Here is a 65,541-nt window from a genome sequence, read left to right on the forward strand (position 1 = left end):
TAAATAATAAAATATAGTATATTATGTTATATTATTCGATATATTAATATATTGCATATATTATTATTTATATATATTTGGGAAGCTGGGATTTTGGGAATATTTTAAAGGCTTTTAGAAAGGCAGACTCCCCTGCTTAGGGAGAAATTTCCTAAGTTATAAGAAGAATGTTCTCTGTAATTTTGCCCAGAAAGGATCACATTAGCGGTTTGGTACTTACTTCTCTACAGCTGTTCTCTCCTTAAGGACTAACGTGTGCCCGTGTCCGATAAAGTGGCGGGACTCCTGCAGCCTCGGGTGCCCTTGGCCACGAGTCTCAGACCGCTTCCCAGAGGCGTTTGGGCTCGGACACCTCCAGGCTTTGAAGGGCCGGCGGCCCTGTCGGATGGATACTCTGCAATGTGTTTACAGGGTATCCTGTCTGATGAATCCCTGCTGGGAGACCTTCTGCATCTCATTTCTCACTCACACATGCCTTGCTACTTGCCGAGCTCACCCCCAAATCCAGAGGGCCTTATGGTGGGTCGGCGGGAGGTGCCGGGTCACAGGCTGGCTCCAGGGTTTCCCTGGGGGGCACACCCGCCTGGAGGAGATCGGGGGACAGTGCTCTGTGCCCCATCACCTGCCACCACAGGGACGCTCTCTCCTGCCCTTTGTTCAGTTTTGCACATTTGCTGTTCTGCTGTTGTTGACCATCGGGGACTCTAAAGCCACCCAAGAAAAGCCCCAGTTATGTTTGGACCAAGAGATGTGATGTAAGGGGGACCAGCTGAGCCTGGGATGAGCTGCACCCCCGCGCCCCCCACCTGTAATCACATCCTCATCCAGTGCATCCCCAAAGGCCCCAAGCCCAAGCAGAGCCATCCTTGGAGACACACCTGTTGTTTCAGTTACCATAGCTTCACAATAAACCAGCCCAGACTTTAGCAGCTTTACACAATGGTGTTTATTGACCGTGCGTGTGTGGGTCAGGAATTTGGATGAGCACAGCCCTCTCCACGTGGTCTCCAGCTCCTTAGTGGCAGGCAGCCGGCCCCCTGTGGAGGCCATGCCCCAGGAGAGAGAGGCGGCTTAGCCTCCGTCGTCAGCATCGCATCCTGTGAAGGGCACGCGGGACAGACACATCTCAGTGCTGTCACGTTTAGAAATTCATCGTCCAGGCCACCGTTTTACAGAGGTGACCTCAGCGGTTGTACAAGCTGGACACTCAGGGACAATTTTGCTGGGCCGGGACTGACCAGGCTGGGGCTGGGGACTGTCCCATGGAGGACTCGGGGTGTCCTGGACGATCCTTGGCCCACCTGGGCCCTGGCGATACCCCGGGTGGAGGGGGACGGCTGGAGGCTCCAGGCAGGGGAGGGAGTGGATTTGGCAACAAAGGGCCCCCTGTTGCTGGTGGGTCATCAGTTCCTTCTGACCAGGAGCCCAGCCGGTGGCAGAGGATGAAGAAAGTGGGGGGTGGGGTAGGGGGGAGCCACGCAGCCAGGACTGCAGCCAGTGTTCTGGTGTCAGGCTCCATCGTGCTGCTGGAACCAGGCAAGGGGCAAGGCTCCCTTCAACTCCGTCCCTTAGCCAAGGGGGCCTCCCTGTACCAAGGGCCTTCCAACAGCGAGCCTGAGGCCTTTCTGCTGGGAGGACAGGCCGGGGCCTCTAGCAGCCCTGCTGGGTGGGGAAGGCTGAGGCCCGCCTCTGCTTCCTATGTCCAAGGAGCCGGTCATGTCTCCGATGAAACTCGGGGGTGGAGGAGGGGCTTCTGTGACTGCAGCTCCCCAATGCCTCGCTCAGACGTGGCTCCCAAGGCCAGGGTTCAGTGGTATGCCCTGAGCCAGGCTGTAAAACGCCCCAAGAGTCTTCCTCCGATTTCCCCTTCCTTCAGGAAGCCCTCCGTGACTTCCTGCAAACAGGGTTCCGGCATCTGCCCTGAGCACCCACTGTTCCAAGGTGAGCGTGAGGCCAAGTCCTCCAGGCACAAAGTGCCGTCTGGTCCACAGCGGAGGCCAGACCACGTCGCAGGCCTTACTGGGCGGAGAAAACAGGACCGTGGTTCTGATGGGGGTGGGGACTGGGCATGAAGGGTGTTGTGCCCTGCACTCCCCAAGGGAATGGGAAACAGCCGTGTCGGGAGCCCATCTGAGCCCTCAGCCCCTGGCTCTGGTCATGTCGGCAGAAATACGCTCACCCGTGTTCACCGCAGGACAGCCGGGCTGTAGGCTTGGCGGCTCTGTTACCCTGGCGTGTGGGAAGGAGGCTTATGTGGCTTGGACCCCGAGCAGGATGGACACTTGTGGGGAGAAACTGCAGCCTGGGCTTGGAGGAAGGGCTGGGCAGTGCCCTCCCAGGGAGCCTCATCGCCTGGGCTGGGCACTGCTACTCGCGGGGGTGCCGACTTGCCTGGCTCCTGCCCTCACACCCCGTCTCCACAAAGAGCTGCCCGGCCAGAGCCATGGGGGCAGCTTCCCCAGTGGAGTCTGGGGTCTGGGTGACCCCACTGAAGATGCACAGGCCTGGGGAGCCCCTGCCTGCTTCCTCAGTGTAGCCCCATGGTCCCTGGGCTCCACCTGGGGCCCTGCACACCCAGGCTCACTGCCATCACCTGAGGGAGGTTTCGGGGCTTGGCTTCTGTTTCCACTTGTCACACGTCCTCGTGTGACTAAAAGGTACTCTCTCTTTGCGCAATTTTGGTTCACACAGAATATGTTCTGTTTGGAGAAAGGGGGGCGGGCACCGGCATGCCCTTGTGCTGAGAGTAAGGCAGAAGCTGGGGTGGGTGCGAGGATGCTGGTGGGAGGAGGGAGGGGGACGGGGCGGGGGGAGCGTGTTAATACAAGAGGGTGTCTGAGCGCGCCCCACGCCCCCAGCGCTGGGGGGCTGGGAACAGAGCCAGGACTCAGCCCGCAGGGCCCGCCTCCAGCCCAGCAGTCGCCCCGCGCTGAGCCCAAGAGGCTGGAAAGGGGGCATGTGTGAGCCACGGCCCTACCTGGACGTGGGATGTTTGGACTCTTAATTAATTTAAATGTTCCTTAATCATCCTCAGATCATCAACCCTGATGAGGGTTGCCATGGCCACAGGGCTCTGGCGAGCGGAGCCCCTCCACACTTTCACGTCAGTCCCTTGGCCCACGTGAACCGGCACCTCTTCCTTCTGCGACGCCCAAGGATTCCTGGAAGGAACCAGTCATGACAGGCTGTCATTCAGTGTTTCCTCTGAACCCTCACAGCAGCACCACCAGGGATGGCAGAAGAGGAAACAGAGGTTCACAGGGGACCAGTGACATACACAAGCCTAGTTATGACCGTCCAGGCCTCGCGCCGGGTGAGGATGTGGTGATACTGGGCAGGTCTATAGTGTCAGGTGCGGGGCTCGTGTGCAGTACACCAGCAGCATTGAAATAAGTGCAGGTGATCATCCCGGCTTTTCAGGTGAGTGAGAAGCTCAGAGAGGGTGAGTAACTTGCCTCGGTCCACGGAGCAAGTGAGAGGCTGAGGTGGGCTTCCTGGGTTGCCGGTGCCCACACTTGGGAGCTGTGGTTTGCTGTGGTTCCTGTGTCTTCCTGGAGCAGGGATGCTCCCCATTCCACGCCACCGCCCACCCGCCCTGTGGCGTGCCCTGAGGGCCGTGACACTGCAGCAGGAAGCGGGGAAGACGGGTGTGTACTCCACGCACGGGTGCACCCGGGCCTCACGCACAACCTGGAGCGTGTTTCACAGTTAGACGCCCCTGTTGGGACTGTCCGAAGCCTCAGCCCAGCGGCTCCTGCAGAGTCTCCTTCCAACGGGGGCTGAGTCTTCCAGGCTCCTGCCAATGCATGCGACTGTTCGGGACCAGGCCAGATAAGTGACGTGTCCCACAGCAGCTGCGGACGTACCGAGGGCACGCGGTGGGCGGCGAGTGCCTGATGCCGTCAAGAGTGGCGCCGACAGCTGGGCCCTGGTCTCCATAATGAGCGTCATGAGTGCCCAGCCCCCTAGAGGCCATAGGGGCAATGGATACCCTCCCTGGCACTTAACTGGCCCCTACAGAGTACTGTGAATTCAATCAATCTCTGCTGGTCAGTCGAGTGCCCAGTGGAGGCTGCATTCAGATGCGTGAACCTGTCTGTCTGGTAGGTAAGTGTGGCCCCAGCTCACTGGTTGCTGGAGGGGTGTGCACCTCTGGGTGACAAGGACAGTGCAGTGCTCAGCTAAAGGAACAGTCGTCTTGGTGTCCCTGCATGGCAGGACCTGGGGCAGCGGCAAAGAGGAACCTCGGCCAAAGGCCAGAGCCATCCCGACGCTGCTGCTGGGCTTGGTGGAGGCAGGAAGCCTGAGCCGTTTCAGGCCATGCACGGCTCCCCCCTGGAGAGCCCGGGCCCCCTGACCCTTGGGATGTGTCCACCTGGGGCTTCTCCCTGGAGGACCCCACATTCTTCCCCTGTCACCCCAACCACCCTTCCTGATCCTGCTGTGTGTCTTTTCCATCCAGCAGAAGTGGGAAAATCTTTAGACCCCTGTGATTACCCTGCCCTGTGACTCACTCAAGACACCCTCTCTGCTACGAAGACCCACAGGGAGCCCCGCTCCCAGGGGTCACCATGCCCCGCCGTGTGGGACAGCTGTATGTGCCCTTGTCATTGACCCTGGAGCCTGTTCCAAGGCTGCAGTGGGCCCCACCTGTCATTCCCGCAGCTCCTTAAACGCCCTGTCCATCCTCACCCACGTGGAGCTCTGACCCCTTCCTGCGGGTCAGGGAGATGACAAATTCATGCTTGTCTGGCGGGGAGCCAGCCGTCTGCAGGCCCCGGCTGTCTGCTTGTTTGGCATCCACCCTTGGTTTGCTACCAGGAACAGAATCTTCAGGTGAGATTCCCAGCGGGTGAGGCCCCACCCCCTCTGGGCAGCTCAGCTCATCCTGAAGACCAGGGAGGGGCTTTCAAGAGGTCAGGGGGGTGACATCACAGCCACAGCCGCACACCACTTCCGGCTCCACCCGACGCTCCCAAGGTCATTGACAGCAGATCACAGACCTGAGCCTGGCCTCTAGTTGGTTAGAGACAGGACAGGTGTGTTTCCGAGAGGTCAGTGTCCGCTCAGGGTCTGAATCTACACTTAACTCTTTATTGGCAAATTGGGTCAACAGATGTCAACACCCATGGCAACAAAGGCAGGTGGACTTTGAGGGGACGACACAAAATTGTCCTCAGGGCTGGAGTTGAAGCCAATCCACAGGGGCCCCTGGGAGGCCCTATGAAGTCTCAGGGGCCCTGGAAAGGCAGCTCAGTGTCATGGCCACTGGGCATTCATGCCCGGAAGTGGTAGCAGCTGTTGGCCTATGGGAAGGCAGCTCATGGATGATTTTAAACCCGGATGCTGCCCTGAATGAGAGGTGACCTCCACCATCCGGAGAGGCACAGGGTGAGTGGCAGGGGTGAGGGACACCCTGCCCTGGCTTTTGGTGTCAGTGGGACCCAGTTCCCAGGCAGCTGTGGGGCCCCACTGTCTGTGGCATCTCTGGCAGCCGCTGATGGCACAGTGACTGAGGGATGTGGCCTCCCCGACAGGGTTCTCTTCGGGACCCGGGGTAGTTCCCTGGGGAGAGTTGGAATAGCTGGGCAAGCGGGGACACCTGGTGGGGGGCGACACCCAGTGGAGCAGGATGCCCAGGGAAGCAGGGGCAGAGAGGGGCCTTGGGGCGGCGGGAGCCCGGCAGCCTGTGGCGTCTGCAAGGATGTGGGCAGACCTCTGCTGTGCAGAGGAACCAGACACCCACCTTTGCCAAGATGACACTTCCATGGAGGTTACCTCAGGCCCCCTCCCCACTCGCCCCACCACCCACTGGCAAAGACTGGCTGCGGACATAAACCAAAGTCCTCTCGGGTCCCTAAGAGTCCTGACCCACTAACGTCTGGGTGCAGATGTGATTCCTCACTGTTTTGGTAAACCACGGCTGAGGCCGCGTGCCGTAAGAGGGGGTGACGGGTTAGGGTCTGACCATCTAGGTGGCAGCTGACTTTGCTGTTTCCGGGGAGCGTGACTTTGGAGAAATTACAGGCACTGGGTCCCCGCTGCAGAAAGTGTTTTGACGAGAATGCAACGAGCTGGTGCAGAGCGGACACTGTGCCTGCGGTTCCGCCAGGCACCCTGTGGCCTGGGGGGTGGGTGCCGGGCGGGGCCTGTCCTCACTCTCCAGACGACACTTAGGTGGTGCCGGGCGAGTTACCTGCTCTCACCCTCCGCTCTGACTGCCACCTGCCGGGGCTCTTGGAACTGTGTGGGAAAACTGGGCCTGGGGCAGGGCCTGCCTAGGTGGTGCCTCGTCTGGGGCGGCTGCAGTGACGGTGGGACAACGTGGCCCTAGGGGGGAGCACGGTGGCTCCCAAACACTTCGAAGATGCTGTGTGGGCAGCGGCCGCCCACAGAGGCACCTCCCCGACGAGGCCGAGCAGGTGGCAGTGAGGGGCCGCGCTGTGTCCACCTGTCAAGTGAGCTGTGGGGCCGCACGCGGCCGGTCGGTTGTCCTCGGACAGGCTGAACCCCACCCCCTGCACGCTCATGGCCACGAGGCACCACGTGTGGTTGTGGTGCAGGTCCTGGGGAGGCCTGGAGGAGCCGAGAGGATATGGGGAGGGCTAAACATTTCAAACGGAGGCCAGGGGGAGACGGGAAGGGGGTCCAGCGGGAACCCAGAGGGGCTGGCATAGAGCCCCCTGATGGTGGCGGAGGAGATGGGGGAGAGGACATAATCAAATCCAAAGATAGGCAACTTTGGGCACCTCTTGAACTAAAAATGGACAATTTAGGGCACATATAAAGACCATTTCACACAATGGCTCACAATGAATAAACCCAAGAGATTGGGCTGAATAGATGGGAAGGCACAAACCAGCCAGTGGACGTACCCTCAGGGCCTGAGTGACTGTGACCACCCATCTCTGCATGCCCGCAGCCGGGCCTGGCCTCCCCGCTGCACTCACCGGCTGTCCAAAGAGGCAGCCTCACCAGTCACCCTCCCCTAGAGATGAGGTCCAGAGAAGTGCGCCCACCTGCCCAGGATCACACAGCTAAAACCCAGATTTGTTTGGTTCCAAATCCGCCCTCTCTCACCAGGTTCCTCTGACTCATCCCAGGATGTCTGGGCATCTTCCCTGTGTCCTGCTTAGAGCGTGTTTTTGGTGCATCCATAGATGCAAGTGCCTGATGGATCTTGGATTTGACCCAGGAAAGCAGTGCTAATAATTTTCAGAATATTAAGTGTTTAAGGTCGAGGAGAAGAGAGGCAAGTGAGGGGATCAAACCTGAGTCCTTATTCCAGGACAGTGGTTCTTAATTTCTGCTGCACTTTGTAATCACCAGGCTGCATCCCTGATCAATCACAGAAGATTTCTGGGGCTGGGACCCAGGCAGCAGGGAGGTTATAAATGCTGTGGGTGGAACCACTGCCCTAGAGAGACGGCCTCTGTGTCCACTGAGGCTATCGGGATAATAATATTCAAGTGGGAACGTCAGCAGCTGGGGATGCTGTGATTCTCACCTCAGGACCCCCCGCTACTGCTTCAGCAGCTGAGCCCTGGCGGCTCTGCAGCTACTTTAACAACAAGGAAAAGGTATTAGTGAAGCCCAAGGGTTGATATTAATCAGAAAAAAAGTCTTAAGCAAAAAAGCTAAAAGGTAACTTTTGTTAAACAATGAACACTCGTGAAACAGCAATGAAATGGTATTAAAATGTCTGTGATTACGTATTTCTCAGCATTCATCTGATAACTAAAGCAGCATGAAGCAATCGTTGCACTTAAAAAAAATGACAAGAAAATAGCTATTCATTTAGTTGACAGAGAAGGTTCGTGTCCTCTGTAAGGTCACTAGTGTCACTGTCATCACCAAGGTGAATGTCAGCGCAGGCGTGTAGAAGCATCCCCCTGCGCTCGTCCTTGCACTGAGGGGGCGTCTTGGCCCCTTGGCCTGGAGTTCCTGGAGAAAACCTGGGTCCTTCTGGGAGGAGTCTGGGGAGGGGCCGGCCTGCCCCGGGCCCCAGGTCAACGAGGCCCCAGGATTGCATATTGCCGCGTGGTGGCTGCGGAGTATGGACACGTTCCAGAGGAGGCCTGACGTTCCTAGGCGGGGGACAGCGTGGAGGGAGTGACACTCTGGGCCTGGGAACGACTCTGGCTCTGCATTCTCAGGGCTGGACCCCTCTGGAGAGCTGTGACAGCTGGGGGTCCTGCCAGCAGCCGCTCGGTCTCTCTTGCCGCCCAGCCCGTTGCCTTCCTGCAGGAAAGGCACGTGGACTGGGGGACAGTGCCAGAGGAGTCAGGTGGGGCCACAGACAGAAGAGCACGTGTCCCCTGCCCTCTGCCTGTTGCACCATATTCCATAAAAATAAACACATGTTCCTGTTTGTCTATTGCTAATGTTATGGCATTCCAGGCACTGGCACCAGCGTTCATCCACCAGAATCCATCCAGAGACAGCCGCGAGGGTCGGGATCTTTGGAGCTTCCATTTAGAAGGGTTAGCAGTGCCCATCTGTCCCATGCTCTGCACAGTGCTGTGAAAACGATATGAAAGGGTGAAAACAAAAGGAATCCATGGGCAGAAGATCCCAGGGCTTTATGGCGTCGTTGGCGATGACTTGCACTGGACAGCATCCCACAGGTGTGTCCACCTGCGTGTCCACCCTTGCCAGCCCCGTTCCTCTGCACCCGCACACAACTGGCCCAGGCTCTTCATGCGCATGCGCCCGGGGAGGCTCATAGGTGGTTGCTCTTGGAGAGGTAGGCGATGAGGGCCACGGCCACGCCCACGTAGATGCCGGTCCCGATGGTGATTGACAGCACGGCCAGGAAGAGGGCCCGCCGGGAGCTGGTGCTGGCCTGGTGAAAGTCCCCCTTGGCCACGGCTTTGTTCGTCTGCAGCGGGAGGAGGGAGAGGAAAAAGGGGGTCAAGGTGAGCAAGGCAAACCGAGAAGGGACTCACCGAGGGGGAGTTGTGCAGGGAAGGCGGGGGCTGTCGCTCACCACTGCTCCCCCCTGCCCTGCAAGGCAGTCAAAGCTTAAAGGAAAGAAAGCGAAGCCCCAGGGATACCCAGGCCGGCAGTTGTCAGCTGAGCACCAGCCACGGGAGTCCCGGGTCTCGGGCACCAGGGTGCGAGGGCGGGGACGTCACAGCTCAGCGGCCCCCTTCTGTCCGGTAAAGATACGTGAACAGTTTTCTAAAGTGTGTTCACACTTACCTCCTCTGATCCTTACAGGGTACGGCGGTGTGGGGGAGGAAACGGTAGGTCTGTTACCCGGAGAGGAGCCCGAGGCGTGAGATCCTTCAGTGGAGACTCCACTCGTCAGCTGGCGGCGCGGGAATCTGCGTGCCTGATGCCCCCTCCCTGCCATGGCGGGGCCGGAAAATTCATCCACCAGTGAAATAACTCGATGTGAGACCAGCGCCTCTATTTCTGGTCACCCGATTGCATAGCGAGGTGTTAGTTTAGTAAGATTCATATCGCCTCGGGGTCATGAGGCAGATGGGAACGTGGAGGTTTCGGGTGTTGTGTCTGATTTGGCGGTTTTTTTTTTTTTTGCGGTACACGGACCTCTCACTGCTGTGGCCTCTCCCATTGCGGAGCACAGGCTCCGGACGCGCAGGCTCAGCGGCCATGGCTCACGGGCCCAGCCGCTCCGCGGCATGTGGGATCTTCCCGGACCGGGGCACAAACCCGTGTCCCCTGCATCGGCAGGCGGACTCTCAACCACTGCGCCACCAGGGAAGCCCTGATTTGGCGTCTTGTGCTGGAGTCCACCTCCACCACTGCCAGCCCCCTCCTCCTCGTCCCCTCGACAAGGGAGGCCCCGGGCTGTGGGGACCATCGTGTGATCCACCTGTGACATCACGGCTGATGCCCCCCTGACTGATGGCAGAGGAGGGTGGAGGCCAGCAGGGCAGGTGCCCCTGGAGCGTCACTGGGCGCTGAGGAGGGCTGACCCCCGGCAGGGCGGGGTGCTCAGGGCAAAGGCAGAGCCCACTCCCCGTGTGGGACATCCTGACCCCCTCAGGACCCATCTCCAGAAACAGGACTCTCCCCGGATCCCATTTCCATGCGTGTTGAGTGTATTTCTACTTTTTGTGGGCAGGATGGGGGGTGGCATCCTGATCACTCAGACACCGAGGTCCCAGACTCAGGGGTCACTAGGAGATGGCTTTCCGTCCTCCGCAGCCCTGCCCCCGACCTGATGAGACGTCGGGTGGAGAAGGGCCTCCGGTCCGCTCGTGTCCTTTTATTTTTTCCTCTAACTTCTGGTTCTTGAGGGCCAGTTTTATGTCCTCCTCCCCAAGTTTTGGGCTTGGAAGTGAGCCTGGGGGTTCCCTGTGGACGATCTTTGATGAAGCAGAGTGAAGAGACCGAGAGCAGGAAGCTCCCAGGACAACAGTAACTACGTCTCAGCTGAGTTCATCCCAAGCTCTCCAGGGCCCTCCCTGCTGGGCCCCGGCCTCTGTCAGGGTGGGCCCCCCAACCCCAGCCCAACCAGGGCTCTGCTGCAGGAGCCACAGACAGATAGACAGACAGACCGGGAGGCCCGAGGGCTGCCCATCTCATCTGGGTCCATGCACACACTCGGGACCCTCAGTGGCTGGAAGCCCCGGTGGGCTTTATAATGCCTGTATCGGCTGGGCTCCCCGAGGGCCACCCTGGACGGCCTGACCTGCGAGTGTGGGACCGAATCCGGGCGCTCCGTCCTCTCCCCTGACGGGTGGGCTCCCTGTCCTCTGCTGACCTACATCATCCCCAGCCGGGCAGCTTAAATCAAGAACAAGCCGCTAACCTCTCCCAGGTTCCGGGGTTAGGGGTTTGGGAGCCCCTTGGTGGGTGACTCTGCCTGGGCCTGGAGGGGCCTGGGCTGCAGTCTCTTGACGTCCTGGCTGCGTTGTGGGCTGAGGCAGGAGCTCACAGCGTCCCCCTACCGGGACCCACCCGCTCCTTCCTTGCGGCCCTGCAGCCCTCGGGTCCACCTAGGGTCCCCTCCCAGATGGCGGCCTGGCCTCACGGTCTCTGGGGACCAGCTCCTGGGGCCCTTGCACAGAAGCGGAGCTGCGGCTGGGGGTTGGCTGACGTTTGCACAGCGGAAAGGAAACTCTTGTGAAGAAGGACACACACACAGGACGACACAGTGGGTGCCCCCCCCCTTCCAGGAAGAGCAGAATCCCGGGGGGTGCAGCCTGGGGGTCCCGCTGAAGCTCATCCTGAGGGGGTCCCCACGGGCAGCTTTCTGTCCATGTGGCCTCTGTGACCCCAGAGGCTGACCCCAGGGCTGCCGCATTGGGCAGAGGGAGTGGCACGGTGTGTGTCACTGGACAGCCCCTCGGGCCCTGTCTGCAAACGGCCGTCCCACTCCCCCCAGGCTGGGAATGTCCCTGCGGCTGGTTTTCCTTCCCTGCCCTTTTGGCCAGAGATCACCAAGTGAAGTTCGTTCCTTTCTTTTTTGAGGTCTTTTGCTCAGAAAACAGAAAGTGCAGGTGACTGGCCTGGTTCTGAGCAGCATCTTCTGTGCGCCCGGGGCTCAGAGGGACCCAGAGAGTGTGCTGTCCACCCTCATGGACGCTGCTTGGAGTATAAGTCACAGGCGAGGGAGAGAGTCTTAACTCAGGTCGAAGAGCTGGAGGTCAGAGTCAGGGAGTGCTTAGGCCCCCGAGACACTGCTTGCTGGGGACTGCCTGCAGCCACCACCCTGACCTGGGGAAACATCCTCCAACCCACCCAGGACGTGCTGAGCTCACACATAGCCCACTGGGATATTCCACATTCAAACATGCACTCTGGTTCTTTAGGTAAATAACTACCCTCACTCACCTGGTTTTAAAGCTATGTAGAAAACCCAACCTTAAATTCAAGAGCAAAAGTAAAATATTGGTGCTAAAGCTCATGGAAACACTGACTCCACCCCTTGAATGAAGTGTTATTTAAATGGAGGAAATAAAAATCATATAAATAGAGAACGCACAGCTGGGACCAATGTGCTCAGGCCAGAATTGACCATCAGAGCCGTGATCCAGATACGGCGTGAGGTCCGTCCCAGGTGCTGCCCCCGTCAGCCTCTGAGGCTGGGACGGCCACTAGGCCAAGCACCCAGGTAGAGGAGCCGGGCATCAGAAGTCGGAAAGGTCCTCAGACACATTTCAAGCTCATTTTGTGCAGGTTTCTAGGGTGAGAAATGACCAGTTTGCAGGGGAACGAAGTCAAATTCACATCCCCAGCTGCCCTTATCCTCTGACACTTCCTCCCTCTGTTTTCAGCCTGCTGGTTTCATAGCAGGCTCGTCTCCCGGTCTGACAGATGCCAGGCCCCCTTTCTTCTGGTGCTTCTGGTGCGTCCAGTCTGGCCCCGACCTGCGGCCATCCTCACCCTCTTCCCAGTGCGCGCCGCCTCCCTCCCACCTGAGGCCCGGCTCACCTGAGAGGTTTGTCTGGCCCTCGGCTCGCGGGGGCCCAGGTCCTTACTCCTCCCCCAGCCCTTCCTTCCTTCCTTCCTTTGCTCACTTGCAACAGCTAGAGGTTTGACATCACGACAGACGACGGCCCAGGATGGCGAAAGGGCCGCACAGCCGCGTTTGCCAATTTCCAAAACGAGAAGGAACCGAATTAGAGGTTCTGAAGCCCTCCATCGCCCCGCCCCCCGAGAGGACAAGGGGCCGGGTGTGTGGAGGCGGGGAGGGGATCTGAGGGACCAGAAGGCGAGGCCGGGTTCTCTCCACCAGGGATGTAGGCGCCGCCTCCCCATTCAGTCCCACTAAGAGCAGCTCCGACGGGACACTGGGCGTCTGTCTTGACGTGTGTCCCCTGCATGGAGGGCAGGAGACCATTCCCGCCTGGACAATCCAGAAGGCGGGGGTGGGCTGGGCAGCAGCGTCAGGGTGGGAGCTGGGGTCAGCGCTCTCGGTGGGGGGATGGGCCAGCCCTCCCGTCGATCAGGGGAGAAGTGGGTACTTCCTGGGGCAGACGCAGGCTGCCCGGGCTGTCTTAGACTGTGTCCGACGGAGCCCAATGGAGGGGTAAGCAGACCCCCGAGGAAAATTCCAAACTCTAGTCGAGGATGCAGAGTGTGTGAGTGTGTGTGGGGGGGTCTGCAGAGAACCCGCCAAATGCCTGGATGAGGAAGAGAGCTGCACACGCTTTGCAGGCATGAGGCCCCCATGGTGACGTGAGTGGGTAGACTTTTCTACCCCCATCTGTCTCCACTCGCCATGCCTCACCCCAAAGTGGCAGACCCCATGGTGGCAGCCTGGGGGTGGGGAGAGACCACACCCCTCCTTCCCAGGAACGGCTCAGACATACACCACCCAGTACATTGTAAAAGAACAGTGCTATCTGCCACCCAAGAATGGCTCAAAGGGAAGAGAGACACAGTGGAAATCCACACTCTCATCTGGTCCTGCTGAGAGTGTGAATTCTGTCACTACTTGGGAAATGCAACACTGCTTACAGCTGGACATATAGACACACACACGATGCACGTGTTCCACTCCCGGCAAATACTCAACAGGAAGGATGCATTTGTGCGCCAAGGACACCTACAAGCATGTCCGTAGCCATACCGACCATCAGAGCCCCGACCTGGAAGTCATCCCAACACCCAACCACAGTAAAAGGATAAATGACAATGGTACCCAATACGGTAATGAAATAAACCTCAGGAACATGATGTTGAACAGAAGAAGCCAGACACAGGAGTCTATTGCGTAGAGTACAAAACAGGCCAAAGTCATCTACACTGTTGGCAAAGGAGCCACATTGGTGGTGTCCTTGGGGAGGGTCAGTAACAGGAAGAAAACACAGTTAAAAAAATTTACTTTTACACCCTAAGATGATTTTAGAAATGATTCTACCAAGAGTTAAATGAACACATAGGAACCATCTATAAAGAATAGAGAAACCCATTTCGTGAAATTAGTAAAATCTTGATATCAGAACCAGAGAAGGAAAGTAAGAGAAAAGGGAAGGAAGACACTGATTCCCTACAGACACGGATGCAGGTGAGATTCGGTGCGCGAGAGCTGGCTTCCTCTGCACGCTGCTCGCTGCCTCTGCATTTGCTGGGCCTTTTGGATCGTCCTTCACACCATTTTCACCCCTAACTCATCTATTATACGTCCATGGGGCTGTCCCTGCCCCCTGAGGAGGGGAGGCCCCCGGGGCTCCCAAGTCTCCATCCCAGGCTCACCACGGAGCGTTGCAACTGCAGGTTCACGGGCTCCGCACAGGACCACTCAGTGAACTAATGACCGAGGCCCAGCCGCCTTTCCTTCCAGCTCTCAAGGGCAACACGCTTTGGTCAGAAACATCCCCATGTCCAGGAAGCCCTCGGCTGATAATCGCGGGTCTTACACAGAGTCTATGAGCTGATTAGGAGGATATGCATCAGGCGTAGCCAAGAAGGAAGCATTTACAACCACAGCTCCTTGTTGGGGTGGCTCTGCCAGGCACCCTCAAGGACCTGGAGTCCAGTTTGGGCAGGACGTGGTGCCTGCATGATGGAGGGGAGGGGTCCGCAGTCCTCGGGAGTCCAGGAAGGAGGAGAGAGAGCAGCCAGGAGGGTGGCCAGTGGCTGCCGGGCAGGGGAGCGCTTCCACGATGGAGGCAGTTAATCTGTGCCACCCCGCGTGGTGGCCACGAGCCACCTGTGGCTACTCAGTACTTGGGATGTGGTGAGTGTGACTGTGAGTTTTAATATCATTTGATTTTAATTAATATAAACATAAATAGCCAAACGTTGGGGGCCACCATGGTGGGCAGCACAGACCCAGGAGAAACGGGCAGAGTCCCATGGGGAGCGGGGAGGAGAAGAAGCCTGGGGTGTGGTGGGTGGGATGAACCCAAAGGAGGTAGAAACACTGCAGGGCGGTTCAGGCGTCAGTGCTGGGGGGCGGGGGGTTTCCCCGCGCCCGGGAAACTGCTCCACACACACCTGCCTCTGTGCATTTACCTGTGAATTTATTTGGGTAGCTCAGTGTCAGGTGGAGATGAAGGAGGTTGGGGTGACCCTGTGAGAAGGCAATGCCCATGAAATCTGCAGATGAAGGGGGGCCTTTGGACCCGGGCTGTGGAGTGGGCGTCCTGGTCTGGGGTCCACTGGCACCCCTCACAGATGGAACCTATCAGGGGCTGATGCTGGGCCCCAGGCCTCTGTGACATGTGGCAAGGTCCTGCGCTCCATCCCTGCTGGGGGACACCTCCCCCGAACCCCGGGAGACGATGCTCCCAGGGTCTGGTCCTGGACTGAGTTTACCACAAGCTTTTGCCAAAGTCCTCATTTCCTTTGGCTGTAAAATACCCACTGTTGTTTGAGTTTCAGGAAAAACATGATTTTCTCTGCAATATATCCTTCCTTTGTTTTTCTTTCTTTTTTTCTTTTTTAGCTGCGTGGCTTGCGGGATCTTAACTCCCCGACTAGAAATCGAACCTGGGCCCCGGCAGTCAAAGTGCTGAATCCTAACTACTGGACAGCTACGGAATTCCCCTTGCTTTGTTTTTCTTACGGTCGCTTATTTTAGGGGCAGGAATCGCTAAGGTCGGAGGAGTCCACGTCCACGTCTTCCAGACATGTGGTCCCACTCTGGTCGAGGAGCTGGGTCCCGGCACAGCCGGGATGGCCTCGGCAAAACACAAAGGCTGGCGCCAGACCCCCGCCCCTGAGGAGTGTGACAGACACCCTCTCTACCTCCACAACCATCTCTCTGGAAATTTATAGCACTCTGGGTATTTTATGGTTCATTTTTCCTCCTGCACTCTGTCGGGCCTCTGTCGGGCTGGATTACATTTCTTTGCATCATTGCAAAGCTTATTTCCCTTATTTATGACTGTCTACCGCTTGCTGTGTGCTGACGGGTACCCGGGGCTGCGCTGGAGGAGGGGGCTGTGTGGTGGTTTAGCAGGCTCCATGGGGACAAGGGAAAGCCTCTCAGGCCAGGGCTCACTCAGACCCACATGCACGCTTCTTTCCTTACGCGCTTTAGTTCCAGGAGCATTTTTATGACCTCCCCTCTGCCTTTTAAAGCAACCCTTCTATTTTAAGCCATGAAAAAAAAATAAATCTTGTGAGTTAGGTCTGAAGGACAGACAGATCAGCTATGAAACAAACGTACCCCCTGTGCCTGGGTAAAACCCAATGGGAACACAGGCTCCCCTGGGTGCTAGCACCAAGCCCCCTCACCTGGCCTTGGCCTGGGTCACTGTGGGGGGGGGAGTTACCCATGATGGTGTCTGAGGGCCCCTGTCATCAAGGTCATTTTGTAGGGAACACAACAAAAACATCAGTAGGAGCAACGGCCCCTGTGCCATCCTGTGCAGAAGCCTGAGTGACCTTGTTTCCATCCTCCAGCTGAGGTTAGAGGAGCCCCAGGACCCGCGGTTCCTGAGAGGCCCCGCCCAGTGCTTATGTTCCCACAGCTCAGGCCTCCCCCCTATGCTGGCCATAGGGCTCTGTTGGAGAGAAGCCTGCCTTGGTTTTCCCCTGTGACTAATCAGTATGAACTCATGTTTAGCTTCATACAGGCACAGATGTATAATACAAAAATAATTATACATATGGAAATATTTCTATATATAAAGATGTAGACAAATGTATTTCTACATATAGAACTAATAACGTGTGAGTACACACAGGTGTATTTCCTATTTCCTAGCTCTGTTACTGAGCAAACACAGAATCAATGACACCCCAGTAGCAACAAGCACACCCAATGCCCAGATAGTGGTTTCTAAAACCATTTTCCAATAAAAGGGGTCAGAACTCCATGGGGAAGTGGCTGATTTTAGGACTCAGGCAGGTAATATACAAGATGAGCCTGGGACGGCATTTTATAGTACAAAAAAGGAAAAATACTCCAAGATCAAAAGGATGGGGCATGTCAGGGGGACACAGGAAATGCTGCCTATGGCCAAAGTGACAAAATAAATAATGTAGTATTGGATTATAAGCCAAAGTGTAAAATAAACATCCAAGGGTCCATACTGATATAAATAAATGATTGGATGAGTCAGTTCACTGGGGAGAATAGACAAATCTCCCATATAGACAAATTCCAAATAATCTATGTAGGTCCTCCGGCCTCAGGCAAGTAAAGCACAAGTCCCACCCTTTGAGGGTGGGCTGTGCAGTGACTTCCTAGGACAGAGGATGGAATGGACGGCGGGAGGAAGAGTGACCTGGCCGTGAGGAAACCCGACAGACACGACCACAGCCAGGCGACCAGGGTCAGCATCCGCAGTGACAGGGCATGTTGACGGGATGCAGCACTGACCTTCACCTCCATGCTCCACCTCCACAAACCCATAACCCCAGTCTAAGCAGGAGGAAAGCATCAGACAAGTCCCGATAGAGGGACATCCCACACCGTACCCCACCAGGTCTCCTCACAGCTGTCAAAGTCATCAGAAACAGGGGACGTCTAAGACGTTGTCACAGCCCAGAGGATCCCGAGGAGGCCTGACCGCCAGGTGCTGTGTGGATCCTGGCTGGGACCCAGGAGCAGAAAGAGGGCATCAGGCAACCGCTAAGGCGATCTGGACAGAGCACTTAGAGTACAATGGTGCAGCAACACTGGCCTTTACCTGGGGGACAGGCGAGCCCCACGTGAGATGTTGATGGGGGTTGGTGGGTGACTGGGCTCAGGGAAGCCGCCAGCTGTGCACCCCTTTGTCCATTTTCTGCAGAGCTAAACTGGTCTGAGATAAGCCGTTTATTTAAAAGGCAGGGTGTGGATGGGGTGGGTGAGAGGCCTGTCTGGTGCAGGGGCACGTTCCCTGGCTCCGTCCCTGAGAGCCTGGGGGGAGGCGGGGAGAGGGGCCGGCACACCTGCTCAAACCAGCACTGACGGGGAACTCGCTCGGCCCTTGAACTACTTACTCGCTATTTCTGAATGTCCGATTTTACTTTTCTCCCTAAAGCAGAGTTATAACACCTGTCTAGTGGGTATTGTGACAATGTCAGCACAGGACACCCTGACTTACTGCTCCATGTCGAGCTCCATTTGTTCTTGTTTCTCTAGTTTCTTAAGGTGGCTGTTTAGGTTCCATCAAATGCATATATTAGGCTCTTTTTCTAATATATGCATTTGATGCTACAATTTTCCCTCTAAGTACCACTTTAACTACATCCCACAAATTTTGATGTTTTATTTTCATTTTCATTTAATTCAGAATATTTTTAAATTTCCCGTGGGACATTCTTGACCCATGGGTTATTGAGAAGTACATTTTTAAAGTGCCAAATATTTGGGAAGTCCCCAGCTATCTTTCTGTTACTGACTTCTATTTTAATTCTTGTGTGGTCTAGAATGTACTTTGTATTTTTTCTTTAAAATTTTTAAGGATTGTTTTTTTGGCCCAGAATACAGCCTATCCTGGTGAATGCCCCCTGTGCTCTTCAGAAGAATGTGTATTCTGCAGTGGTGGCTGATTAACAGTGCTCTTCAGGTCATCTATATCTTTACTGATCTTCTGTCTGCTTGATCTATCAAGTACTGACAGAGGTGGCTGAAGTCTCCAACTGTAACTGTTATCTATTTCTTCTCTCAATTCTGTAGTCTTACCTCATATCTCGACTCTGTGGTTAGTGCATTCACTTTATGTTTACGATTGTTATTTGTTCTTGGAGAATTAACCCCTTTATCATTATGCAACACACCTCTTTATCCCCAATAATATGCCTTGTTCTAAGGTCGGCTTTGTATGACATTAACATAAGATACTCCAGCTTTATCTTGATTTGTGTTAGCATAGTATATCTTTTTCCATATCTTTACTTTTAATATTTACTTTCAATCTGTCTGGGCTTTATATACAGGTTTCTTTAAATGTAGACAGTATATAGTTTATAATTAGACAACATATAGTGGGGTCTCATTTTTTAAAAAATCAGTCTGACAATCTCTGTGTTTTAGCTGGTGTGTTCAGACCACTGACATATAAATGATTATTAATATAATTAGATTAATATTTACCATCTTTGTATATTGTTGCTTTTGTTTCTATTTTCTTTCTTTTCAGCCTTCTCTGTTTTTGTTTTTTTTTAAATGTGGACCATTTTTAGGGTCTTTATTGAATTTGTTACAATATTTCTTCTGTTTTATGTTTTGATTTTTTGGCCGCGAGGCATGTGGGATCTTAGATCCCTGACCAGGGATGGAACCCACACCCCCTGAATTGGAAGGCAAAGTCTTAAGCACTGGACCACCAGGGAAGTCCCCGTCTTCTCTAGTTTTAATTGAGCATTTTATGTGATTCCATTTTTTCTCCTCTATTGCCTTATCATTTATACTTCCATTTAAAATATATATCTCAGTTGCTAAGCCTACTTTCAAATAGCACCATATTGTCTCAAGTGTAGTGCCGATACTTTATGATGGAATATTCCCAAATCCTCCCTCTCACCTCTTCAACACCGTTGTCACTTTTCACTTTTACATATTCCCTAATCGCCCAATGCACTGTTACTATTCGTGCTTTAAACAGACAGCGATCTTTTAGAGAATAAGAAAAATAAAAGATTACATCTCATTTTTATTTATTCATTTTTTGCTGTTCTTCTTTTTTATCAATGTAGATCCAGTTTTCTGACCCATATCATTCTCCTGCTGCCTGAAGAACTTTAATATTTTTCTAGACCTCAGGTGTGCTGGCAGTGAATTCCCCCAGTTGTTTGTTTGAGATTGTTTTCATTTATCCTTGACTTTTTCAGGATATTGTCCCTGGATATACACACAGGTTGGCAGGTTTTTGTTTATTTGTTTTATTCTTCCAACACTTTCAAGATTGAGTTGAACTGCATTCTTAGTTGTGTGGTTTCTGATGAGAAGTTGGCCACAAATTTTATCCTTGTTTCTCTGTAGGTAAGGTGTTTTATTCTCCTTGGAGAATCTTCAAAATTTTCTTTTTGTTTCCTACAGTTTAAATATAATACATCTGGGTCTTGTTTTTGTTGAATTCTGCTTGATGGTTTCTCTGCTTCTTGGAACAGTGATTTGGTGTCTGTCACTAATATTGGAAAACACTTGGATATTATTTCTTAAAATATTTCTTCTTTTGATATTCCAATTACACATGTTACACCATTTCCTATGGTCTTGCAGTTCACAGTTCTTGGATGTTGTGTTCTTTTTTTTCACTGTTTTCAATTTGTGTTTCAGTTTGGGTAATTTCTTTTGGGCCACCTTCAAGTTCACTGATGCTTTTCTAAGCTGTGTCAAGTCTACCAAAAAATATTCTTCATTTCTGTTACTGTTTTTTACTTCTAGCATTTCTTTTACAGTTTTTATCTCTCTGCTGACATTACCCAGATGTTCACGCATGTTGTCTACCTTTTCCTTTAGAGCTTTTTTTTTTTTTTTTTTTTTTTTCCCGGTACGCAGGCCTCTCACCGCTGTGGCCTCTCGCATTGCGGAGCAAAGGCTCTGGCGCAGGCGCAGCGGCCGTGGCTCACGGGCCCAGCTGCTCCGCGGCATGTGGGATCCTCCCAGACCAGGGCACGAACCCGTGTCCCCTGCATCGGCAGGCGGACTCCCAACCACTGCGCCACCAGGGAAGCCCTCCTTTAGAGCTTTTAACGTATTGGACACAGTTGTTTTAAATCCTCTCTTTGATAATTCCAACATCTGAGTCATAATCAAGTTTGGTTCTAATGATTGCTTTGTCTCTTCAGACTTTTCTTGACTTCTAGCATGCCTTGCAATAAAGACATCTTTATAGGGCAGTAGATATTGAAGTAACTAGGCCTTAAGTGTGAGAATTTATGTTAAGCTGGCAAGAAGTGGAGCACGTTTGATGTTTGTTGTAGCTTTAGGTACCTCTTCGAATGTCTTTATTTTTGTCTTTCCTCTTGGCTTTGGGGCTTCCCTGTGTACTGCCTCAGACAGAGCATACATCTCATGTCCCCCAGCTCACATGCATTGTTATCATACTGGAAGCTTACACTCACGTGGTGGAAGGGTATGCGGGAGGGGAAGCTCTGTGACCCTCTAAGTCTTGTAACTGGAGAGCACAGTGGGCCAGGGGTGCACTCCACAAAGAGGGACGAACTCCACGGTCTTTCCGTCTCTCCTCCAGAGTAGGGTTGCTCCCCCCGCCCCCATCAAAAGCCTGCCAGAGACCACCCTGCAGCACTTTGCTTTTAGGATAACAAATGAGATGCATGTTGGAGATGAACAAATGCTTTAAGGTGGGTCTCTTTTGTTGAGGTAGTTTCTGTTCCTCTCCTGTACACACACATATTGTAAGGCTGTAGATATTTGAAGAAATATGTTAACTTAGCTTATTTTAAAAATCATTTAGAATATTTAATGCTGTCATTTAGCCTTACCATCACGATGCTGTTTGCTTTGCTAACTGAAGGTTTGCAAGACTCTCAGCACTTGTGTCTTCACTAGGTAATGTCTTTATCATCATTGTCATGTGTGCCAATGTGCCTTTGATAAGTATAATAGCTTTGGAGTAAAAATGCCCTTTACTGTTTACTATAATCATGTCATGACATCATAAACTATTAGAAGGCATTTCAGGTCTCAGAAGTTTTGTTAATTTGATATTTTCTTTCTGAATATAGTATTTAGGAAAGAAAGTTGTTCTCTCATTATTCATTTTCCAATGAACCTAATAATATAAACATGTTATGTGTTTACTTTTCTTCCATCCCTGTAAATGCAGCTGTGGCAGATTATATTTTCCCTGAAATGGCTGCTGCAGTGTTTTCCATCCCTCATATTCTTCTAGATCCTTGACCTCTATGTTCCCTCCTATGAGTCTGGGTAGACCTTTACCAAGGCCTCGGCCAGCGGTGTCTGGCGGAGGTGATGCTGCGTGGCTTCAGAGGTTGGGTCATAACAAGGTCTTATGATCTGCCCTGGTATTTTTGGGACACTTGCTTTGGGAGCCCAGCCGCCATGCTGTGAGGAAGCGCAAATTAGCCCATGTGGAGGGACCACGTGGGAAGGCCAGGTACTGGGTGCCCCTGTGCTCACTCTGGGTAAAGTCCAAGCCAACAGCCAGCATCAATTACCAGACATGGGTGTGAAGACGCTGCAGATGTTCCAGGCTCGAGTGACCCGACATTGAGGAGCAGAGACAGGCCTTCCCCATGGCGCCTCCCGGATCCCAACCCAAGAAACCATGAGCACAATGAAAAGGTCATTTCATGCCACTAGGTTCAGGGCAGTTTTCTTTGCAGGAATAACTGGATCAGCACCCAAAATAAAACACAGAGGTTTATCAGAAAACCAGGAGCAGGTGTGGTGTGCAAAACACTTTCACTGCAGAAGCAGGAGGAAGTATGGGGAGATTGCGAGAGTTTGCTCCCCAAGGCAGCAGGATTCACCCCTTCCGTAAAAGTCTGAGGGCATTTCTCTGGGGAGGCTGGGGTTTGTACCTCTTATTTCTTGGTATACTTTTAACGAGTCCACTTAGACACAGGGCCTGAGCTTCCTCATGTGCAGACCTTGACGGTGCTCCTTGGCCCCTGCAGGGTCTGAATGCAGAAGGCTCGGGTTCACTCCTTCTCTACCTCAATGTTGCTCAACTGGAAAATCTACCCTCTGTGAAGTTAGACAAGAAAATGAGGCTGGGTCACACTGCATGCGATTTGGGATAAGGTGTGTTCTGGTCACTGTCTAGGAGACGATCCTTCTATCCCTGGAGATTTGTAGTCTGATAAGCTAATGAAAGTATTGTAGCCAGTAAGGGCTATACTATTATACAGTGACAACATGATATCTATCTGGCTTACAAACATTAAAAATAAGTACAAGGTATGGGTAAGGTCCTTAAATTGTGTGTGTGTGCATGTGTGTGCACGCACATTCATGGCCCATTTATGCCACGTAAAGACCAGCTCCCATGAGATCGTCTGTGGCTGGGAACACACGGAGGGCAGACAGAGAAGGGAAGGGGAGAGCTGTCTTGGGCCCCTTTTGTGTGTGTCTGTCTCTTTGGAAGCCTCAATATTCTTGCCACCTTCTTCTCCATTGTAAGAAACAAGCAAAATCTCTAGGAGAAAAGTGCCTTTCTGGCTGGGGAGTTAGAAACAACAGACTAGTCTGAACTTTGCTCTTCCGTATTTCCCACCCCTTCCAGACAATTCCTTTTGGTGGGTCCCACCTTCGGGTCAGGTACAAGCAGGCCAACCTCTGTCTTATTTCTCTCATCACCTCCTAGAAGTGTAATATGTAGTTTTGTTTGGCAATTATACCTCAATAAACCTGGAAAAAATGATAAACTCAAGACCACAGCCTCCCTCTAGGCCCTCTGGCAGTTCTAAGTAACAGGGGGCTTCAGACAAGGTCCCTGGGCTGGGGTATGACCTGCACTCCCAGCTACGTCCCAAGGTCTCAATCTCCTCCTGGAAGAATCTAGGACTTTGCAGAGGCCATAACTGGAGGAAAGAAGTGTGTCTGTTTCCTCCGTGTCCTTTGATAATTTTCTTTGCTGTTGTTTCTGGAAGATGGCCCAGTCACTTGGCTATAGGGGACTGAGAGCTGACATGCAAAGGGGGAAAAAAAAGAGCAAAGGAGGAGGGGAAGGACCAAGAGGGAAAGAAGAGACCCTTTCATGAAGAAGAAAGGTCACTGCGGCTACTTTCCGCGTGTAAAATATTCCCTTAGCTTTATTATGTGAAGGACATTAGCATTATGCACAGCGGGAAGGAACATTTTAATACAGAGCATCTTTTTCCAGCTTCAAAGATGAGAGTAAAATATAAACGTAATGAAACTGCTGTTGGGATGCTGTCTTTTTCTCCTTGGGGCTTTGTGGGTTGGCAGAGAAATGGGCTGGTAGGAGCATAATTTGTGGGTCAGCAATGACCCCAGAAAGAGAAGGAGACAGGCTGAGCCCTTGGTGCCAGCGAGTCCCAGCGTTCTGACCTGCAGAGACACTGCAGGACCACCTTTCCAGCCCCACTCCAGGACCACCCCTCTGGCTCCCCCAGGATCAGCCCTTTGGTTCCCCTGAGGTAAACAGTCTTCCCCTGGGGCTGGTGGCCACACTCACAAACAGGAGAAATGCTAAATTTCAGTGAGAAGTTGGTGAAAATCATGATGAACCCGTTTCCCACCAAGCCCGTGGATGTCCCAGACGGCCTGCCTGCCCTTGTGGGGTCTAGGCAATCCCCCCAGAGGAGGGGGGCAGGGAGGGCAAGACGATCCAGGTGTCCGAGCTCCCTGGGCTGAAAGGACGTCCAGGACTCTGGGGACAGGAGGAGACGGGGGTGAAGGTGGGTGGAAGTGGGCGCCTATCTCAGGAACGGCGTGTGGGGGTGATTGTGTCCTGTGTTGCTGCACAGCCGCCCGGGAGGGGAGACCCTGGAGGGGAGGAGCCAGCTCGGCGGGTCCCCGAGCAGGACGTGAGGGGTTCCTCGTGCTGTGTCCCCACGAGGTGTCTTCCCAGCTCTGTCCCTCGGAGTTAGGGTGTTGAGGTGTGGCTGATTAAACAGGTGTTAAAACATCGGCGAGGAAGTTGCCTCACCTACTTAAGATACTAACGTCGTTAAGGATTTGATAAATGCATACAGCTCATTGGCTGATTTCGACTATATGCTTTCGTTTATGAAAGGAGGCCACTGAAAGAACTCCTTTGACAATAAAGCACTAACTTCTAGACGACAGAAGTCCTTGGGAGCAATACTGCTGCAACATCTGAGGATCCAGGCTGTAAGGTATTGTTACCTTCTGTTCATTGCTTTCCCCGACATGCCCGTTGGGTTACATTAATCTCAGTGTAATAAAGAACTCTATTCTGAGCATTTAAATGGGTGAAGCCGGACTCCTCCTCGACAGCAGCTTGTCAGTTAGGACTTTGACCGTGGGTCTGTCTTATTTATTCCCTGACCACCTCCAGGAAGGACCGAGGAGGGTTGACTGTTTCCCGCAGGCCAGCAGCCCTTCCTCATCCCATTTCCTCGTTGCTTCCCGAGGTCTCAGTGGACTCGTTGCCCTGATCACCACAGAATCTCAGCCTAGGAACTTGGATGAGCCCCTCTCACAGCGCCTCTTTTCAGCCAAGAAGAGCGGGCGGTTTGGGGAAGAGCTCTCTTGGCCAGGCCTCTGGTTCCTGGACCTGCTCCCCTGTCTCTGTCTTTATGCTAACCAAGCAGACAGAGTGTGTTTACTAAACTCCTGTTCAAGCCACGCACCATGAACACCACATCCTGGAGATGCAGCCGGACTGCAGCGCCCCCGTGGCCAACGCGCCCCATCCACAGACCCCCATGAGCTGAAACCCTTCAGCCAAGCTTTCTGACCATGACAAACGATTATTATAATCCTATGCTGGGAGCTGAGGCGGAAGAGCTCTGAGTTTAGATATATTTAGAAACATAGCTAAAGCGGATTCTGCTTTAAGCCTTTCCCCTGGCTTTTGAATTCTGTTAAGTTACTGGGAAATAAAGTAAATCATCTTGCAGGTTAGTGAAGGCTGCGTCAAGAGCACTTTTATGTCCTGCTGCCCAGGCTGGGCCGTTCTTTGGTTTTACAGCTCGCCGGGAGCCTGTGTCGGGCCCGGGGCGTCCCATCTCCTCCCACGCCTGCGGGGAGACCAGGGCAGCAGGTGGGCCCCGGCAGAGAGTCACAGTCTTCCCGATGAGATGGCAGGGTGTTTGGGGGCACATCTGATTCTGTCCTGGTGCCAAAGGGCTAAGTCCTCTCTCCTGAGTAAAGACAGCACCCCCGCACCCCCAAGTCCTTAGCTGGAGTCAGATGGCTCCTGTCTGCTGGGGAAGGGCCACCCTCTGGGGAAAAGAACCCAGATACTCAGGGCCTCCATGGTCCCAGGTGGTGACAAGGAGCACCAAAGAATTTTCAGAAAGAATTGGCCTTTCTCATGACAGGCTCTTAGGCCAAGGATGGAGGTGCCCAGAACACCCTGAGCACCTGCAGGTCCAGGCCTGGGAGCAGATTCCAGACATTCCTCCAGGAACCGTGCCTGAGAGCCGGCCCAGGACAGAAGCAGCCCTTTGACCACGGAGCTGAGCTGCCAGCTCCTGCCCTTGCTGCAGCTGCAGCCGCAGGACAAACACACCTCTGGGAGGCAAAGCTGCAGAGGGTGCTTCCCTGCACCCCGGGCTCTGGCCTCCGGGGATGCCACAGGACAGCTTCGGGAAGCGTGGCCACATGTACTGAGGGTACCTGCAACCCTCGGGGCTCCGGCCGCCTTCAGACTCCAGAGCGTCAGCTGAACTCTGTGCCCCACCCCCCATCCAACATTCATGCATAATAAATCAAACCTCACTTTGATCGGGCCTTGCAAGACACCCCTCCAATTACCTGAAAATCAGCCTGAGAGCCAGAGTGATCAGTTGTACCCTCTGTGGGCAGAGCGTGACTCAGGCTCCCTGCTGCGGACTCAGGCTCCCAGGTCTGGTCAGCACTTGCCCCCTGTGCGATGGGACAGGCACAAATGCACTCTCAGCGCCCCTGATGGGCAAGGCCCAGGAATCCTTACGTGGACGCAGATGGCTCTGGATGAAGATTTGTTCACTTACAAGCTCCATTTTGGTTTTCAAACCCTGCATGTCATTTCCGGAGGAACGCAAGGCACTTTATACACCTCTGAGGACCAGGCAAAATGATGCAAAATCATCTCAGGAATGCAGAGAATCATTTTAGAATTGAGCTCTAGGGGCAGGGTCTCAAGATGGACTTACCACGTCTCCACTGTGTTTAGATTCCCGGGAGAACCACAAAGCACTGCCAGTCTGTTCTTGGTACTTTCTGTGCCTGTAAACCATCCCTGACACCTTGGAAGCCCTTGTGGCTCTTGGTGACCAAGAAGGGACCCCCTGAGACCCAGTCTGGTGGTGGTGGGCAGTGCGGGCCTGGGATGTGGGGGGTGGTCTTGGAGGGAGGCAGGAGTGGCCGGAGGCTGGGGTGATGGCAGAATGGGGGTAATGGGGAAGCTCTGGGGTTCAGGCTGGCTTTGAAACCTCCACTCAGTTTGGATGAAGCAGGCAGTGCTGGGGCCTCGAGGGGTGATGCTGTCCACGTGGGACTGAGAGGGGCCAAAGTGGACCCAAACTGTGGCACTTCCTGGAGAACCATGGATGGGCCGGGATGGGGGATGGGGGATGGGAAGGGTTCAGGGCCAAATTCACCACCTGCTTGTTGCTGTCTCCTGGCGCAGGGCCAGTTCTAAAGGATACTTTCCACCTACACGTCTTGCTGTTTCCTGCATCCCCTAAGCAATCTGTGTCATGGCATCTAAGAACTCGCTGCTTCATCATTTATCTTTGAATTACTTTGGAGGCAGCCGGCTCCACAGCTCTCCCCAACCAGCTCATGCTGAGCACGTGGCGCTCCTTCGACCCTGCCCTCGTGTGTGTGTGGACATCACCACAACGCAAAGCTCAGATCAAAGTAAACACGTGCTGCAGTTGTGTTTCAAGGACTCCTTCCTATTTATATGTGTCAATCATTTAAATAAAATCAAAGGTTAGAAATGAAGAATCCCCTGTCTAAAAGGAGAGAAGGAAAAATAAGGATGAGGAGCTTTACACACATGCTCTGCAGGTCACAGTACATGCTGTGCTCAAGGTCATTTTCCAGCTCTAAATTCAGCATCTTCTAGGCTCTATGTCTGGGGTTCATGCAACCCTCAAGTGCCAGAAAATGCCAAAGCTCACCAAGGAAGCAAGAAAAGAGGGGCCCTGCTGAGAGCAGCCCACCAGAGTCTTGAGCCAGGGTCCCGTCCTCTCGCTGCACCAGTTTTTACAGCCAAGGTGCAGGTGTAATGTCATCAGTACTTTTGACTCCCATGTACAGCTAGCTGGCCCCATGGGTGAGGTAGTCCAGTGAGGGGTCTCTCTCAGTGAGAAAGACTTAAATTTCATTATTGTCAACATCAAAACATCTGAGATGTACCCCAAATGGCCCTAATTCCCACGAGAATCTATGATGTGCTCATCAACCAGTGACTCATCACAACTGTTCCCGAATTTCTGTGTTCTTTTGGCATCACTATACTTGTGAGTCCAGACACAGGAGGTGCTGTCCTGCCTGTGAGGTGATGCTTCGTGCTGCAGACAGTGAGATGGATCAGTGGCCTGGCCTTCCCCGTGGCTGCATCCAGGGACACCTGTGGTGAGACTGGTGTCTGTCATGGACCAGGGCATGTTCAGCTAAGTGTGTCTAGGCTCTGGGAAGGCTGGACTCAGCCTTCAGAGGCACGGCCACAGAAGCCACGGGCCACTGCACAGAAGCAGGAGCTCCTGGGACTGCACCTTTTGTTTGGTCCTCGGGATGTCATAGGACCTGTGCAGCGCCTCAATCTCAGAAGAGATGTGAAAGAAAAGACCAACCATGCTTTTAGGAGCTATGTCCTTACAGCTTTAGATACATCAACTAAAAGCAAAAAGATCACGCATTTGCAAACGTAATTTGAGGTGAGCATGAGGCCAGAGGGAAGAATGTAACACACGCTGGGATTTTAACTCTGGATTCCCAGGCACTGTGTGGGCTCTGCCCTTGGACAATCAACGCACGGGTTTCTCTCCTCCAGACAAATAATCACAAAATCAAGATACTAATTACTGACACAATGAATAAACTATAACTGCAAAAAATCCATCTAATACACTCCAGGGAACAGAACAGATATGATGCATTTGTTCATCTATCCACCAAAACAAGCTGAGATCAGTGACTCAACTCCAGCATGCATTCCGGAGGAAGGAAAATAGATCAGAAATCTGATTTGTCTTGGCTGCACCGGATCATTAATATTTATACAGAATTGTTTAGATCCAGAAGTTGCAAAACAGCTCTCAGAAGCTACAATCAGCGTATCAAATACACATATGGAGAGGGAGATAGAGATGGGGCAGGAGGGAGTGAGGGAGGAGGAAGGAAGGGAGGGAGGGAGAGAGGAGGGGGAGGAGGGAGAAGGATGAGGGGAGGAGGGAGAAGGATGAGGGGAGGAGGGAGCGAGGAGGGGAGGAGGGAGAAGGATGGGGGAGGAGGGAGAGAGAAGGGGGAGGAGGGAGAAGGATGAGGGAGGAGGGAGAGAGGAGGGGGAGGAGGGAGAAGGATGAGGGGAGGAGGGAGAAGGATGAGGGGAGGAGGGAGAAGGATAAGGGGAGGGGGAGGGGCATCGCTCCATGACCATTAAGCTGCGTTGCATGTTTTCCGGATACAGGTGAAAATGTATCTATCTGATATATTGGGCCATCCTTCTAGTCATGTTTATACTCCATTTCTGCAAAGTCAGTGCCATTCCCGCGCCTGGTGGGGCTCCTGCAGCCCAGCCGCTCCCTCACCATAACCCTGGGGGGAGAGGTGGCCCTGGTCCAAATCCTTCCCACCCCCTTGCCCCCTTGGTAGCATCTTTCTTCCCAGGTGGTCCCATGGCTCCTGCTTCTCCACACCTCCTGGGGCTGGAACGGGCTTTGCCAGGTCCTCCTCTGTGACTCCAGCAGAGTTCGTGGCTTTAGTACTTAGTTACCCTGCTCAACCAGATGATAACTCCACCTGTTAGAGGACCCGTGACTCTCACGTATGAAGTTGGGTCTTGTGCTAATTCTGAATCGGCTATAGTGCTTACAGACGCAACTTACTATAAATCAGGGGGCATCCGAGAATCATGAACTTGAGGACAAAAGAGGTACATGGTGACATACATCAAACATTTCCTCCAGACCTATGGATGATTATAAACCACACCACTCAGTGTGTGGAGGACACGGGGTCCAGTTTTATGTAAGGCACCTGTTCTAAGCACACAACTTGGAAAAAAAAAATGAGCATTTCAAAAATCTGTCTTTGTCTGTGACAAGGTTTAGCTAGGAGAACGTGGAAATGCTGGTCTCTCTGGTGAGATGAATGGTTAGAGATGGACAGGTGACAGCTCCTAAAAACATCTGAGGCATCTGCCACTCAAGGCTTTGTTGTAACTAAGCTCCTGGCGGATGGGAGGGCGGAGGGAGGTGACCGGCCCATCTCGCTGCCTCTGTCTCATGCGACCCGGAGGCTGCGCAGCAGAAATCCACAGAGGCCCCGCAGTGCCTGACACACGTGTCTGCTTGCTTCCTTGTGAAAGGATCTTCTGCTCTGAGCTGATTCTGTTCCAGAGCATGCTGCTTCCGTGCAGTGTCCTCTGACCACCCTTCATGCTGTTGTATTTCCCACCCTTATTCTCTGGCTTAAAACGCTCAGTTAATAGACCGACCCCAGTTTGCGTTCAAGACTCTCCGGCCCTGCCCTGTCTTCCCTGGCCCCTCAGGTCACCTCTGTCTCTGTTGCTTCCTCCTGGGGGGAGCCCTCAGCCTACGACTGGTGGCAGCCCCTCCTTGGTGGGCAGCTCAGAAGAGGAAGCTCGGCACTGTCTCCAGGGCGCCCAGCGGAGGAGGGGTTCGTGCTGGCTGCACACAGCCCTGCGTAGGGCGCGTGCCCAGAGCATTTAGCAGCTTGACTTGATCTTGAGTCATGGTGACTCCTCCCAGCTGGGCCTGGACACCCTCAAGAGATGCCACGTTTATAAGCCACATGGTTCATCTTTACGAAATGACTGAACAGAACACGGGTGTGCAGGTCTCTGCGTCAGACATACATGAAGCCGGGACTCGGCGAGCCCCTCGAAGGGCCAGGCCCGGGGCTTTCCACCCTTTATTCACACGGCGATGCCACTTCTGAGTCTGAATAAGGTTCCCATGGGCTTTGTTCTGTTTGTCCCATTGCACTAGGCCACTCACGCAAAGAGCCAGGGCGAGTTCCTGTCGGCGCTGGAAGGAACGGGAATTCAAGTGACAGAAAATCTAAGTTCCTCAACCCAGCCTTCAACTTTCTAATTAAAAAACATTCCTGTTGTAAGAGGAACACAGTCTCTGTAGAAGAAATATAGATTTCTGCTTCTGATGATACCACTAGTGACCCTTCTGCAGAAGACAGCTACAGATTCTTTAGGAAATATTAAAGAATACTTTGAAACGCTGGTGCTATTCATAAAATTCATAATCTGACCCTTAATTCCCTTTTCTCATTTAATTACAGTTATAATAGTGCAGTTAAGAAAGGAAAGAAACATTTTAGGAAATGAAATCAAGACATAAAAGATGCTCAAATGTAGAAGATGCCTGAGGCCGACGCAGTGCCCAGAGCCCTCAGGCCTCCTGCCAGCGCGAGCTCCAGACCCAGGGCCTCGGGGCAGCGGAGGTGGGCTGGGGAGTCGGGGAGGGTCTTCCAGCTCCAGTCTCAAGCTCACACCTGCCCCGCTGGTGAAGGTGCCCAGGTAGGCGCCCAATGCCGTCTAGAAGGCTTCTCTTCCTCACCCTCCAAGCAGGTGGGGACAGAAAACTTAGAAGCGAGAACTGTGCTTCTATTTTTGTTTGCAGATAAAAGTCAAAGTTATATTGCAGGAATTTGGATTTGAAGTGTTAGAAGCATTGATATTTGCATCATGTATCCATACTTGCTACCTCTCTGATTTCTGTGTTATTTAATCCCTTGAAACTTCAGTCTTTTCGTCCATAAAATGGGGATAATAAATTCCCACCTTTCAGACTCATTGCCAAGGTTAAATAAGATAAAGTGGGCACATCAACTAGCTCATAGCCATCGCGCAACAAATTTGGGTTCCTTTCTATCGTCCACATCATTCAGAGCGTTGTTTTCGGGGTGGACCCACCAAAACTACACACAACACCTTCCTCTATCAAAAGTGTATAAAACTTGCCTGCACTGGGAGCTGGACCAAATGATTAGCACTGGAGTAAAATGAAGCTGTGGACAAACGCTGCCCTCAGGCCTCCACACTGAGGCCAGGGGCCAGGCCCACCGCCAGCAGGTCTGGCCTCAGGACGCCATCACCTTCACTGACCTCTGATCCCATGGCCACAAAGTGACGTGATGGCAGTGCCCTGTCACGGACTTCCCATGAGATCACGCGTGTGCAACTGCTCAGACTACAGCAGCATCAGGAGCAGGGGAAGGGCTTGTTCAAAAGCCGTTTCCACGCCCGCCCCACCCCCCACAGTGGCTGTGATGTAGCGGGTTGGTGGGCCAGACAACACGCCTTTCTAACTGAGCTGGAGCTGTCGACACTGCTGGCCAGGACCACCCAAGAAGGCAGGTGTGCGGTGTTCAACGCAGGCCAGGGCCCAGAGGGGCAGGTGCTGCCCCCCTCTCTGACACTTTTACCACCACTGTTACTGCTCCTTGAGGCCTTTTTCGAATCATAAAATCTGTTGGAGAAAAGATCCCACGTCTCCTTCCAGGTGTCCCTTGACCTGGGGACCCACGTGTGTGCCGACAATTCCGATTTCCTGCGTCTACAGTCAGGCTGAAGAGGCACGAACAGAAGGCCTGGCAGGCTCAGGGCTGGGCTGAAGCGCCATGTGCCAGCCTCCTGGGCCCGCAGTGCAGCCCAGAACCATGCTGACCCTGAAGGGACCCGCGTGCCAGGGTCTCAGCCGCGAGTTCCCGTGGAGATGTGTCCACCGAGGGGTCCATGCTCACAGCACAAGAAAAAGAGGGACTGAGGGCCGGGGACCCCAGAGCCCCTTCTCTTATTCCAGCAGCAAAGGCAACCCCGCAGGCCTCAAAATGCTGGCTCTTCACCCCCGAGAATGTGACCAGCGGCCTCCACGGAGTGTTTCATTTGCTGTTAACAGATGATCAGAATCCTTTCCCATCAAAGGTATTAAACATCCCGAGTCTAGGAGGCTCTTTTTTTTTTTTTCTTTTTGCGGTATGCGGGCCTCTCACTGTTGTGGCCTCTCCCGTTGCGGAGCACAGGCTCCGGACGCGCAGGCCCAGCAGCCATAGCTCACGGGCCCAGCCGCTCCGCGGCATATGGGATCCTCCCAGACCGGGGCACGAACCCGTATCCCCTGCATCGGCAGGCGGACTCTCAACCACTGCGCCACCAGGGAGGCCCTAGGAGGCTCTTAAGGTGTGAAGGGTAACGTTACTTTCTGAGAAGGAGGATCTCATGCCAGTCTCCTCTACTGTGGCTGGATTTTTATTATATTTACCATCTTTTAGGCAAGGATGCTGTGCACGGCTTGCCCTGCTCCAGAGACAGGCCTGCCCCAGGGTACGTGGAGCAGCCAAGACCAGGGATGACTTCTGCATCCCGGCACGTAGATAACCTTTCCTGGGCGCCCCCCACCCCCAGCCCCCGCTTACCCAGGGCTCACCTGGCCTCTGCCGGCAGGTGACAAGTGACACCAGTGTCCACTTGCATCTCTCTGAACAGGGAGCATCTGCCCTGTGGAATCCATGGTAAAAATATGAGTCCCATTCTACAACTTGGCAATCAGAGCACAGCTCTGGCTTGGAGGGCACCCCCTGGGGGTGATGGGGTTTGTCAGCAGGCCAGGCTGGGAGGCTGGGAGTGGGCCGCCCGCTTCACCCCTCGATGTGTCAAGACTGGGATGCAGGGGGAGGCTGACGTTACACTTGGGCCCTGGTTCTCTGGGCTCTGGCCTCCTGAGCTTCCTTCTGGTGAAACCCTCTTGCCTGTTTGCAGCGCGTTAACCCAGGCTCAGGGCGCAGCTGACACGGGGCGCTGGGCTCTGGGCCTGGGGTCTTCTGGGGACACCGTCTGCACATCGAGGGCATCTGCCCATGCGCTTTTGTCTGGGTCCCGCTGTGCGTCCCGATCCGTGGTGCAGGCAGCGACCACGGCCACTGCTTGGGTCTGGGAGATCCCGGCCCCGCTGCACCCACAGCTTCTCAGGCCCCTGACAGCCCGGAGTCTTGCTCTGCAGCCTCGGCTTGTGCCCCCAGGGCAGAGGCCTCTGGCATGTGTGGGACAAGGTCACAAAAGAGAAGCTCAGACAGATCCTCCAGGTCAAAGCTGGACGTGGAACAGCCACCTGACCCAACCCCAGCGGTGTCGGACGGTCCCCATCACCCCTCCCCGTACCCGTCCATCCTCGAGACGGGACCTCAGAGCAGCGGCCCCGCCATGTCCCTCTGGAAGGCCCTCTGGGGCCCCTCAGTGTCCCTGTGAAGAGGTGCCTGCCCTCAGGGGGCCACCAGTGGGTCCTCTCCTCCCCCTGCTCCTCGTGGGGTCAGGAAAGGGGGGGCAGGGGACACAGGAACACGCATGAAGGGACTCTCCACTCACCCAACAAACCGAATCAGTACAGACAACGGCCAGAAGCAGTGAGAGGCCAGGGGTCTGTTCTCAAGCCCAGAGGAATCAGTGCTTCAAGCGTGAGACCTGGCCAGTTGGCCCGAGAGCCCTGGACGCTGGAGAGGGAGCCCGGTGCCCTGAGGATGCGGTGGGCTCTGGGGCCAGTGGAAGGGGCTGCCTTTGTCTCCCGTCTGGTGGGGATGACGGGTGATGCTGAAACTCATGCTTTAACTGGCAAGTACACATCTTCCTTTGATTAATAACAACGGGAATGTAGATGATTTCTGAATGAAGGCTCCCCATTTGCTAGAGGAAATCTTTCAAAACCTGGGCTCCGTGAAGGCACATGGAGGACGTTTGCTGTGAAAAAGGGCTGGGAATCGACCCTCTTAAAGCACGGAGGTCACGGTTACCCACCAAGACAGGCCGTTTCCTCCAGAACCTTAGTTTGGGATAAGCACACCAGCGCTGCAAGACTGGACTCTATTTTACGTGTGAGCCTTTCACAAAGAAAATCAAACCCGCTTTGCCTCCGTTCCCAATATGTACCAAGTCCGCGCCCAACACGGGGTCAGTCCCGCTGGCGTGGAGGGCGGGCTCCCAGCCCGCTGCTTTCCCAGTGGCCGCTGTCAGAGGATGCGTCCCGGGCCTGATGGGGTGAGGCTGGGCACCCCCTGCCCAGTCCCCCCAGATGGCCCTCTGCCCCGAGCGGGCTCTCCTCGATGGCCTGGGTGCACCAGCCGCGTGCGCGTGATCCACGGGGAGGCCTTACCTCGTGGGACAGGTAGAAGGCAGCGATGCCCAGGGGCCAGAAGCAGCAGAGCATGGAGAAGACGCTAAGGCCCAGGTGGTCCCGCGGGGGCATCACGAGGAAGTTGTCCTCGCTCTCCGTGTCACTGGAGTAGTCGCTCTGCCGGGAGAGACGGGGAGGTTACCAGGGGTCTCTCCATCATCCCCCAAAGTGGGGGTCAGGCCTGGCAAGCCCTCCTGGCAGGTGTGTGTCCCCCACAGGAAGAGAAAAACCCCAAGGATGGGCTCTGGGTTGTTCCACGGGAGATTGAACCTCACAGACCCGCGGATCTCTGGGATGGGGCGCGGACAGCTGGGTGAAGGTTTGACCTTCGGAGGACGGGGCTGGGTGGGAAGCGCACAGGCTGAGCTGGAGTCCACTCTGTTCCGAGACTGCAGGCTGGCTTCAGGCCAAGGCAGGGCAGGTGTTGGGGCCGGGACCTGCCCTGAGCCTCCTTCTTGCCTTAGACTCCGATCTGAGCGAGGACGTCACTGGGCCTGGCCTCAAGCCCGGGTGTCCCTCCTGTTTTGGTTAATCAAACACATGTAAAACTGCCAATCAGAGCCTCTACTCAGCCTGTGCTGGAAGCTTCCTGCTGGACTGTTTGTGTCTCATCTGAGAGAAAACAGGTGAATTTGGAGGGGCTCACTCCAATCGCAAACAGCGACGTTCTCTAGGGGCCCAGGATGGAAGTGGGTGACGCACTGTCCACACAGTACCCAGCTGCCCTCCGCATGTGCACACACACATACAGACACAGACACACACACACAGATACACACACACGGACACAGAGACACACACAGAGACACACACAGACACACACAGACTCACACACATACACACACAGATACATACACGTACACACAGAGACACAAACACACACAGATACACACACAGACACACATGTACACACAGAGACACAGACATACACAGAGACACACACAAACACACACAGACACAAACACACACAAACACACACACACACAAACACACACACACACACACAGAGACACACACACGGACACACACACGCATGCACCCCAGGGCTGCCAGGCTCCTGCCCTGGGGGGTCGCCGTCCCTGGGGTCGTCTTTCCAGGGCCCCGCAGCCCCCCCTCCGCTGGGCCACGTCTGCGGAATCCCTGTCTTTCCTCTGCAGCATCACCTCCCAAACAATAAAGGGAAAGGCCCATCCTCACTGCTGCAGAGAGGGAACGAGCAGCCTTCAGGGAGGCATCTCGCTCGGTGGGACCTGGGGACTGAGGGCTGAGGGGCAGACGCACATCTGCCGGCCCGCAGGGAGGCCAGAGCCTTCAATCCAGGTGAAGGAGGCCAGGCAGGGTCACCAGGACGAGCTGCCCAGGAGGCCCACGGTGTCCACTCTGGGAGCACAGCGCTCGGAGCCTCAGGGCTGGGCTCAACAGCCGAGCTGCCCTTGATGGCCCTCTGCACGGGGTCTGGGGAGGGGACCCTGAAGCGACAGTGGCAGGGCAGGATCCGAGGCCCCCGAGAGACACGGAGGACGCGGCCGAAGGACAGACCCTCCAGCGGATGCGCGTCATTCGACGGGTCTGGATGCACCCAAGCGACAGCTGTCTGTGGGTACTTGCTCAGGCTTTTGGCTTCTGTGGAGTTTTTTGGTTTTGTTTTAGTTTACTAAGGGTTTAAATACCAGGACTGGCTGGATTCTTACTCCAAATCTGGAAATAGCTGCTGTGGCTATTTCTCTTGTTATTTCTGTTTTACAAAGGACACTGCTGGGATCTGGGCGGTTACAGTGTCCCCAAACTACAGAACCGTCTGGCCAGTGGCCACTTACTCCAGACTTCTGTGCTGTCAGCTGTCTGGACACCAGCGTCTGGCCACCAATCAACCCCACTGCCCTTAGTTGCTTCTTGCCTAAAGCTGGGGTGTCCTCTCTGTACCCCTTGGCCCTGGGATTTTGATAACCACTTCTCGACTGGTCTGTTGGTGGCCAGTGGCCAGAGTGGTCAGTGGAAAGTTCCCCAGTCAGAGAGCAGTGTGGTGTGAGCTGAGGCCACAAACCACACAGGGCTGCCTGGGCGTGGACCCCCATCTTTGGAAATAGCTTCAAATGACACCACCGTGCCTGTGAAGCAAAGGTTCCCCCCCACAATCTTCACAGATTTTTCTTTAGAGCATAAGGGAACCACATCTGTAAACTGCAAAGCTGTGGCTACATGGCACCAAAATAACTAGTCAATTTTCATTACAATAGGTTTTTAAAAATTCAGACAAATGACAGGGCAGACAAAAACAGCCCAGCTCTCTGTACCACCTCCCTCCCATCCACGGCAGTGCTGTGGGTACAAGCGGCCGTGGGCATCGCACCACCAGATAGAGGAGAGGAGAGGAGGACCCTGGGGGCGGGTGGCGACAGAGACACCATCAAACCAAGTAGAGAAAACACACCACGCACAGCAGCTGTTTCTGAAAACCCTCTTTGTGGGGCATTGGCTTAGAATATCTGCAAGGCAGGGTGGACGCTTCCAGAGACGTTCACAGTTCACGTGGTTGAAGGAACAGACGCTACGAGGGGGCAGAGCAGTACAGGGGCTGCTGTCCTCCTCCCCCAGCCCACCACTGCCCACACAGTCCGCCTTGTCCATGACCTCCACGCAGGGAGCCGGCTCTCTGTCCCCTGGGGTTTCTTCCTCGGGAAGATTGAATACGAGAATCATAGCACCAGGCAGGACGCACATCAGCCCCGTGAGCACGGCCACGAGGGGGAAGGGGTGCAGGGGCTCGGCCTTGTCCCTCGTCTCTCTCAAGGCCTCACTGTCCCCTCGCCACTGCCCGGCTCCCTGGAGCCCCACTCCCTCCTCATCCCCTGGCCTTCTCTGCTGGCTCATTCTGGGGAGCATCTCTGCGTGGCCTGGGTGGGGGCGGCGGGTGGAGACCAGGATGGACTCGGGATCGGGATTCCCTGTGGAGCCTGCACGGTGTTCCCGACAACACCGCTTCAAAAATGCAAAATCACAGAGGACTCTACGTGGTCGTGGAAAATGGTGACGTAAATGTTTATTCATTGCCCTGGAGAGATGCTTGCAATAACTGAGGGAAAAACCAGGGTAGAAAGTGGAAGAAGTCATATTTCCCCCAGAAAGTCAGAAATTAAGATACTTCTGGGTGGCGGGCATACCAGTGTTTTTTTGTTTGTTTGTTTTTTTTTTTTTTGCATTTCTGGGGTATAGTTTTTCTACAATAAGCAAGGTTATTGGGCAATGAAACTCACCAAGACGCAGACGTGCTGACAGGTGGGGGGCTCCCCCCGCCCTTCGTCCTCCCGTGGAGTGGGATCCCCCAGGGCTTCCCTGAGGCCCTGCTTGGAGACATTGCATCAGGGGCCCAAGGAGCCGCTGGCAGAGCAGGATCGGAACTCAGCACAGCACCCAAGCTCCCTGAGATGCAGGTCAGACCCACCAGGTCACTGAGGGTCAAGATCAGAGGTCTCAGCCCATGGAGCCCACGTCTGTGTTGACTAGCAAGGCACCACCGCCCCATGGAGCTACTTAAATTACCCAAATCACAGATGCCCAACGTAGTTCCTAAGCCACCCTACCACCTGCCAGAGGCTCAGGTGGCACAGGTGGCCAGTGTCCATCACACGGGACAGCACACAGACTGCACAGAGCAGGTACGTGCTGAACGTATGCAGAACTTCCAAGTGCCCTTAGCCGACAAGAAGAGCACCTGAGAAGCAGCCAGGCTCCAGGGTTTGCCCAGAGCGCATGGGAGGAACCGGGCCCCCATTCCACGTGGGCAGTCAGCCCCGCTGCCCCGGGCTCCTCTCCTTCCTGTGAGCCCTAGGGTCCTAACCGTCCCTTCAGGTGGGGCCACAGTGGGAGGACGGTGACTCGGTCAGGTTCAAGGCTGTCTCACCCAGGGCAGCTGATGAACAGAACCGAGGACAAAGGCAGGTGGACACAGCCCCCTATCCTCCTCGTGTCGGTCACAGACCCTCCAGATGTTCTGGGGGTGCAACATCCCGTCCACGTCAGAGGAGTGAGGAGTGTGGGTGAGTGCCGCTGACACCTGGAGCTTCCACAGCCACAGATGGAAGTGCCCCTCCTGACCACTGTCTGGGTTGTAAGCCCTGAAGTCCTTGCAGGGAGGGCACTGGGCCATACTCCCTCACCTGCACTGTCGGGGTAGCCCCACTGGTCCACTTGTGTCCACTTGGGGGTCTTCCATGGGCAGGTGAGCTATGGAAGACCAGATCCCTCAGCATTTGGCAGAATCCTCTGACCCAGGCTCCCCTGGCACCTCAGGCTCACTAGCCTCTCCTTTACCCGGAATCAGATCAATCAAAACCAGACTCTGCTGGGGACCCACTCCATGTATTTCACACAGGGTCATAGATGCAAAGATGTGCAGGGGTCTGGGGGCTCAACAACATGGAACCTGGGGGACATATTTTAGTATCTAAACACGCTGTGCCCTAAATTCTACTGGGGAGCTGTTACTCAACTTTCCTGAATTAATTTAAACACCGTTTTCTCACCAGCTATGGTCTTCAATCCTACGGTTGGATTACGATGACAGGCTCCCTCTAAGACTTGTCCTTCTTCTGACCTGGAAGTGCTCAGGGGTCCTGAGGACAATCCTACAAAACGTTCTCAGGACCCGTCTTAGTTTAGTTCCCCCAGAAGCAGATCGTGAGTCAAGGACTGGGTGCACTTGTTTTCTTGGTAGAGGACCACGGGAAATGCTGGCAGGGAAGAGGGGAGGTGGGACGTGGCCAGACCAGAGCCAGTAAAGGGCGTTTTACCAAGGCAGGTCCTCTGTGGGCGCCTGGAGCCTGGTCCCACTGGGACCTCGGGGGCCATGTGGTAGAGGGAACCCCCGGGGAACCGCCTCCTGGCAGTTTCGGCAAGTGCCTGGGGGCAGAGGTTCTCCCACATTGCAGGCAAGGCTTCAGGGCCCAGAGAAGGTCCTCAGGTGGGCAAAGGCCAGGCCAGGGGGCTTCTCCCGCAGGGGTGATACTTGGGGGTGGGCTGAGAGCATCTGCTGCAGAGGCTGTGGAAGAACTGGGGGGTTAAGACACCTTAAAACTTCAATCAGGGCAAGACCACCACACTCAGCGAACGTCTGGGAGGGTGAGAAGATGGGGACACACAGGAACGTGGACATCCAGGATGATGAATCCCATCTATCTCCAAATAAACAGGCACAAAGAAAAAATACACATTGTGTGTTTTCAAAGACAGAAGACCTGGTTTAAAATGACACTGCATGCATCAGGTAAAACCAACCTGCTTGTAGCAAGCAGTCAATCTATGTTGGAAATTATATTATTTTTTCACTGTCATGTTTTTGTTTTCACAGTGTGGATATAATTAGGTTGTTCACTGGACTTCAGATTTTGTCCAAGAAATTGTGATTCCCCTCTGAAGGCCCCTTGCTCAGTAAGGACGTGGGGGTAGCATGTGCAAAGGCCCTGGGCTGGGAATGAGCACTGTACACACGCAGAGCTATAGGGAATGAGGGGACTTGGTGTGGGAGAGGGGCCCCCAGCAGACCGTGTGGAGTGCGGGCCGCTTTCCACTGCTGCGACCAGGGCTTATCCCACATCAGACAAGAAACCAGGAAATACACACAGACACAGCCCTCCAGGACCAGCCACAGGTGTGGGTGTCACAACCGAGACCAGCCCTGGCATGTCAATTTATCACCTGCGGATCCAGTTTCTAAACGTGAATCCCTGCTTCAAACCTGCATTATTTCCACGTGTGATGTTCTGCACCTAAGAGCTACATGTACAGCTGCATCGCTTCTTTAGATCTTCTTGCTTCCCCTTTATGTTACGTTTGCCAGAGGGTAACCTACGGTTTGCAGATGGAAAGTCCAAGTTATTGATAGTTTTGGCACCGTGGGTTTGGATTGGTCTGAACTAGGACTTGACTCTCAGAGTCACGTGAGTGCAGGGTCAGCACCTGGACTTCCGTGGCCTGGGCGCTCTGCTGGCCTCACCTGGTCCAGGTGGAATGATGCTCATCCTCACTCAGAGAAAGGAGAATGAAAACCACACTAAGATACTATGTTTCACCTATCGAGTTGTCAGCGATGAAAAAGCACAACCAGCCATCCTGTCAGTTAGGCTGTGGGCACACAGCCTGGCTGGATGCAAATTGGTGACACCTTAGGAAGCAGATCTGTCGACATGCAACACAATTAAATACGTGCTGAGTTTTTGGTTCAGTAATCTCAATTCTAGGTATTATTCTGAAGATTCACCTCCAATAATAGAAAAATACATATGCTCAAGGTTATTCATGGCAACCTAGTATGTAATTGCAAGATATTGGAAATGACCTAAATGCCCGTTCGAACGAGAGTGGTTACATAAACTATGAGGCATCCACCGCATGGGATAAAGCGCAGGTGAAAAAAGAGTGTGTGGTAGTGGTGTGAGCTGTTTGGATTGGATTGAGGATGTTAGTTTCTATCTATCTATAAGTAGATAAAAAATAAGTATGTCTGTGTACACACATATGGTTACACAGGTGTGTTTATGTACCTATGTGCTACATGTTTCTCCTGGCTTAGTCTGCCGGAGGGCCTGGGAACAACGCGCCCATCCCCCAGGCGCTGAGAAGACCCAGTGCCTGGACGTTGGTTTCTAGACACGGCTTTCTCCAAAGCCAGGGTGCTTTGGAGAAACGGCTGATTTCAGGGTCAGGGTTGTCAACATCTAAAACAGACTTGGGACAGCTCTCTGCACAGGAAATAATGATAAAATGGCTAATGGATGACAAGCTGTGTCAAAAGGACACAGAGCCTGCCGTCAAATCTGTAACAAAGTGAGAATAAACACACAGTAAATACCATAAAGGATGGACAGGAACCCATTAAGTAAGAATCAATGGTCCAGCCTGAAATGAAGTAATAAATGCCTACAAATAAATGCGGGGGAAGGGAAAACTCTTCCCCACAGCTGAATGCCAGCTAATACATACAGAAGGAACGGTGGGGTTAGGAGCTTGTGAGGGACGTTAAGACCCGTAAGTGAACAACCAGTGACAAGCGGGATGGCCCCTCCTCACACAGCACCTCCTGCAAGACACTTATCAATTCCAGAGAAACGTGGCTCAGCTAGGAGACAGGCAGGCACCGCCTGCAACACGGGATGGAGGACTAAAGAGGCACAGCAAGAAAATGCAAGATGCGGGCTTCCCGGGTGGCACAGTGGTTGAGAGTCCGCCTGTCGATGCAGGGGACACGGGTTCGTGACCCGGTCCGGGAAGATCCCACATGACGTGGAGCGGCTGGGCCCGTAAGCCATGGCCGCTGAGCCTGCGCGTCCGGAGCCTGTGCTCCGCAACGGGAGAGGCCACAACAGGGAGAGGCCCGTGTACCGCAAAAAAAAAAAAAAAGAAAAGAAAATGCAAGATGGGCTCCTGAACTGGATTCTGGGCCTGACTTTTTTTTCCTTTTGCTATAAAGGACAGTGTTGAAAGAACTGGGAAAATGTACATAAGGTCTATAGATGAGATGACAGTATTGTAACGATTTTAATTTCCCGACTTTTATAATTGAACTTGTTTTTAGAAAATACAACTGGCTCATTTAGGGGTAAAAGGACATCTTGTCTGACACTTTCTTGCGAAGAGCTCGGGAAAAACATATGTACATTGAGGGAATGGTAACGCACCCACGGTAAACTGTTAAGATTGAAGGAAACCGGGTGACAACCGTATAGGGATTCTCTGTACCGTTCTTGCAATTCTTCTGTCTGAAATTATTTCGAAAATAAAAAGTCAAAAAACCCCTCACACGTGTGCCATTTTCAGAGGAAAAAAATTATACTTTAAATTGAATTTCTTTCTTTTGGGGATTAAAAATTGCATACACTTTCCCCTCTTTTTTCATTATGCTTTAATGGAAACACTGTGAGCATTGCAGGGAAAAATGAAAAAAATATCAAATTCACTCTTCTCATGACACATGAATAATTCATTTTACACTGGTATTTCATCAAGTTCGTCCTTTTTATGTTTCCACAGAGAAGCTACTTAGTAGTGTTGGATGTCACACACTTGCCCTCAGGAGCTCAGAGACCTGCGGAGCCCAAGGTGACTTCTGGAACAAAGCTAGGGCATTGAGCAGTCAGGAGGCTGCGTGTGCCCACCACCGGGGCCCAGGTGGCAAAGGTCTCCCAGGCAAATCTGGCAGCAGGTGGTTCACTAGGGCCCACAGAGATGCTGCCGAATCTGGCAGCGGGTGGTTCACTAGGGCCCACAGGGATGCTGCCCTTGGCTGAGAGGCGAGGAGGGCGGAGGGCCCAGTAGAGCACGCACCTCCCAGGAACAAGCTATGGAGATACAACATCCATCCACCTGTCCTCACCCATCCGTCCACCCACCAGAAAGGCCCTGATTCCCAAGGAAGCGCAGGAGCTACTTGGTGCCACGGGAGGGGCAGGTGGGAGCCACGTGCCTTCCTCTGAGAGGCTGGCGGCCACCTGCCTCCACGGACCCTCACCTGCCCTCCATCCTAGGCTCCAGAAGCCTCTCTGGCTTGAGTGGGAGTCACGTCTGTGCTGCTCCGGTGAGGGCAGACTGTGGATCCCCCGCCTGGCTTGTTTGACGTCTCCTTCATCTTCTCATAGCATCAGGTACTGGCCAAAGGCACTAGCCCCTGTACAGTGTGAGGCCCTTGGAGCTATGTCTCCCATCTCTGCAGCAAGGAGAAAGCCGTCTGCCCGAAACTTGGGAGCGGGGAGCCCAGAGCCCATCACCCTTCAGCCCCTCGTCACTGACCTTGGCCACTGCCCTGCACATTTGTATGTGCCTATGGCCCACGTGGGCTCCCTAGTTGGTAGAATGAGAATATCTTCTAAACCAAGGGCTGCCTCTGTGCAAGATCCCATTACAGAAAACCTCTGGTTGTATGTCAAGGCACTGGCTGGGCTGTTCTAGGTCATCAGATACCAGCCGTTTTTTAAAAATCACTAATTTCCCAATTTTCTTTACTGTTCTGAAATATGTTGCTTTACTGAAAGGAAAGCATGTATTTAAATTAGTTTGAATAGTTTGAAGATTATAGAGTTTGAAGAGTTATATTATATATTATAGATATTAATATATATAATATATATATTATATATATTATATTATAGAGTTTGAAACTAGTTTGAAGATTATAGAGTATTAAAATTAAATATAAATATTTTATAAATATAAAATATAGAGTATTATAATTTTAATTTTAATACTTATTAAATTAATTATACTTATTAAATTATACTTATTAAAATTAAAATTATAATTTTAATACTCTATAATTTTAATACTCTATATTTTATAAATATAAAATAGAGTATTAAAATTATAGAGTATTATAGAGTATTAGAGTAAAATTAGAGTATTATAGAGTATTAAAATTATAGAGTGTTAAAATTCATTAAAGATGGCCGTATACAATATGTGTATGTATGTATACATATAGAATATTTCACTGTGTGTGTGTGTGTGAGATGTGATGTCACATCTAAAAACTCTTCAACTAAGTCTAGGTCACAGAGATGTATATGTGTAAACACACACACACACACATACACACACACACACACACCCTTTGCAACAATTTTAGACTCACATAAAAGTTTCAAAAATAGAACAGAGTTCCTGTAGGGACTGCAAAGATAGAACAGAGTCCCACATCCTTGACCGCCACCTCTTACATAAGCACGGCCCAGCACCTAAATCACGACACCGGCTCTGTCCAGTGCAAGACCCCCGACCAGCCCCCTCAGCCTGAGGCCCCGAGGGTCACCCAGGTTGCTGGGAGTGTCAGCAGTTCACTCTGTTTTGTTCCTGAGTGATTTTCCACGAGGGGGAGGTGCCGCTGTGTGTTCGTCCGTTTGTCCACCGAAGGGCGTTTAATTCCAGTTTTTGATTCTTACTCATAAAGGCTGTGACGCATTCGTGCAGGTTTCTGTGTGAACATAGGTTTTCATTTCTTTAGAGTAAATACCCGGGAATGGGGTTGCTGGGTTGTTCGGTGTTGGTTTTTTTACAGGAAGATGACCAGTTGTCTTCCGGAGAGGCCTTCCCGCTTCTGCGTCCTCACCAGCACTTGGTGGTGTCAGTTCTCGGCGTTCCGCCATCCTAAGGGCTGTGCAGTGCTGTTTCATCTTGGCTTTAGCCTGCACTTCTCTGAAGGTAGTGATGTTGAACATCTCCTTGTGCTTATTTGCCATTCGTATCTGCTACTTGGTGAAGTGCCTGTTCTCTCCATTACGTGGCAGCTGGCTCCATCCAAACTCTCCTGCAAGTCCCCGTCACCCTTACCTTAGCTTCCGCCTCCCAAATGTAGACACTCTGCCCGCCAGGTGAACTCCCGGTGTTATGAGAAGGGACTCAAAGCTGGCCGATCAGTGGTTGGCCTCCTGTGGGCACCCAGCCCGTGCTAAGGACAGCAGATGGGGCTGTCACGGGGGGACGGTTCCAGCTGGAACGCAGGACAGGGCTGTGAGCCCGTAGGAGCACACTGACCTTCTGTGCACACGGCCCGAAGCCAGGACATAGCCCAAGCCTCCAGCAGCTACACAGCAAGGAGCTCACGTGCCTCCTCTGTGAAGCTGCACCAGTTGCTGAATTTCTGGAAGATAGATGTAGAGGGTCTCAAGCCATTCTCACCTTCTCCCTGCCACCCTGAGGCTAGGCGTGAGGCAGTGACGACTCGTGGAAAGAGGCTGGCCGGGGGAGGGGGCCGGAGAGAGGCAGCCAGTGGCGTAGGTGCTGCCTGGCAGCGCTGGCCGGCCTCGGGGAGGGAGGGTCCAGACAGGGGGTCAGGGAGCTCCAGTCTGCTTCACAGGGGGCAGACCACCTCTGGATTATCCATCTCTCGACTCATTTCAAGAGGGATTCAGAGCGACCAGGATGGTGAGGAGAGTAAAGTGATGCCCTACCGGGAAGAGGGGGACCCCGGGGAGGGCAGGGTTGGGGGTGAGCATTGTCTCCATGTGTTAAGGGCCATCCTTAGAAGAAGGAGAGATGGGTCCTCAGGCATCCAAAGGGGTACAAGAGGCGGCCCATCTCTAGAGAGGGAAACGTTTCCAGGAAGGGTGAGTCTTGTACCTTCTCTGTCTGTGAAGTAGGTTAGAAGCCGCCTGGACCACTGGTCAGCGGAGCTCTCTGTCGTCACTGCTCACACAGTGTGGTCCAGGGGCTGCAGTGTCGGCCTTGCTGGGTGCCGTCAGGAATGCAGACGCCCAGGCCCCACCCCAGCCAGCCGGGACCTGCCCACATGGAGGCTGCCAGGCTCAGGAGAGGTGTTTGGAGGGGGAGTCACAGGGGATGCTCCATCGCTGGGCGGGGGGGTGTCATTCCACCGTCGTGTGTGAGGAACGTCCCCGGTTACCTGCCCTGCTACCTACCTCTGGACAAACGTCCACTTCAGCAAGTAAACAACAACGATGACAAACTGACTGTCACTGCTTCTGTTCTCTGTGCTTGTCCATAAGAAGCACCTCTGACTATGTCCCCGTGACATGATGCTGGTCCTCCCCAGAGGAATGGCATGGCTGTCACTGGGCGCTTTGCTCCCGCTCGACCCCAGGGACACACTGAGGACTGGCCAGGGGCTGAGCAGGACTGTCAGGGCACCGGCTCCTGTCCTCCCTCCCCCTGCAGTTATGGGGCAGTTCTGTCCAGCTAGCATGGCCTCATGATTTCTCTCTTCTAATGAAATGCCAATGGCGCTGTGTTCATAACAGGCTTCATGTCGTGCTTTCTCCTTAGTCCTTATTTGGGGTCTGTCTTTGTTTTTGTGGTTTGTGGGAAACATGGTCTGCTCTTGTGTTTCAGCACAGAGTCAGCTGCTGCCAGGATGCCCCACACGGAGGCCCTGGGGCTGCCGCAGGGTCTACGGGGCGCTAAGTACCAGAGGCCCGGGTCCCGCGTCTGCTCCGTGCACTTGACGTGGGACATTTTTTAAAGCACCTCATTAAACAAAGTCGAGGTCACATAAATGCTCACCAGGAAGATCTCAAGGAGTCTGGGTGCTCACACAGGTAGTGTCTGGCTTCATTTCTATTGAAAAAAGCATGACACTGACCAGGAGGGCTCCTCTGACAGTCATTCATTTACTAAGAGACCAATCGGTACAAAGGATCATTAGGTGCCCACTCGGTGCTGAGCTTGGGGGTGCATCCAGGAGCTCCTGTCTCTGCTCCTTTCCCAGGAGGCTAAACTCCACTCACCCACAGCCCCCGGGGCCATGGGGGCACTGCCCATACCTCAGGTCCCGAGGCCAGGCTGGGCCCCCTCTGTGCTTTGTCTGAAACCCCCTCCTTTCTCGACACCCTGCCCCTTGCTCCCCCGCTGACCGGCTGGTCTCCCAGGGAACGTTTCCTAGTAAATCACGTGCTCGTGAATCCTCGCATTGCGTCTGCTTCTGGGAACCTCAGCCTAAGATGGCTCGGCCGTGTCCGACACGACAGAAAATCATCAAGTAAACACACACACACAGAAACAACGGCGTCTCAGCACTGCGACCCGGATGCTGGCGAGAAGGCAGCCAAGTGAGGGGGAGGAGAGAACACTCTGGGTCTGGAGGGGGCTGCAAAGCCGCCTGGGGGCTGGGAACTCGAGGGGGACCAGGGGCTGGAGGTGGTGGGGACGGAGCGCGAGGCGAGGCGACGGGGGGGCGAGTGCTCACGGGGCCCCCGCGTGGCTGCATTTTATTTAACTCAGTTTGGGTGATCTGCTACCTAACGATGTATCAAAGGGATCAAAGCAAAAGTACTACAGGGGGAGACACAGTAATTGACTAGCTTACCAAAGGCTTGAAAACCTCCCTATTTTCTAGAAGAAACACGAGAGGAAAATCCCATACAATCTACCACATTGAACCACGTCCAGATTTCACCCAGCCTGGGCCAGCAGAGCACGGGATGGTGTGCTGGAGAGACAGGTATCCTCTGGGATCTGACCTCAAGTACGGCTGTCCCTCCACTGCATCCCTGACCCTCCACCACCAAGCCTCCCAGAAACACCACTGCTTTCCCTGCTAAATCCTTCCTGCATCTGCATTTGACAGTGTAGACCTCTCTGGGTAACGTCTTATGTAAGGTTATGACTCCAAGCAACGTGTTCTGTTTCTCAATATACTTCTTTCCACTCTGAGGAATGTTCCCTGACTTCTCAAGTTTTACCTGTTTGATGATTACACAGACGTCCCCCAGACCCCCTGGTGGTTCTCACCTTTCCAGACTTGTCCACACGGCACCACTGCAGGCTGGCATACGTTTTGCTTCACATGACATGAAGACTTACAGGTGCCTCAGATGAACCGTGCAAAGGGAACATTTTCCAACTACCGCTGATGTCAGCAGCACGCACGTCCTGCTGTGTGGATTTGTTCTTTTTTTTTTTCTTTCTTTCTTTTTGTGGTACGCGGGCCTCTCACTGTTGTGGCCTCTCCTGTTGCGGAGCACAGGCTCCAGACACGCAGGCCCAGCGGCCATGGCTCACGGGCACAGCCGCTCCGCGGCATGTGGGATCTTCCCGGACCGGGGCACGAACCCGTGTCCCCTGCATCGGCAGGCGGACTCTCAACCACTGTGCCACCAGGGAAGCCCTGGATTTGTTCTTTAACTGGACAAAGGCTGTTTTCCTAACTTGGCCTCGTGTTTCTCCGGTGACGGGGCTGTGGTGCGCAGTGTGGTTTTCATTATCCAGGAGGAAACAGCCTTCCTCCTGGGACCCTTGCCGACACCCAGGCCAGACCAGGTGGGGCCATCCTGCTTCCTCCCACCTGTGAAGGGGGACAGCACCCTCCCTGGAGACAGGCCCGACAGGAATCCTCAGCACTTTGCACAGTGAGACCTCTTTCTTGCCTCCTCCGTGTCTGTTTCCTCCAGGTGAGTATCAGCACTTAGCACCCACCACCTGGGACCATGAGGAGGATGTGCAGGCCCTCCATCCGGATCGATGGAGTCTCCCTCACCTGCTAACGGTCTGAACAATCTGATGATCCTCGCACCAGCCAAATGCCTCTTGTTAACAAAAATCTAGCTTAACTTCAGCCCACAAGTGCCAGCCACCTGCACCGCCTTCCCCGTGTTAGTTTCTTTTTGCATCTCAGTATTCACAATGCACCCAAACTACCTGTGTGTCAGTCCTGTGAGCTTTTCCTTCTGTTTTTAGGAAACGCTGTGAAATGGTTTGTTAGGGAAAAAATGGAAAATGTTGGCAGTCATGCAGTTGGGCTCATCCTGGATTTCTGTGGTTATTCCGCCACTGTTTCCCGAGCAGCAGGACGGACAGAAAGCTGAACAGACCAGAATATGGGGGTGACACTTCCCACGGTTCCCTTAAAAAGGACGTGGTCATCACCAATACTTCGAATTCAAAGGATGTGTTTCTTCTGACACACTTGAATGCTGATAGTTTCCCACAAACTTTCTTATGACATAATGTCATTATGACGTTATGATGTGGTAGGTGGGAGATGAGGTTTTTGTTACCATGGGCCAAGGTTAAATGGCATTCCCTGGGCTCCAGGCCATGAAGAGTGTTTTCTGCACACGTGGAGGTCACTGAACGCAGGAGTTAGCGGCAGGCCCGTGAGGAGACATGTTTCATGCACTGTCGAGCAAATTTGCCCCTCGGGGACTCCAAAGGATCCTCTTGGTACTGGGTTTTGTTCACATGAGTATTGCTTGAAATAGGTGGACCTTTGGCTAAGCTTGGGGAAACTTTATTAAACCACAATTTGTTATAGAACCAAATTTTACTGGTATTTGTTCAAAATTGAGTATGGAAGAGATTCACCAAAGTCATGGGTCCGCCTTTCACTGTTATTCAAACTGCATTTTACCGTGTTAGCGTTCAGCTCACAGCTACCTGTAAATATGTAAAAGCTGATTTCATTACAATAACTGTAGTCTTACAATGATGAAAGATTCCAGTTCCAGATGGCCACAGATACACGGACGGCTCTCTCCCACTCGCAATTCTGAGTAGGGGCTCAGAAGCCGCAGCCGAGAGATCAGTGTGAGCTTGAACAAGTAAAAAGGCTTTTATTTCCTTGGCACACAAATCTGGTTTGATGTCCCAACCCTTCTGCTTATCGGAAAGTGTTTCAGGGAAATGTGACGAATGATCCCCTTATGTTCTTATGACAGATGGATTTATTATCTCAGAGATCCTCTCCTCATCAAACGGCTATAATTACATGCTCCAGTGCCTTTTCCTGGCACATGTGAGATGAGAATATAAAGATATTGATTTTTATTTTGTAAGAAACATGCCGCAAGTCCCACATTTATATGAGAGTTTTCCTTGACATAGAAAATTAAACCGGTAAATAGCGCACTGCTGTTCCAATCATGCTTATATTTCACACAATATTTTTGAATTTGTCTTTGGAAATCATAAGTATGTAGGATGCCCTCAAAATATTTACTTCGTAAGGGTAAATTTAATTTCCAGATGAGAAGTTATTCCCACAGGCCTCTTTACAGAATGAGGTGGCTGCTGCAGCTTGAACAGTGCTAGATAAGATGTGACTATAGGGAATAAAACAGATTTCCTGTGTGAATGAGCCACGCATAGTTCCAAAGAAACTGGAATATCTAAATACATTTCTTTATTTACAGACTGTCTCAAGGGAGGAAGATGAGTAATTTAATTTCCTAATGCTGTAAGTGGATATATGTCATGTTATTTAAAGATAATTAATTCGATTAAAATTCTTAACCTAACCACAAGCCATCTGTGGGCATTTGAACATATTCTTGTCCATGTCTAGTGCCTGCTGGAAAATGCATCTAGCACTTCAAATAATATCCTGCAAAACTTCTGGTATAACAGAGCCAGGAGGCAGGCAAATCCTGTCCCTGAGAAATGACTGAACAAAATTGTCAAAACAGCCTTGTCAGTGCACTCTGCAGTGACCCAGGGCCAACGATAAACTGAGGGGTGTGTGCTTACAAATCACTGCTAAATTCTGAGTCAGAATAGTGTGAATCTGGGGTGTTCCTGCTCTGGGCTGATCCAAGTCCACCACCAGCTTGGCCATGAAGTATTGCTGCTAGGGTGGTGCTACCCTTGGAGACCAGAAGCTTCACTGCTAGAAGGAGCTGAATTGATTGGGGAGTACAGAGTAGAAACTCCCGTCCCAGATACAAATTGGAAATCTTGCAGCTCTCCCAAACTATGGCTGTAGTCCTGGTTGGGCCAAGTAGCAGACAACAGGATAACTCAAGAATTTAACAAGGAGCTCCTGGAAAGAAGAGGACCACAGGGGCCTGGGGAGCTCTCCTCACATCCCAGGCTGATGTGAGGCTGTGCAAATGCATGTTTGCCACCAAAAGGCAGTAAGAAGAAAAAGAGAGACAACAATAACAAAACCAAGAAACATGCAGAAAACAAAAATCAAAATGGCAGACATAAATCCAACAATATAAAAAATTACAGTTAATGCAAATGGATTAAATACTCCAATCAAAAGACAGAGATTGTAAGACAATGAGAAAAACAAGACCCACCTATGTGTTTTCTATAGAGACACACTATAAATTCTGAGACAAAAATAAACTCAAAGCAAAATGATGGAAAAAGATACCTTGTGCAAACTGTAATAAGAAAGCTGTAGCAGCTATACGAATGCCACACAGAATAGACCTGAAGACAAAAAATATTATTAGGCACAAAGACTGGCATTTTATAATGATAAAATGGTCAATGTTCCAGCAAGATATAACAATTATAAATGTACATGCACCAACCAATAGAGCCCAAAATACATGAGGCAAAAACTGACAAAACTGATGAAACGACCAGGAAGATAAGCAACAAAGACAGAAAACGTGAGCAGCATGGCCAACTCAACTCAACAAACATTCATGGTTCTTCATGCAACGACAAATACAAGTTCCTTCACAAATGCACAAGGCACAATTCCCAGAACACACTGTACATTAGGCCACACATCACATCTCAATAAACTTAGAAGAGAAATTATACAAACTATGTTCTTCAACCATATGAAATTAAGTTAGGAGTAAATGATAGGAAAAATGTGGGAAATCCCTGAAATGTGGGAATTAAACAACACTCTTATAAATAACCCATTAGTAAAATAAATAAATCACAATGCATATTAGATGATATTTTGAACTAAATCGAAAATGAAAACACAACATATCAAAATTTATAGGAGGCAGTTAAAAGAGTGTTTGAAAGTTACAGCTTTAAATACATATATTATGAAGGAAGAAAAATCTCAAATCAGTAACTAAGAAACTAGGTAAACAAGAGCAAATTTAGCCCATAGGAAACGAGAGGAAAATATCATAAATATCTGAGTGAAAATCATTGAAATGGAAAACCGAGAAGCAAGGACAAACCAATGGAAACAGATGATAGATATTTGAAAAGATCAAGGAAATGTATAAACCTTTGGCTAGACTGAGCAAGGAAGAAATGGAAAATCACCAAAATTAGGCATGAAAAGAGGAGACATTACCAACTGTACAGAAAGTGAGAAGATTTAAATGGAATATTATGGACAATGTTATGCTGACAAATTAGGTAACTTGGATAAAATGGGCAAATCCCTAGAATGACACAAATTACTAAAGCTGAGTCAAGAAGAAAGGAAAAGCTAAAGATTTTCTTTAAAATCATAGAGAATTCAGCTCTGATCAGTAATCAAAAATCTTCCCACAGAGAAGAGCCCAGGCCCAAATGCCTTCACTGTGAATATGAACGAATACCTGAGAAGAAAAAGTACCAATGCTGGGCAGAGTATTTCAGAGAGAAGAGGAGGGGACACTTCCCAACTCATCCTATGAGGCCAGGGTCATCCTGACACCAAAGCCAGAAAAAGACAAGAAAAGAAAGCTGTAGTTGTCAAGGACCAAGACCCCTCATGGGCACAGAAATAAACATCCTTACCAAGTTGTTAGCACATTAAATCCAGCAATATTTAAAGAGGAGCAAACACCATGACCATGGGGGATTTACCCCCAAATGAAGGATAGTTTAATATATGAAAATCAGTTAATATAATAGGTCACATAAATACAATAAAGGACAAAAATTCCCAGCATTTGGCAAAATTAAACACCTATTTTTTATATTAAAAAAATTCCTGTTTGACCAAGTCTTGACAAAGGCTGCTCCCTGCACCTGATTAAGAGGCTCAAGAACTTGGTCCTTAATCTGAGTCTGAGCACTGACCCCGAACCAGGAGCGAGGCAAGGACCCCCACTCCCCACCTCTGTCACCAGCGCACGTGAGGGTCCAGCCCAGGTACAAGGCAAACAAACCAAACCAAACCCGGCCTCCCCGCCCCACCCCAGAGCAGCCTCTCACATCCTCATAGGACACTAAGATCGTGTTTAAAACACTGCCTATTATTTTCGGAGTGATTTCAGTTTCCTCTGGGTCCACTCTTCTATTTCTATTCTTCTGCCTCATTCACGCTTTGGGGTTTTCGTCAAATGTTTGCGAGTCCTCCCTGCTTTGTTCCTGTGTGAGAAGGAGGCCTCTGCAAGGTGCTACCCTGAGTGTGAAACCCTGTCTCTCCCAATAGGTTTCTGGTTTTTCATGGGAGGGCAGACTCAGGGCTTGGACAGCCCAGGTGAGGGCTCAGACATGCGGAGGTGGCTGTGTCTGAAACAGCCATTCAGGGACCACAGAGTATCGCCATCAGGACACAGGGGTCTGACCCCAGGAGAGCCACCTGGGACCCCTCCAAGCTTCCACCTCTCATGTGCAGCGTTAGGGACAGAGCCTGTCGCCCAGTGTGGCTGTCGGGATCAGACGGCAGGGTGAGCAGAGGGGCTGGCACAGGAAGATGCTCCAGAAACACGCGTCGCCTTCTGCTTTCTTCCCGTGTCACTGTTTCCCAGTGATGACATCCCATGTGCTTTCCAATGGATGCTGGAGGCTTGGCTTTGTCACAAAAGGGTGACAACCAGCCTTTCAACATGCAGTGAGGCCCCTCCAGCCCTGACCTGCACCCACTTCATTTCATAACTTTAAGCTCACATTTTATATTTTGCAGAACTGCTTTATTACTTGTGCCTGAAATCTCTCTGCTTGAGTTTGTTTGTGTGAAAAGGAGACGTGATTTCCTGCGGTTGGGGCCCTGTGAGCTGTGGTTTTAGCTGTGGCTGGGAACCAGGAGGAGGCCGCGGATAGTGCACCCAGAGCGTCCCGAGGGCCCCCGAGGCACCTGCCTGGTCACCCTCCATCCCCACGCACCCCTGGACCTCCTCAGGCCGACTCTCCGCTGTGCCGGGCTCCCACTCTCCAGGCAGCTCACGGCAAATGCCATGGCCGAGGCCTCTGCACAAGATACTTTCAATAAGATGCTTTCAATCAGCTGCAGATCCGCTCACGCCAGCACCACTGACCCAGAGGCAAATGAAGCTGCAGAAGCTCCTACAGATGTGCACCCGGTGAGCGGACCCGTCTGGACCAGGCCACCTCCACTCCGAGTGCTGGGCAAGCCTGTCCAGGCAGAGATGGGGGCAGAGGAAAGGCTCCGGTGACAAGGCCCTGCTCCTACCAGGGCAAAGCTCTCTGAAAACTGTGATTTCCAGGAAACAGAATCGATCTGCTGTAGACTGAGTGAAGCCAAGGAACTCCCCAAGGAATCAAAACCACATTTTCCCTTTTATCGGAAGTAGAGCTGCCTTCTGGGAAGAGCCCCACATCAATACGGACCATGTGTTTTTTATTTGAGTTACGATACGACCATGACTGTTCTCATTCTGTTCAATGCGATGATCTTAAAAAGTGATGCTTGCTCTGTGGGAGCTGCTGCAGTCCTGGCCCTGTGGTTGGCATGTTCCTATCCTGTCACCCTGAGCAGCCCCTCCCACACCGATTTGGTCTTGGCCATGTGACTTGCTTTGGAAGATGTGCTCCACGGCAGAGACTTGAAAAGCCCTGGCTCCCTGCTCACCCTGCTCTCTGCTCCCGGAATCCCCACTACGGCCGCCACATGATGAGAGGCGTGTGGTTCTGTCTCCTCTGTCACCCGGGCCAATAGCCCAGCCCACATTCTCAGGCTCAGGCCAGTGGGGGAACCCGGCAAGCCCAGCAGAGCAGCCTCCATCCAGCTGAGACCCCTGTAGAATGCTGACCCTGAGAATCACAAGCTCACAGGGCTGTTAGAAGCCACGATTTGGGGGAGATTTGTTACACAGCAAATGCTAATGTGTACATGCCTATTATTTTTTCACGGAATGGGAAAACAGAACACTTCCTGCATGTAGGATGTGACCAGAGAGACGGGAGGCCTGAAGCCCACATGAGTGATGAAGGAACAGTGTAGGCAGAAGCTACCTCTACATTTTCAGTCCACTAAGTGTCCCACACTTTTCACTGCTGGGGATGTTATGTGTTGGAGCTGACTTCTAAGAACTTGTGACAAAATCCTGTGCCAGCCAGCCTGGCCAATGGGGACACTTGGGACCCTCTGTGCACAGAGAGGCCCTGACCCTTCCTTCTTATCTTCTCCAGACAATGGCAGGTACCACTTCCTGAGCATCTGTTCACTTGTAATGCTGCCCTGATTCTCTCATCCTCTTCTGTGACAGGCCCCTCGTCCTGCTCTGCAGCCAGAGCAGCTCTGACGATGCACCCCTACCTGAAACACCCCCATCCTCCCGGGATCCCCTACACACGAGCCTGCACGGAGGCACCCCTGGAGCTACAGACAGGCTGGGCTCCCAGTCTCGGCCCCGCCCCTCCGTGGGGCTCCTCTTGACCCTATTACTGTCCCTCCTGTCTCCAAGTCTCTGGGTTTGTGTCCCCGCCTGAAATCCAGTCTCCCCGAGACGGCAGTGAGGTCCTCAGGGACAGGATCCCGCGTCCTCTTGGTCCTGCCTTCCCGGCCCCACCAGGTCTAACCCCTCGCTGTCCCCGCAGATCTAGGGTGGACACCTCTGTGTGTCATCTGCTCACGACGTCCCTTTGATTCTCACCCCCTACCCCGATGAACCTTCCTGCCGGAGGGTCTCTCTCTCCCCGGCCAGGTGCAACCGGGCGCCTCCTCTGCAGCCACAACTGAGCCCCACGCTGAGCTCGGGGGCTCAGCCTCTCCTTCGGAGGCTCTCGGAGCAGCGGGTTTCCATCACCATAACTCCCGCGTTTCGCTGAAATTGCGTCTTTGTATGTCTGCTTCCTAAACTCCATGCAGCACTTACACTTTGGCTTTAGGCAAAACCCCAGACCTTGGTAAAAGTGGACACTGAACAGAGGCTCCTGAACGGCAGCTAAAGCACTCGCCCAGCTTTCTCAGACTTCAGCACGGCCCAGGCTCACCCCTTGACGGGGTCCCCGGGGTGTGCTGGTCTTCCCGACGGCCTCCGACAGCTGCCTTCCACTCCACTCCCCGTCAGCTGGTTTCAGGGGCTCTGTTCACAGGGTTTGCTACAAAAGCACATTTTGTTTTCCGTTTCTGCATATCTGTTTGGACTAAAACTGTCTCTCCAGCTGTTTCTGGTTCTCGTTTTACCTCCGGTCGTGACGCCCCTGGTCTCCTGGGCCCATCAGTTCCCTGTGACCTCACTGACCTTCTCCCCAGTCTGGGCCCCCGCGGTGGGGCTGAGTCTACTCCAGACGCCCTCCCTTGCTCTCTCCTGCCTCTCCCAGCTTGCAGGCAGGAAGCCCCGAGCTTGCTCTGCCCTGAGCCTCCCCTGCTGAAGGGTGGCCGCCCGTCACAGGGAAGGTCACAGCGCTCAGGCCTGACCACACCTGCACACGGACCCCCCCGCCCCCGACGCTGGCTGTCTCTTCTAGGATGGTCACTTCCCTTAGTCACCGCCCTGAGGGTGCTCACCCTCCCGCAGCTCCATGACCCTCCCCGACGTGGGCCCTCATCCCATCCTCTTCCACCTAGAGCACTTGGACTTGTTAACCTTCTCAGACAAGCCTTGTGCGGACTGCTTGAGAAAGACCAGACTTCTGCCTGTACATCAACTCCTGCCCCCCACCGCCCCCTGGCATCCTCTGCCCTGGACGTTTCCCTCCACCCACAAAACGTTCTCACCTATCAAAGTAGGAAACAAACTTCCTTTCCCTCTGACCACACGCTTCCTCCTAAAGGTCTTTCCCTCCCAACGGACAGAAACCGGCCCTTCTCTCCCTGCCATGCATGTCCTGGAGGAACCCCCTCTAGCCTCACAGCAGCAAAATGACTGCCCCCCGGCTTGGGCGCCGGCCTCCTGGGCTCAGACCCCTGCAGCCGCACCCTCGCCCTCCACGGGGGTGGCCGCACTTCACACCCCGGCCAACACGCACATTTCTGGGCGTGTGATCCGACGCCTGTGCCTGCCCTAAGGGAGACGGGACCCTGCAATCATTCAGCTCGTCTGCTGAACGCGATCAATTTCAACTGTTTCTTCCAGCAGGTTTCAGGTATTCCAATGATCCTTAGTAGACACTCTGGAATGTCAAATTAAGGAAACCACACGTAGCAGCAAAAACATCCCAAATTGTCCCCACACGTGTACTTCCAGCCTTGTGTGGCCCTAGGACCATGAGCCCCCCTCCCCTGCTCGCTTTTGCCAGTGACCGGACTCTCTTGTGGGCGGGGTGTCAGCAGAGCCCCACCCCCTTCCAGCACTGTCAACCGTTAAGTCCCGACGGCTGTGACCTTGTGCCCTCTCTGACCAGAATCTCTGCTGAAGCCCCCCCGGGTCCTGGTCCTCACCTCTTGCTCCGTCCCCGCATCTTCCACAAATGTTCTGAGTGAAGGGCCCCCAGAAGGCTTCGGTTTCCCTGCACTTGCGCGCACTGGCTTCACGTCCCGCCTTCTGCCTGGCACTCGTGTCCCGCCAGAGCCCCACACCCTGCTCCCGAAGGCCCATGACAGACACACGCTCTGACCTCCAGCTCCTGGAACCCCTCCTCCTCCACGTCGTAGGAGAGCGTGTGGATCTTGATGTCTTCGGGCGAGAGGTCGAGGAACTTGCCGTCGGGGTACTCCAGGCTCTCCTTGGCGGGCGACCGGTCCTCGATGAAGGTGGTCTCACAGCAGTCGGCCGCCACGCTGTCCCCCCAGGGGTGCAGCACGCCCTCCGAGTAGAGGAGGATGTTGGGCCGGTAGAGGGACTCCACTGACTGCTGGAGGGTGTTGGGGTCCAGTAGCTGCTGGACAGGCTTGTTCCTGCTGCCGTCCGGGGCGGCCGGTGCCACGTTGCCCACCATCCGGCAGCTCTGGTACTGGGGCGCCGGGTACACGGACACCAGGCCATCCCTGCTCTCAGACACGAGGCTTCTGGTGTTGATCAGGCCGTTCCTCTTGCCGGCCTCGCCAAGCTTGCTGCGCACCAGCCCACTCTCCTGCTCCACGGCTCCAGCCATGGCGCTGTCCTCCCGGCCGGGCGTCGGGCTGGCGGGCTGGACTTGAGGGTCACGCTTGCCTCACGGGGCCCATTTCTCCTGGAGGAGGAAGAAACAGAGATGAGACAAGAAAATCACGCCTGGAAAGCTGCTCATCAGCCAGACCCTGGTTGTCTCAGGGTTTCCCGGTCGCCGGGGTGCATAGCCGCTGATCCGAGCCCACCTACTCTGCCAAGTTAGACAGGCTCCATGGGGGCAGTGGCCAGAGGGAGCCAGAGGTGGACTCCTTGCATCTCTATACTCTAGTCTCTGCTCCAAATGAAGGCGACTCTGCAGGAGTTGGAACCACTGCCGCCCTAGAGAAACTCATGATTTCAGCAGACCTGCTGAAACCCACAGGCAAGCCTACCCTCACCAGCCTCGACCACAGGGGAAGTGGAGCAGTTCGTCCAACTCTCCCAGGCCCACGGCTCCTCATCCCAGCAGAAAATTCACACCAAAGAAGAGAGGGTTGACTTACAAAGATCTTGTGACTTAGTACTAATGGAACAAAGAAATAAAGCAACTATTTTAGTTTTTGAACCTTTCAAATAGATTTCCAACAAACAACCAACCTACGACCTCTTGTGAATTAAATTTTGACTAGAGGGACATTAAAGTTTTATATTCTAATAAATTCAAGGATTTTTTGAGTAATGTTTTTATCTGTACCATCTTTATTCAGGTTTCTTCTTGGTCTAGTATATCTTAAATATTGATCTATTTTATTTAAAAAATTTTTTTCGAAGAAGTAAGTTGCTTTTTGTGTGTGTGTGTGTGGTACACGGTCCTCTCACTGTTGTGGCCTCTCCCGTTGCGGAGCATAGGCTCCGGACGTGCAGGCTCAGTGGCCATGGCTCACGGGCCCAGCCACTCCACGGCATGTGGGATCTTCCTGGACCAGGACACGAACCCGTGTCCCCTGCATTGGCAGGCGGACTCTCAACCACTGCGCCACCAGGGAAGCCCCTAAGTTGCTTTTGCATATAACTTACAATAAAATACCTCCATGTGATAAAAACAAAAAACAAAAAACAAACGCCCCACACAGATGTAGAAGTGATAGGAAGACCTACATGTTAGTGCTGTACAGGGACTAAGTTCCCGGCTGAGGAAATCTCACACACACATTCTAGTATGTTCTTTCCTTGTGTTAGAATTATCTCAACACTCACACCTGCCACTGGCCTTCAGCAGGGTCCCAGGAAGCAGACTGGAAATTTCCTTGCCTCAGTGGTGCTCGGCTTAGAGAAACATCAGTGCATATGGGATACAATTAAGAAGTCTTCTAAACTGTTTCTCCCTAGATCATGTTCCTTTCTAGGGTTTCAAATGTTAAAAAAGAAAAGAAGATACCCAAGCTTAAGATTTTGGGAGACAGCTTTTCCTCTTTGCAAATTAATAACTGTTATGTAGGAAAACATTCCCTCTTGGGGCTTTCGGGTGCTCTGGCTTTCTATGAGATTTAAGAATTTTCTTACATTATAACTGCTGGGTTTGGTGGTAGCTATAGGAATCCAAAATTTCAGACTGAGCAGAGGAGGAGAGAGAGAAGACACCCTTGCGACTAATTGGAAAATAGCAGTTTAACTGAGTCGACAGATGACCAGTTGAGGGCAGTATATGCACTGGGAGGTGTGGGTGTCACCATTGTGACACTGTGTCACATGTCCGAGAGCAGGACACAGTATGGGCTCTGCTGCTGTGGCTCTAAGAAGCCCTCGGCCCTGGGGCCCAGTCACAATCCGAGAGCTAAAACCACTGATTCTGAGCACCTGCGAAGCATGTCCTATGTGTGAGAATCACCTCTGCACCCAGTCACCTTCCAAGCTCATCCAGGCATTTCTGGTGCAAACACCCAGCTTCTCTGATCTTCATCCTTCCACAGCGAAGCTGCTGGGCCCCTCATGCAGGGCTGGATGTACCAATAAGACCAGAATAACCTTCTTGAAACTCAGTTAGGCTTCTCAGACTCAGCGCCTGCCTGGACCCGAAGTATCTTACAAAAGACATTTGGTTACATTTATTTAAATTCCTCCTCCTGGACGGACTCTCCTGTTGCAGTTCAGCCAGAGTGACCTTCCCTTTTCTGGTGTGTTCCCGGCAGCTGGGCTCCGGTTTCTCCTATACTTCCTTGTGCGTTCTTCTCTGCCAACGTGATAGCTACTCACGTCACCTCCTCCTCAGCCCCTGCCCTGCCCAGAGCCTGAGACCAAAGAACCACGGTTCCTTCGCCCCTCTGGTCCTGGTATGCAGCAGGTGCTCAATGAACAGTCTCAAGGGTTATGGGATAGGGATCTCCTTGAGCTGCACCAGCCTCAAAGGGGGTCGAAATCATGGCATTTTGAGGCAGGCGCAGCTTAGGTCTTCACCTAGAGTCGGCTGAGAACTTGCATCATTAGCATCACTTGGGATTCTGTCAGGAAGGCACGGTCTTGACCACCTGGAGCTACTGAGTCAGAATCTGCATTAACATGACCACAAGAGTCATTTTGCACCTTGAAGGGAGGGGCCCTGCTCTGTAGTGAATAGTGTGAGTTCTGGCTGTTGGCTCCATTTTACAGCTATTTACTATCCTTCTTTTTAGTATTAAAACAAATATATCCAACAGTTTACATTCTTCATCTTTTGGTTGTATTTGGCCGCATTGCATAGCTTGTGGGATCTTAGTTCCCTGACCAGGGATTGGACTTGTGCCCTCGGCAATGAAAGCGCGGAGTCCTAACCACTGGACCGCCAGGGAATTCCCCAACAATTTACATTCTTAAAGAACTTTTTTTTCTTCTTGGAGTGAATTTTTCCAACATTGAGTATGATAAATTATGATTACATCTGAGGTAAAGGGGCTGAAATGAGTGGAATTTTATTTTTGTCACTTCAGCATCCTTCAATACTATTTCTTCTAACACAGACTGGCTTGTCATTGTCTCTAACCCCTAATTCCTATTTACTCATTTCCTCTGTGTTTACTTCCACGCATTCCTCCCCGACTATAGCCGTTCCCGAACCCGAGTTTAGCAGCTCTGAGATAAAACGTCCCGTGCCAGAGCCTGGGGTCTCCTCCAGCATCCTCACGATGCTTACTGGGGTCTTACCCATGATGGTGCCATTCCTCCAAGGCTCTTTATAACAGACATAAACTTACGTAATATAATCAGTTATATAACAAATGATACTTCATTTTTTTCTCAGCCCATGATATCCAGAAACAGCAGCTGCAAAGAGGAAACCCTTTGACTCGATCCTTTATTTCTTCTTGAACAGCCTCCGCTCTGTCGAGGATGCTGCCTGCCTTCTGTGAACAGAGATCATCCTGGGCTGCATCAAGTGCTCCCAATTTTGTCCTCCGGGTGAGGCCCCGCAGTCTGCTTTTACGAGTCTGGCAGAGGAAGCTGGTCACTCGTGGTACAGCTGCTGCATTACTGAAGGTGGCGGTTGGGGGAGGGGAGAGGATGAACAGGGGTCTCCTGGTGCCTGAGCTTCATCCCCTTTCTCCTCCTTCCCTCCTTCTCTCTCTCAGAACCACAGCTCAGGGAGCCCTCCCACCCACGGGTTTGGGTGAACACCAGGCAGGTAAGGAAACTGATGGGGGCTGTGAAAGAAAACAAACAGAAAGCAGACAGGCCACAGCTGTACAAATTCTGCGTTGTACAGAAACACACTTTTCTTTACTTTGAGGCTGTCAGGATATAAGAGGACGAAACTAAGAGTCAGGAAACCAGGGATCTGCCCTCAGTTTTGCTACTTCCTGTCTATGATCTTTAGCAAGTTGCTCATGGAAGAGGAATTACTGATAACACAGTTGAGGGAGAAAAGCTTTAAGGTCCCTTCGGGGCTATGATTTCATGGCCCATGAGTCTTGGGGTTTTATGGGGTCAGATGGAGCTTTTCCACAAGGTGGTGAAAAACCTCACACTGACCACAACAGGCTAGGCTTCAGTTCAATAAGATGTATATTTGTCAACTGCTTACTGTTGCGAGGCTCTGTGTTAGGTGATCGCTGAAGACAGAAAGATGACTTCCCGATATTAAAAGCCGAATCAGTGAACAACAATTACATAAACCAGCGTAACAGTAGTTACACAACGAACGTGTCGGAAAGTCACATCAACATGAAACTGAAATCTAATGTTTCAGAATGAGCTACAAGGAGCGGAGAGAATGGTAGACATCGTGAAGAACAATGTAAATCAGGATTGGGAAAATAATCAGAAGCAACAGAATTTGAGACTAGAATGAGACGTGAAAAGAACCCAGGAAAGAATTAGAAATAAAAGAGAAAGTCATTTCAGAAATCAAGGCTAAGCCAGAAGGGACACAGGAGCGAATAAACACAGTGGATGGTCCCTTAAAAGAAACAGAACGTGGAAAACAGAAAAATGTTTTAAATTAAAAAAACATGAATACTTCACTTTACATGAAATTCTAGCAGAGTGTTGTCTTGTGGAAGCAATCAAAACATTGTTTGAATCAGGGTTGGAAGGACGATTTCGTGCAAAGGGCACAGGGCAGTATCTAGGTGGATGCAATGACTCAGTATGCTTGTAGGGCAGGGGTTATGGCGGACGTTTGCATTTGCCAAAGCTAATCAGACTGTAACACCAAAGACGTGCATTTCACTGTGTGCATTTAAAGTGCTGAAATTATTGTGAAACAAAGCAATAAATGCAGAATAAAGGCAAAGAAAGAACAATATGCATATACAAGGAAACCTCGGAGAAGAAAATAAACAATGGAAAACAGCAAACACTAAAACTATGATTTAAGATGTTCCCGAAGTGAATGTTGAACGGGTTCAGTCAGCACCCAGAGAAACAGAACAAGAATGACTAATCCCAGCGTAAGTTACAGTCAATCTACTAAATGTTAAAGAAAAACAAACAAACATAACACCTTTGGTTATCCAGGAAAAAAAAAAAAACCTGGGTCACTCAAAAGGATAAGAAAATCAGATTGTCATCAGGCTGGTCCACAAAATGCTTTAGAACAGAAGCCAATGGAGTAACACACTGAGGATGCAGGGGCAGGGAGACTTGAGTCCAAGGTTTTACATTGACTCAAACTGACCCCGGGCTTAAAGCCTGTGGGTGAGTGGACGGGAGGAGTGTGGGTCCCACGAGGCCTTCCTGTGGAATCCAGATGCTACGAGCTACGATGAACGACCAGAGGGATGGGCTTGAGGGCTGGCAGGGGTCAGGGGCTACAAGCAGGACAAAGACAAAGACGACGGGCTTTACACGCCTCTCGTGGGAACATGTGCCATCACCCATGCAGCCTTCTTGCCAAACAAACACAGCAAAACACAACACAACCTTATTTTCATCAAATCTCTACATCTAACCACCAATTAGGAAATTCAGACAACAGAGGAACAGGTCAAATGACATCATGGGTGTATGAAACCAGCAAAATGCGGAATGTGGACAACTCTGCAGGAAAAATAACCCAGGAATTGTAAGGATTGTCAAACAGAGAGAGAGAGAGAAAGAGTCTGTGGATTAAAGAGGCTTAGAAGACATAGCAACTAATTGCATGTATTAATTTAATTTGGATCTGATTCAATTTTTTGTATGTGTATATATATATGTACATGTATATATACACACGTGCCCATGTATGTACACACAAACACATGCATATACTTACACATACATATTCATATTAAATGACTCTCTATGTTTATACACACATTTATATATGTTTATGTATTGAGACATTGGAGAAATGAGTACACTGGCTGGAGTTCTTGTAATTTTTTTAGGTATTGTTAATTTTTGGAAGGTGTATGATGAAGATTAAAAAAGAGCTACCTACTTTTAGAGATTCATACTAAAGTATTCACAGATGAAATAAACGATTCAACGTCTGGGATTTGTTTAAACATCATCTGGAAAGGGAAGAGCTGGGTAGGGTACAGAGAACACAAGGTCGGCTCTGGGTTGATAATCAGTGAAGCTAGGTGATGGGTACATGGGGTCCATTATCCAATTCTGTCTACTTTCATGTACGTTTGAAATTTTCTATAACAAAGAGTTAAAAAAAATCAACAGATGAAGATGTGTAAGAAAGATGTTCCAGGTAGAGGGAACAGCATGAAACAAAAGCCAAGAGGCAGGGGTGCCTAGCAGAGGGGCCAGGGGTCAAGTGGGAGGAGGGCAGGGGCCTTGAGTGGAGGGTCTTGAATGTCATCTGCATATAAAACATTTACTGTGATAAACTCTGGGCATTGTTGAAGATCAGCTCCTGCGTGGATGTGGCATCACGGAGGCTGCTCGGGCAGTGGGGTCTGTGGGCAGCATGGGGAGTGGGCCCAGGGGACAACGGGGATGTGGCTGTGATGTAGCGGGCACCCCTCTCAGCTCAGCAGCTCCAGGGCAGCCAGAGGCCGACGACTGCAGGGACCTCAGGGTGGCACGATCCAGGAGAGCGTGGTTGCGATTTTGTCTCTGACAAATGGGTTGTAAAGAGGCTGTTTGAGTAGCCCGGGCAGTGGCCAGGGGATTCCACAAGCGGCAGCCCCCCTGCTGCTGCTACCGGACAAGAGGGCTTCCTGGGGGACACAGGCACCTGGAGAGCCTGTGGGGATGCCCGGGAGACACACGGTCCTTCCCGGGTAACTGACGCGTCCGTCCCCTCACTCACTCACCCTTCTAGGCTGTGGGTGGTCCCCAGTGTCCACAAGGCTGTACTCCAAGAGGGTCACCTGCTGAGGATCTCTGTGTGTTTCTAGAGCTGAATGGCCGTGTGGCCCGAAGCCATGGACACAGGCCTGGAGAGGGTCCTGGGCGGGTGTACGTGCTCCCCGCACAGCCCTAACCTGGACACGGGGGCCACATGCCCCCGAGGGGAGGGGCGGCCAAGCCCAGGCCTCCGAGCATCGCATTGCACTGCCTGCTCAGTGCAGCATCTTCCTGGGATTCCAGGGTCACTGGCGCTGTGAGCGGGGCTCGGGTGGGAGGAGGTAAAGGTGACAGAGTGGCCGGACTCCTATGGCTGCTCAGGCCAGACAGGACGACCCACCTGAGAGCATTTGTGAACAATTCACAGAAAATAGTTGTGAGCAGCCTGCAAGGCTGAGGAGCCGCCCAGGAAGAGGAATCAGTCGAACAGGAAGGAGAAAGATGGGGTGGGGGTCTGGGAGGAGCTGAGCGTGGAGCTAGTACCCCATCCCTTTTTTTGCGGTACGCGGGCCTCTCACTGCTGTGGCCTCTCCCGTTGTGGAGCACAGGCTCCGGACGCGCAGGCTCAGCGGCCATAGCTCACGGGCCCAGCCGCTCCGCGGCATGTGGGATCTTCCCAGAC

At 52.4% G+C, this 65,541-nt stretch overlaps 1 protein-coding gene across 2 annotated transcripts; it reads right to left on the reverse strand.

Annotated features, from left to right (window-relative positions):
* Nucleotides 1-8,593: 8,593 nt before the first annotated feature.
* SYNDIG1 (synapse differentiation inducing 1) lies at nucleotides 8,594-58,221 on the reverse strand (the record flags this gene model as incomplete). 2 transcript variants are annotated; one of them, XM_082645333.1, is made up of 3 exons in its annotated part: nucleotides 8,594-8,881; nucleotides 34,843-34,980; nucleotides 57,745-58,221. In XM_082645333.1, 3 exons carry the CDS (start codon nucleotides 58,219-58,221, stop codon nucleotides 8,723-8,725), a joined length of 774 nt encoding a protein of 257 aa, XP_082501459.1. In that variant the 3' UTR covers nucleotides 8,594-8,722. The 2 variants fall into 2 exon arrangements, with proteins under 2 accessions (XP_082501459.1, XP_082501460.1); XM_082645334.1 differs by lacking the exon at nucleotides 34,843-34,980.
* Nucleotides 58,222-65,541: the final 7,320 nt, after the last annotated feature.

This window comes from Mesoplodon mirus, assembly GCF_964341445.2.
Source record: "Mesoplodon mirus genome assembly, chromosome: 15".
Lineage (NCBI taxonomy): Eukaryota > Metazoa > Chordata > Mammalia > Artiodactyla > Ziphiidae > Mesoplodon > Mesoplodon mirus.